Source organism: Nomascus leucogenys, unplaced genomic scaffold (assembly GCF_006542625.1).
Source record: "Nomascus leucogenys isolate Asia unplaced genomic scaffold, Asia_NLE_v1 Super-Scaffold_258, whole genome shotgun sequence".
In the NCBI taxonomy this organism is placed as follows: Eukaryota; Metazoa; Chordata; class Mammalia; order Primates; family Hylobatidae; genus Nomascus; species Nomascus leucogenys.
The window spans coordinates 879,764-948,824 of record NW_022095769.1 but is presented as its reverse complement, the minus strand read 5'-3'; the positions used below and the strand labels follow the sequence as shown (position 1 = coordinate 948,824).

At 49.7% G+C, this 69,061-nt stretch overlaps 4 protein-coding genes across 5 annotated transcripts; 2 read left to right on the top strand and 2 right to left on the bottom strand.

The window, feature by feature from the left end:
* The first annotated feature begins 13,436 nt into the window (after positions 1 to 13,436).
* On the top strand, positions 13,437 to 28,518 carry XYLT2 (xylosyltransferase 2). Of its 2 annotated transcripts, none has more exons than XM_003281249.4 (11): positions 13,437 to 13,666; positions 21,017 to 21,509; positions 21,794 to 21,969; positions 22,240 to 22,442; positions 22,889 to 22,969; positions 23,169 to 23,385; positions 23,473 to 23,649; positions 23,895 to 24,157; positions 24,440 to 24,635; positions 25,602 to 25,935; positions 27,355 to 28,518. In XM_003281249.4, exons 1-11 carry the CDS (start codon positions 13,532 to 13,534, stop codon positions 27,675 to 27,677), a joined length of 2,598 nt encoding a protein of 865 aa, XP_003281297.1. In that variant the 5' UTR covers positions 13,437 to 13,531; the 3' UTR covers positions 27,678 to 28,518. The 2 variants fall into 2 exon arrangements, with proteins under 2 accessions (XP_003281297.1, XP_030663933.1); XM_030808073.1 differs by lacking the exon at positions 13,437 to 13,666 and adding an exon at positions 18,979 to 19,507 and having other exon boundaries at positions 27,355 to 27,830.
* A 6,722-nt stretch (positions 28,519 to 35,240) lies between these two features.
* On the bottom strand, positions 35,241 to 40,570 carry MRPL27 (mitochondrial ribosomal protein L27). Its single transcript, XM_030808074.1, has 4 exons — positions 40,498 to 40,570; positions 37,816 to 37,947; positions 37,394 to 37,461; positions 35,241 to 35,674 (listed from the first exon to the last, which is right to left on the bottom strand). The coding sequence occupies exons 1-4, from the start codon at positions 40,535 to 40,537 to the stop codon at positions 35,468 to 35,470; spliced, it is 447 nt and encodes a 148-aa protein (XP_030663934.1). The 5' UTR covers positions 40,538 to 40,570; the 3' UTR covers positions 35,241 to 35,467.
* Positions 40,570 to 49,154, top strand: EME1 (essential meiotic structure-specific endonuclease 1). The gene is made up of 9 exons (XM_003281252.4): positions 40,570 to 40,644; positions 42,869 to 43,670; positions 43,753 to 43,880; positions 46,294 to 46,380; positions 46,473 to 46,594; positions 46,767 to 46,923; positions 47,152 to 47,267; positions 48,009 to 48,198; positions 48,461 to 49,154. The coding sequence occupies exons 2-9, from the start codon at positions 42,893 to 42,895 to the stop codon at positions 48,635 to 48,637; spliced, it is 1,755 nt and encodes a 584-aa protein (XP_003281300.2). The 5' UTR covers positions 40,570 to 40,644; positions 42,869 to 42,892; the 3' UTR covers positions 48,638 to 49,154.
* Positions 48,933 to 65,279, bottom strand: LRRC59 (leucine rich repeat containing 59). The gene is made up of 7 exons (XM_003281250.4): positions 64,932 to 65,279; positions 62,647 to 62,706; positions 60,456 to 60,614; positions 60,115 to 60,219; positions 55,790 to 55,862; positions 52,830 to 53,003; positions 48,933 to 50,935 (listed from the first exon to the last, which is right to left on the bottom strand). Exons 1-7 carry the CDS (start codon positions 65,034 to 65,036, stop codon positions 50,688 to 50,690), a joined length of 924 nt encoding a protein of 307 aa, XP_003281298.2. The 5' UTR covers positions 65,037 to 65,279; the 3' UTR covers positions 48,933 to 50,687.
* Positions 65,280 to 69,061: the final 3,782 nt, after the last annotated feature.

Below are 69,061 nucleotides of genomic sequence, written 5' to 3'. Positions count from 1 at the left end.
AAACTCAAGGAACTTCGACCAGGCTGTGACTATGGGGCCAAATGGAAGGCATCATTGAGAGAAAACAAGCTGTCACCCTGTGTGTTCAGATCACAGCAGGAAGGCCGGGCATGGTGGCTCACGCCTGTAATCCCAGCACTTTGGGAGGCCATAGCGGGCAGATCACCTGAAGTCAGGATTTCGAGACCAGCCTGGCCAATATGGTGAAACCCCATCTCTACAAAAATACAAAAATTAGCCGGGTATGATGGCGGGTGCCTGTAATCCCAGCTATTCAGGAAGGTGAGGTGGGAGAATCTCTTGAACCCGGGAGGTGGAGGTTGCAGTGAGCTGAGATTGCACCACTGCACTCCAGCCTGGGCAATAGAGCAAGACTGTCCCAAAACAAACAAACAAACAAACAAACAAACAAACAAACAGGAGATGCCAGCTATCCCAGGGAGTTCCCTGCACTCAAAGGCATGGACTAGAGGACAAGGTGGCTGGAGGGATGATGAGGCAAGGGCACCCCCAAGTTTCCTTCCATTCCGTATCCCCGCAGTTTTCAGACCACCCCAAATGCACTGTGGGTACGCTTTTCTCTTTGAGAACCAGGCAAAGCAAAGCTCACAGGATCTGGGGAAAGATTCTGCAGCTTGAAAGATAAACATCCCTGAAGGTTTGGAGGAAGCTGCCTCTCTGTGGGGGAGTGAATTTACTACAGCACAAGTTTAAAAAAAAATCTGAATATTTAATTCAAATTCTCAATAAGATTCCATGGGGTGCTGGAAAAGATCTAGAAACTAGAAAAGATCCTAATAAAGAGGGAGACATCTGAGAGCAGGAAGTGTAGCAAGGAGACAGAAACCACAATAGCCTGGTGGGAAACCATGATGGAGGCTGTAAATAGCAGCCAAGACACGCAGAAAATAAAATTAACATGACCAAGGGCAAAATGATAAAAAGACGAAAAGAAAGAGGCAGGCGGTCAGACACAGGGGATGTAACCTGGGAATAATCGGAATTCTGGAGAGAACAAAACAGACATAGGGAAAGCAGTATTCAAAGAAATGGGAGGGGAAAACTTTCCTGCTTTAAAGAAAGAACTCAGCTGGAAACTGGGAGCATGTTCTGACTTCCTAGCAAAGTTAATGAAAAGAGGGTCCCGCTTAGACACACTATGATGGAATTCTCAAAGTTAAAAAAAGTTAAGAAAATTGCCAGAACATACACACAGACACACAGACACACCCTTGAAATAGGAAACTGAAAGGGAAGAGAGATTTTGCTTTACTTCTTTTTCTTTTCTTTTCTTTTTTCTTTTCTTTTCTTTCCTTGCTTCCTCCCTTCCTTCCTTCCTTCCTTTCCTTCCTTTCTTTCTTTTTTTCTTTTTTTTGAGACAGGGTCTTGCTCTGTTGCCCAGGCTAGAGTGCAAAGGTGTGATCTCAGCTTACTGCAACCTCTGCTTCCCAGGTTCAAGTGATTCTCGTGCCTCCTCAGTAGCTGGGATTACAGTCATGTGCCACAACACGCAGCTAATTTTTGTATTTTTTTGTAGAGAAAGGAGTTTGCCATGTTGCCCAGGCTGGCCTTGGACTCCTGGCTCAAGTGACCTGCCCGTAAAGTGTTGGGATTACAAGCATGAGCCACCATGGTTGGCCAGAGATTTTACTTTTCTATCTTTTGTTCTCCTGGATTTTTTTTTTTTTTTGAGATGGAGTCTCGCTCTCTTGCCCAGGCTGGAGTGCACTGGCATGATCTCGGCTCACTGCAACCTCCGCCTCCCAGGTTCAAGCGATTCTCCTGCCTCAGCCTCCTGAGTAGCTGGGACTACAGGCATGCGCCAACATGCCCCGCTAATTTTTGTATTTTTAGTAGAGACAGGATTTCACCATGTTGGCCAGGATGGTCTTGATCTCTTGACCTTGTGATCCACCCGCCTCAGCCTCCCAAAGTGCTGGGATTACAGGTATGAGCCACCGCGCCCAGCCATATTTTTTTTAAATAGTTTTAAAAACAAATTTAAATGCAGGAAGGGGCTGTGATAAATAAGGATCTTACAAACAAATGGGAAAAAATAACAGAGAGCTTAAATTAAAATGATCTCAGACGTCCCTTGAGCCCAAGAGTTCGAGGCTGCTGTGAGCTATCCCTCCTGAATACTCTTCTTGAATAAAATCACTGTCTTCTCAAGACTACAGCATGCAAAAGAAGAAAATGTCGATTTCCTTTTATCTCAAGCCATCATTAGAACTACATTTTACTTTTAGACCAGGCGTGCTGGGATTACAGGCGTGAGCCACTGTGTGGAGCCTTGTTTTTCTTGTTTTTCTGAGACAGGGTCTTGCTCTATCACCCAGGCTGGAGTGCAGTGGCACGATCATAGCTCACAGAAGCCTCAGACTCTTGGGCTCAAGTGATTCTCCCACCTTAGCCTCCCAAGTAGCTGGGACTACAGGTGCACATCACCATGCTCGACTAATTTATTTTTATTTATTTTTCATCGAGACAGGGTCTTACTCTGTAGTTCAGGCTGGAATGCAGTGACACAACCATGGCTCACTGCTGCCTCCACCTCCCAGACTCAAGCAATCCTCCCCCCTCAGCCTCCTGAGTAGCTGGGACTACAGGCATGCACCACCACACCTGGCCAAATTTTTTTTTTTTAGTAGAGACATCCAGGCTGGTCTCAAAATCCTAAGCTCAAGCAATCTGTCTGCCTTGGCCTCCCAAAGCGCTAGGATTATAGGTGTAAGCCACCGTGTCCCACCCCCATTCTGTGTTTTTAAAAAAGTAGCCATAATCCATTAAATTGAGTGGGTTGTGACCTGTAGTTTGAACTACACTGATCTAGAAAAACCTAAAGGAGAGGCCATGTTGTCATTCATGTATGAAGGCAACAAAAAGACCTCAGGTGTGGAAGTTATTTTAAAAAGAATCCCTCCTGAATACTTTTCTTTAATAAATCACTTGAAGATGTATGCCAGGATAGTAGGGAAAAAATCAGATGTAAATACTCAAGAATGAGAAAAATATCTAGCTTGAAGAACCTGCTTAGAGGTTTAGGGGAAGGAGAGTTTTCATGTCTTCTCAAGACTACAGATTGCTAGCACCTTTTTGCAATGTTCTGGCAATATCTTTTAAAAGTGAAATGTACATACCCATCTCACTCTTGGAAATTTATCGTACAAAAATAAAGACACCAGTATATCAGGTGATATGAACTAAAATGCTTCTTGAAGCCATATGTGTAGGGGCAAAATAACTAGCAATGACCTCAATGCCCAATAACAGGTGAATGGCTTAATAAATTATGGTGTATCTATAGTAAAGTAATAAACATTATGTAGCTATTATGTATTAACCTGAAGGGGTATCTATGATAAAATGATGATTTATTTAAAAACGCAGTGTTGGGTAATTTCTGTAGGATCTTACTTCTGTAAAACATGGAGTGGAAACCTACCAAAGGGTTGACATCTGCATATATTTATATGAGCAGAGAGAAGAATGTGGAAGCAACAAAGCAAATGGGCCAGGCTGGTTAATTCTAAGTAGAGAGCAGAGGGGAAAGAAAGGGAGATCACTGGCTGTTCTGAAACAGTTATTGAATTAACTCGTTGCCTTATTTTTGAAATTTTTGAACTATATCTTTTGAGACAGGGCCTTGCTCTGTCACCCAGGCTGGAGTGCAGTGGTGTGATCATGGCTCACTGCAGCCTCATTCCCCTGAGCTCAAGCAGTCCTCCCACCTCAGCCTCCTGAGTAGCTGGGACTACCGACAGTAGTCCCACATCTGGCTAATTTTGGTATTTTTAATAGAGATGAGTTTTTGCCATGTTGCCCAGGCTGGTCTCAAACTCCTGGGCTCAAGCTATCTGCCTGCCTCAGGAAGTAATTTTTAAAATTATCTACTCAGCAAAGGGCATTGAACAAGTTTAATATATATGTATTACTCTAAATATTTTTAAATTGTCTCAAAACTGAAGATTAAAAAAAGGGATGATTCTCTTAAAAGAAATTAGCTACATTATAAACCAAAATGACAAAGTTCATAACCCCAGATGAACTTTTAACAAGTGAGAATGATCCTTGTTCACATAGTAGAGAGAGAAAAGAAGTGGGGATGAATAGGGAGAAACTAATTTTCTACAATGGGAAATAAAAATTATAGTTCTATGTGGACTGTGATCATTTATCTGTGAAGGCTAAAGCAACTCCACATTGGATGCTAAGCCGCCATGATGACTTCGGATTAGCCCCAGTTCTGGGAATTCTTTTAAGCTTTCCAGTCTATCTATTGTTACCTGTGTAAGAAGAGGTACTCACCTCCCTTAGGTCAAAACAACTTTGATATTATCATACTTCAATTGTCATTCACCTGCCTTCTGGATCACATATACCCCTTCCCTGTGGTAAATAAGCCCTGGGTCTTAAGGGGTAACATCTTGTCTCCCTGCCAGCCACTGTACAAGACACAGACCTGGCTTCTGTTTCTAATTTCCTATTGTTTATTTCTAAGAAACTGAATTTGTCAGCCTTTTTCTTCAGTCTCTCAGTTTCCTTGGACTTTGGGGACAGGTTTGCACAGGCCTACCCACTGAGGAACAATGTCACATTAAAATTATCTGAAAAGTTGTAAGTAAACACAAGTAGAATTTTAAAAAGATTTCTAGAGCTAGGCACAGTGGTGCACACCTGTAGTCCCAGCTACTTGGGTGGCTGAAGAGGGAGGATCACTTGCGTCCGTCCAGGAGTTTAAGGCCAGCCTGGGCATATATATAGTAAGATGCTCCTTGTCTAAAAAAAAAAAAAAAAAAAAAAAAAAATTCAAAGAATTCTAATTCTTGCTTTCTAAATTATTAAGGAAGGTTATAGCAGACAAACAGTCTATATAGCCCTAAAACGAAAATTAGCAGCAAAATGTGTTTAAGGCCTAAAACTCAGGCCCAATATTAAATGCTGATGCTGACTTTATATGCGGTGAAATTGGGAGGCATTGACTGGCCTAGCCACAAGTTCACTTCCTCACTCTGCTCCCTTGGATAAGGTCCCCCAGCCAAATAACCCCCCTTATCAAGGGGACCAGGAGCACTTCCTGCTTATTCCTGAGTAGTGGGTTTCAGTTTCCTGCCAGCCTGCAGCCTGCATAATTATCCTCATAAGCCAGTCACATCTTCCTGCAGAAACTAGGGGACATCTCATCCTCTTGATACTACAAAGTCTGCCTCCCACAGCCCTTAGTGGCTCACTGTCTCTGAGTGCAACCCCTGTGTGGCCCTGCATGGTGTGTGATATCCTGCCCTGGGCTATGAGTATATGTGACTAATACACTGCTGTCAATCTCATCTGCCCAGAATCAAACGTCATGTGTTTGGCCATCTCTGTAAACCTAGGATGGGAATCCCTCCCTCATCAATGGAGTGAACAGCACAGAAAATATTAAGGAAAGCCATTAAATAAGTTGATAAAAGCTGTACCAACCCTGGTACTGCTGGAAGAGAAAAAGGAGAATAGAAGATTTTGCCAGTTCAACAGAATATAGTAAAGGGAAAAAAAGTGGAGAAAGAAGGCAGTGAGCAGAAAATGTGGAATAATCATAATCAAAGAAAATCCAAATAATCCATTAATGGCACTAAATGTAAACTGATTAAAGAAACAGTAAAACATAGAGTATCAGACTGAGTTTTAACAAATCAAAATCCTCTTGTATGTTACTAATATTTTCCTTGAATTCTGAAATAATCTCAGCCATCATAGCTTCAATGTTATTTCCTTGCCATTTTCCTTATTTTCTTACTCTGCAAATCCTGTTATACATAGTTTGAGTCTCTCAGTCTATTCTCCTACTCTTCAAACTGTTCTTATTTTTAATCAAAGTACCTCTTTTTGCTGCATTCACTGTCGATTCTTTAGAGCTATCTTCCAATTCACTAATTTTATCTTCAACTATATCCAGTCTAAAGTTCATCCTATCTTTCGAGATATTTTTATTGCTTTACTAGCTTTATTTCTGAGATGTATAATTATTTATATTTTATATGTATATCTTCATTTCATTTTCATCTACATTTGTTTCATAATTTCTTGTTTGTCAGATGATTTCTTCATTTACTTCTTTGAGCATCCTTATTTTTAAGTCTTTGTCATATGAGTCCAAGAGATGAATTTCATGTGGAGAAAGTTCATATTCCAGTTGTTGAATTGCTTGCCTATCTTTTTTATCATTCCATTTCTTCATGTCCTTTGGAATTTGGGTTTACAGGCTCATTGTAGCTGAGAATTTTTGTTTTTGCTTTGTGCTTTTTACTCTCTCCTTTTTTGTCTGGTGGGTTTAGTTTCATCATGGCATTCACTGTGCCCTAGTCCAGAAATAGTTTTGTGATGGTGGTTGGGAACTCATGCTCTTCACTGAGTTGCTATTGGGAGATGTGCAGACCCAGAGTTAGAGGATGGCTTGACCTAAGTCTTGGTTGTGAGGCTGTTTTAATTCTGCAGCCTTCCTAGGTCCACCATTTGGGCCATAGCTCCTGAGATCTGGTCAGCTGCACTTTTTTTTTTCAGTCTCCTTTCACAAGCAGGGTAGCCTCACTCTAGTCTGTGGCTGCTACCAGAGTCTGGTTCCATCCCCCATTCCCTGTGCAACATTTTAGCTCCCATTACCCCATAGACCCTTGGCTTTGGTCCTACTCACCACTTTGCTTTCCAGTTTGTTCTCTTTCTTATCCACCTAAATGTTTATCCTGTTTTTAAGCCTGTATATATCTTATCAATGCCTTTAAAAACTTTATCTCTCATTGTTATATATTTGGAGAATAGAGAGTGGGTCAAAGTATGAACTTTTCAACCTTCCTCTCATTATTTTATTTATTAATTTTTTTTTTGAGACAGAATCTAGCTCTGTCGCCCAGGCTGGAGTGCAGCGGCCTGATCTGGGCTCACTGCAACCTCCACCACCCAGGTTCAATTCTTCTACCTCAGCCTCCTGAGTAGCTGGGATTACAGGCATGTGCCACCATGCCCAGCTAATTTTTGAATTTTTAGTAGAGACGGGGTTTCACCATGTTGGCCAGGCTGGCCTCGAACTCCTGACCTCAAATGATCTACCCCCACTTGGCCTCCCAAGTGCTGGGATTACAGGTGTGAGCCACTGCGCCTGGCCTCATTAATGTTTCAGTCACTTGGAATGGAGTGGAGATGGAGTTTCTACTTCTCACAGTGGAAATGTACTAGCCAATAGAATCTGGGGGTGAAAGAGCTGAGCACTGGGACTGCAACCCTAGGAGTCCAAGTAATGGGCACTTTGTCTAGGCTTAGTAAGCAGGTCAAGGAAGAGGATCAGAGGAGCAGTGAAAGCCCATATGGGCAACTTCTAATTATGGACCAGCTTCCTATAGCAACCCCATGTAGCAGTAAGATGATTTGCAGGAGCAGAATGTTCCATCACCAGTGGTCTTTAGCTTGGGTGTGGAAGCCCAGTTCAGATCCCCCTGTGAATTACACGTGCCCACCCCACAGGCTTTTTAGACAACTAGAGGACCAAAGAGGAAGCAAATATTGCATATGGGCTCTCGGTTGGCTAAATAGAAAAATGAAAGATATGTGGACCTTTCATTTTTGGAACACTTCATACTGTTGACATACAATATAAATAAAATAACTGCAAAAGAAAAATAAGATGCAGTAGAGTGTTTACATTTTTCTCTAGAATAACATTCATAATGACAATGTTGATTCTGTTAAGTAAGAATTATAGGAGGCCATTGTTTTGGACTGAGCTCCTGCACTAGGCTCCAACAGACCAGACTAAAAATCAGAATGGATTCACTCATGCTGGGGTTTCAAAATTGATATTTTGTCCTTTAATACCTCTATTTTTTCCCCTATTGGTTACTGGTCCATTCAGAATTTTGTGCTTTTTTTTTGCAGGAGATCGGGGGGGGGGGGGGGGGGGGGATAGTCAAAAGTCAAAATTACAACAAACATAGTTTAAAGATCTTAATTGGCTTTATTTGTGATTCTAGAATCAGGCAACACTTTATCCATAAAATAGAAAAGTGTTCCACGGAGCCCAGCAGAGGAGGTTGGGCTTACAGACAGAGAAGGGCTGAAAACAGCAGATGCAATGAGCAAAGAGCATCTTCATTAATTTTCAAAGTTACTTTTTTGTGGTAAGGCAGGAATATAGAGACAGAACAATAGAAAATAACTGATGAGTGAACATCGGGTTACTTCAGGCTACCTTTGTAATGTAAGGATTAAAGCAGAGGGAACTTATGCCAATTAAAATTTTAACCTGGCCTATTTGGGAAACTGGCCATTATTTCTCTCACTTGATTTCTCACAAGGTCAGATAGTGACTCCATTTTGATTTTTAGTCTGGTATGTTGGGGTCTAGCACAGGAAATTAGCCATATATATATATACCTTTTTTTTTTTTTTTAGACAGGATCTCCTTCTGTTGCCCAAGCTGGAGTGCAGTGGCACAATCATAGCTCACTATAGCCTCAACCTTCTGGGCTCAAGTGATCCTCCCGCCTCATCCTCCCTAGTAGCTAGGACTATAGGCATGCACCACCATGTCTGGCTATTTTTTTTTTTATTTTTATAGAGACAGGGTCTCACTATGTTGCCCAGGCTAGTCTCAAACTCCTAGGCTCAAGCGATCCTCCTGCCTCAGTTTCCCAAAGTGCTGGGATTGCAGGTGTGAGTCACCATGCCTGGCCCTCCTATAATTTTTATTTAACAGAAGTTACCAAAGAATTAGCTCTCTAAAGGGCTCCTGTTAGATGCTTTTGCTAGCAAGACTTTTCAAATGCTTCAGGAATAGCAGTGTCTATTGTTACATAAACTATTTCAAAAACAGAATTTAAAAAATGCTCCTCAACTTATGTTGTAGACTGGAATAACCGACTCCCAAATCTACTGAAGCTTTAACAATGAGAAAAGAAAACCACAAACTAGGGGTGTCTACAAGAGCCAGAAAATAACATAAATGGGTGCAGCTGATTGGGTATGAAATGAAAGGAAAAGGTGGGCGCTGCAGGCGCTGGTGAGTGTGCACCCCTTCTTCAGGAATTCAAACTCAAATGCTTCAAAACCCTGTGCTGGTCAAATAAACAAGGCCTACAAGTCACCTCTGATTTTGCAGCCTCTGGCATATCTCCATTACAAACATAGATGTAAACATTCTTAGGCCGGGCATGGTGGCTCATGCCTGTAATCCCAGCACTTTGGGAGGCTGAGGTGGATCCCTTGAGCCCAGGAGTTCAAGACCAGCCTGTGCAACATAGTGAGACCCTGTCTCTGCAAAAAATGTTTTAAAAATTAGCTGGGCATGGTGGTGCACCTGTGGTCTCAGCTTCTCAGGAAGCTGAAGCGGGAGGATCACTTGAGTCCAGGAGTTCAATGTTACAGTGAGCTATAATCATGCCACTGTACTCCAGCCCAAGTGACAGAGTGAGATCCTGTCTCAAAATAAATAAATTAAATAAATAAATAAATAAGGCTGGGCGCGGTGGCTCAATGTAATCCCAGCACTTTGAGAGAACGAGGCAGGCGGATCACAAGGTCAAGAGATTGAGACCATCCTGGCCAACATGGTGAAACCCCATCTCTACTAAAAACAGAAAAATTAGCTGGGTGTGGTGACACGTGCCTGTAGTCCCAGCTACTCGGGAGGCTGAGGCAGGAGAATCACTTGAACCCAGGAGGCAGAGGTTGCAGTGAGCCAAGATTGTGCCACTGCACTCCAGCCTGGCAACAAAGCGAGATTCCATCTCAAATAAATAAATTAAATAAATAAATAAATAAATAAAATATTAGTAAATCCAATTGAACTTACACTACAACTTAAAGAAAAAAAAGCAGCTACTAAGACCAAGTAACATTCATTCTAGGGATGCAAAAATGTTTTAATATGTGGAAATTATTTTTAAAATACTTCATAATCTCAATAGGTCATGCTAGAAAAACCCATATGATCCTTTCACTAGGTGTTAGAACTTCCTGACAAGCAGGGACCCAGGGATCCAGGGCTGGCGTGGGTGTGGGCTGGCAGAGGGTACACGCAAAGGTAGCATCCAGAGGGAAAGCCAGGATCAGGGCCAGCAGACAGCCTAGTAAAGTGTCAATCAGAAGGAACCGGATGGATAAGCAGAAAGCAGATAAAGGCCACGGGACAGAGCCTGAGGAGATGCTTGGAGGCACAGCCTGGAGGTTTTCCTGCAGGGACCTCCATGCCTGCTGGTGTTGGACCAAATTCGGATGCTAGCTGCTGCAAATGCATTTGAAAACATTCAGCATACATGCCTCATAAAATAGCCCTAAAAATGAAGACTATAAGGATCATTTCTTCACATGAGAAAGAATATATCATGCAGGCAACCCAATTATGACTAAAGACTGCTTTCCTATTCTGCTTTTCTGAAAACCATTTTGTATTTTCAAGACTTTTTACAATAAAAGAAAAAAGCACAATGGAACCTATTAGAGAACCTGAAGAGGAGACAGAGGGGAACAATGATTCTTGCATTTTATATGGTCAAATCTAAGTCAGTCTATGCATGCTATACCTCAATAACAAATTTGGGGTTTTATTTTTAATTATTTTTTAGAGACATCTTGCTATGCTGCCCAGGCTGGTCTCAAATTCCCGGGCTCAAGCGATCCTCCTGTGTCTCAGCCTCCTGAGTAGCTGGGAATTACAGGCACCACAATAACCAGATAACAAATTTGTTTAAAAAAAAAAAAAAAAAAAAAAAAAACAGTGGGCTGGGCTCGGTGGCTCATGCTTGTAATCCTAGCACTTTGGGAGGCCGAGGCAGGTGGATCACGAGGTCAGGAGTTTGAGAACAGCCTGGCCAACATGGTGAAACCCCGTCTCTACTAAAAATACAAAAATAAGCCGGGCATGGTGGCGCGTACCTATAACCCCAGCTACTGGGGCGGCCAAGGCAGGAGAATTTCTTGAATCCGGGAGGCAGAGGTTGCAGTGAGCCGGGATTGTACCACTGCACTCCACCCTGGGTGGCAGAACGAGACTCAAAAAAAAAAAAAAGCCAGGCGCGGTGGCCACGCCTGTAATCCCAACACTTTGGGAGGCTGAGGCGGGCCGATCATGAGGTCAGGAGATAGAGACCATCCTGGCTAACGCGGTGAAACCCCGTCTCTCCTAAAAATACAAAAAAAAAAAAAAAAAAAAAAAAAAAAAAAAAAAAATTAGCCAGTCGTGGTGATGGGCGCCTGTAGTCCCAGCTACTACTTGGGAGGCTGAGGCAGGAGAATGGCGTGAACCCAGGAAGCAGAGCTTGCAGTGAGCCGAGATCATGCCACTGCACTCCAGCCTGGGCAACAGAGCAGACTCCGTCTCAAAAAACAAAAATGAGAAATGGGGGAAAGGAAAGGAAAGGATAGCCACCAAAATGTTAATGATGGTCATCTTAAGGGGTGGGATTGTAGGTGACTTTTACTTTTTTTCTTATTCGTTTAGTGTTTAAATGTTACATAATGGGTATTTATTACTTATATAATCAGTGAAAAATAAAGCTATTTTCATTGTTGTGGGGGGAATTATTGGCAGGTAGAAGTCCCTAGAGGATCTGATTTAATGAGCACACAAGATCAATATTTAATTAACATATCAATTGCTGGCATGTCAACTGATGTTTTCCAAAATTGTTGAAGTGTAGGCTCTCTTAAGTAGCCAAACTGTCGTCGGAAACATGGTTTACAATTCTCCCATTTAACAAACGCGGAGGAACAGAATGATTACAAATGCTAAAGCGCAGAAGACGATTAAAGGAAGTGTATTTATGTACCATCAAATGCTTGTGTATCCTGTACACATCAGTTTAGAATTCTCTCATCAACCCAACCTTCTGGCAACTTCCAAACCCCTCCATCATGGCCTTCTAACTTTTCAAACCTTTTTTTTTTTTTTTTTGTAAGCCACTTCTCTTTCTAGACCTCTCTGTAGTGGTTCCTAAAGTCTTCCCTTTAAACCTTCTAACTTGTGTTTGCTATTTTTATGACTTCCTCCTCCCAGTGCTTGGCTTCCCCAGCTGGGGATTCACCTTGCTTTGGTGGCCACTGTTTTGCTCTTCTCGCCTTCCCTCTCTCCATGGGCCTGCCCGGCTCAGGGAAGGCCGCAGGTGCTTAGACCTTGTCCAATGCGTTGCTCATTGAACATGCCGGGTCTCAAACAAATGTTAGGGACAGCTGGTTAGACGAGAATCTGGGCCTCGCCTGCTTGCTTTCCGCAACATTTCTTTTTTTTTTTTTTTTTTTTTTTTTTTTTTTGAGACGGAGTCTCGCTCTCTCACCCAGGCTGGAGTGCAGTGGCGCGATCTCGGCTCACTGCAAGCTCCGCCTCCCGGGTTCACGCCATTCTCCTGCCTCAGCCTCTCCGAGTAGCTGGGACTACAGGCGCCCGCCACCACGCCCGGCTAATTTTTTGTATTTTTAGTAGAGACGGGGTTTCACCGTGGTCTCGATCTCCTGACCTCGTGATCCACCCGCCTCGGCCTCCCAAAGTGCTGGGATTACAAGCGTGAGCCACCGCGCCCGGCCTCCGCAACATTTCTTGAGCACTGCTGGGTGTCCAAGGCAGGGCGAGATCCCAGAGCAGTCACGACCGGATGTATGATTGGTGCCCACTGCACACTGCTGGGGACGCACAGGGAGGATGCCGCTGATGGTGTAGGGGGTGGGGGTGGGGGGAAAGTTGCTAGGACTTGGCAGAGGGAGCAGCACGTGTCGAGGTCTACTGGTTCTCCAAGTTTGGTCCCAGAGCAAAGGCATGAGCATCACCTGGGAACTTGCTGAAAATTCTAATGCTTAGGCCCCACTACCGACCTACCAAAGCAGACACTCTGGGGGAGGGAGGAGGGGCACTAAAAATCTGTTTTATCAAGACCTCCAAGAGACTCCGACACACGCTAGAGTAGTTTGAGAACCACGACTCTGGGAGCGGCCTGAGGATGCTTAGGATGAGCGCAGAGCGGAAAGGAGGATTCGTGAAGGCTCTCTGATGCCAGTCAAGGGGTTAGACTTTGCCCCGCAGGTGCGGCCTCCAGGTTTTTAAGCAGAGGCCTGTGGCTGTCACACGCCCTCTCCCAAGGCGGCGTCTCTGGGAGCCCTGGGCCCCCGGGACCGAGAGCTTACCCGCGTAGGACTGAATTCGCCCACGACCCCCGACACCAGGCAAGAGAGGTTGTGCCGCAGACCCTCCACTCCTCAGCACCAGGCGCTCGCCGTCCAGGTGGAGGGGAGCCCATGTGGGAGCCAGGGGCACCGGCAGAGACACAAGCGCAGAAGGCACGCGCTCAGGCCCACGCCCGCGGCTGCCGGGGCGGAAGGTGTTGCGAGCCCCGGCTCCACCCCCAGCCTGCGGGGCGCGGTGCTTTGGCCCCGCAGGCCCCGCCCCCGGCCCCGTCCCGGCGCGCGCCCGGCCCGCCTCCCTGGGCGGGGGGGCGGCTCAGCCCCGCGCCCGTGCGCGCGCTCGCGGCCGGGTTGCAGGGCTGGGCGCGCGCCCCGCGTCCGGGGCAGGAAGATGGTGGCGAGCGCGCGAGTGCAGAAGCTGGTGCGGCGCTACAAGCTGGCGATTGCCACGGCGCTGGCCATCCTGCTGCTACAGGGCCTGATGGTGTGGAGCTTCAGCGGCCTGGAGGAGGACGAGGCGGGCGAGGTGCTCCGACGGCCGGGCGGGTGGGCAGGCCGGGCGCGGGGGCGCGCGGGGTCCTGGCGGGGCTGCGGGCGGCCCCAGCCGGGGAAGTGGGGCAAGGGCCGCGTGCGTGCGTGCGGGGCGCCGGCGGTCGCCCAGAGCGGAGCATCCGGCCCCCGGCACTCCCTTCTCCCGCAGGCCTAGGGAACTGCGCGCGGGGGCAGTGCGTGACCTGGAGACCCGGGCCCTGGTGGATTGGGAGTCGGACGGGAGGAGCAGGTCATGCTGGGGTGATCTCCGGCCAAGGGAGCGATGAAGGTCAGGCGCGGCGAGCGGGGCTGGGAGGCGGGGCTGGGCCCGAACCTGCTCGGAGGTGGGGAGCCCCAGGCCAAACTTTCTGAAGTTGGGAGGGGGCGGGGATATGCGCGCCATGGGCGGAGGAGTGGGGCCAAGGGACTCGGGGCGTCCTTCCCCAGCTGAGCCCGAGGGGCAGCGGCCGGTGAGGAAGGGGAGCTCGGGGGTGGAATTCAGGCCTGGGACAAAGTGTGTACCCGGGAACTGAAGGAACAGGGAGTGACCCCGAGGGAGAGAACTGGAGTCTTCCCGAGGTGTGGCTTTCTCAGCTGTGGGTTTGAAGAACTGGATGGGTCTCCGGAGGGCAGGGGGAGGAGGAACTGAGCTGGTGAGTTGGCCTTAGGACCTTAGGGAATTAGGGAGGGGGCCCTCTGGCTCTAAGGGAATGGGGACTGTAACAGAGCCCCAGCTGTAGAGCAGGGGCAACCAACAGCCGTCTCAGCCCCCAGGTCCCTGCCTCGAGGGTCTTTCTTCCTCTTCCCTGATGTGGTTTCAGCTGGATGCTCAGACACCTCAGCGGTGTGGTGAGGAAGGGTCCATTGGGTCTGGGTTCGTGCTGCGGAGATGGAGAGGACAGGCCACACCACAGCCCTAAGCTGTCGCCCGGAGGTCAGGGCCTCCCTGCCCCCAGCGCCCCTGTTCTGCTGCCTCCAGGGCTCCGGGTCAGAGACTCTGTCTGCTGCTGTTCTCCGGCAAGCCCCGATACCTGCGACCCCTTACCGCATCTCGCCAGTCTGGAAGGCCTGGTGTGGAGACAGAAGAGCTGCCCTTGCCTTTTTTTGGGAGAACCCAGAGGGTGGGATGGTGACGGGGGCTGGAACAGAGTCACATGAGACCGTAACTCCAAAAGGAGGTGAGGGCGGGGGCAGGGCTGGCTCCGTGACATCCTCGGGGATGTGGACCTATAAGTAGGATGAGCAAGTAGGAGAGTGTTTCAGGCCCAGTGTAAGAAGACTCTTTGGGCAGATGGGACATTCCAAGATGGAATGGGCTGCCAAGGCAGTTAGGGAGCCCTCTGACCCTGGAATATGTGACCACTCTGGGCTACTGCCCCCATCCCCCACCACCTCCTCCTCCAGCTTCCTGGCTGAATGAATAGGGGAATCCTGGACTGGAATGTTTGAAAAAGCTTGTGCGGTCCAGGCACCCATTGCTGCTTGGACCCCCTCAGCTGCTCCCTCACCTGACTCTGGGTTGCCAGGCAGCATAACGGGGTGCATGGGAAGGTGAGTGTTGAAGCTGGACCGCCCACTTCACCACTCTCTTCCAGCTCTGACCCTGAGAAGACCACCAGCAAATCACTTTGCCTCCTCCCTTATCTTTACCAGTATCCCTCCTCAAGATGGGGATAATAATGGCACCTCCCGTGTTGGGTGATTATAAAGATTAAGTGAAAATGATGCCTGTGAAGCACTTGCAGGAGTTCCTGGCACATGCTCAGCTGTCAGTAAATAAATAACTCTTATTATCCCAGCACTGTGCATTGGGAATACGATTCATTCATTCATTCATTCCACAAATAGGTATGAAGTCCTACTTTGTACTAGATACTGTGCTAATACTGGGGATACAAAAATAAAATAGATGAGGTCTCTGCCCTCATGGACAGGTAATCTACAGAGAGAAACAGACAGTGAAAAGGAATTTAATAGAATTACAAAGGGGTTGGGTTAGATCAGGGGTTCAGGAAAGGCTTCTCACAGGAAGAGGTGGGCAGGAGAATTCAGGCAGAAGGCCTGAGGAGAATGGCCTTAGCTGGGCACCCTTGAGGAATGGACAGGAGAGTGTGGTGCTTTCCCTGGAAGACGGTTCCATCCTGTGCGGCTGAAAGGACCACAGCAAGGGGCAAGGGTTTTATTCTAAGTGCAGTGGGAGAGCACTGAAGGGGTTTAAGCAGCACAGGATTCAGTGTGCATTTAAGACGTGCGCTCTGCCCATCTATGGAGAGGTTGAGAGTGGATCCCAGGGATGGTCACTAACCTCCAGAGAGCCACTCGATAGTTTCCAAAGCTTCCACAAACAACATCTCACCACTTGTTTTAAATGCAGCCCGAGAAGTCAAAGGAGGTGGGGTATGGGGAGAGCATTTCTGTGTTCACCCTTTCTGTGACTCAGAGGAGGATTCTAAGGTGGAGCTACAGAGCCAGGAAGTGGCAGAGGATTTTAATTGCCTCCTTGGAGGAGAGGAAGGAGCCTCTGAGGCCAGAATGTATCCCAGCTAGAAGTCAGAGGACCATTCCCCACCCTCAGCCATCAGAAGGGCTCCCAACCTCAGGGGCTGCTGGGGGCAGCCTGTGAGGGGCACAAGGCTGGGGCTGTGATGATGATGCTCCTTGGACATGCCTGGAAGGGATGTAGGTGGGGGCTGACTGCCCACCAGGGCCTCTCTGATCCCTCACTGCTGCCTCCTCATCCCCCAGCCTCGTCTGGGATTGTCATTCTCAGGGTCAGCCAGCTCCCACTGCAGTGCAGGGACCAACATGCCCATCTCCTCCCACATCCTGGCCCCCACCACAGCCAACCTCGCCCCGTGCCTCATGCCCTACCCTCCTGAACAGCTACCTAACTCACTGATACTGGCTTCCACTCGGAGAGCCTACAGCTCTCTGCCATCTCTACCCACCTAAGCTTGGGAATGTCTTTCTCTGCTTGCTCTGTGGCCAGGTCACATGTCACCAGGCTGATGCACACTCAGCTCAGTGGGGCTGCATTTACCTTTCCTAGGGATTCCCCAGCCTGTGGTGCCCTCCCCAATGTGGGTAGAGAATAGGGTCTGCTGCCTCCTCTTGCAGGTATCTCTTCTCGGATGGGAATGGGCGCCCCCAGCTCCCACTGGCCACCTTTAAGAGATCAGAGGGCAACCGGGCACTGTGGCTCATGCCTATAATCTCAGCACTTTGGGAGGCCAAGATGGGAGACGCACTTGAGCCCAGGAGTTCGAGACCAGCTTAGATAACATAGCGAGACTGTATCTCTATTAAAATGAATAAAATAAAAAGATTGGAAGGCTGGCTGGGTGCTAGGCACAGAGGGCATGGATGTAGGGATGGGGCTCTGGCCTGAAGGTGGCTGTCAGCCTGACAGCATGAGGTTCCTGATGTGCCCAAACTACTAGTGGGTAGGGTGTGCAGGGGTTGGGGGAAGTCCTGGGGAGGTGAGGAGCACAGAGAACCCAACCCAGCCGAGTCCAAGATGTCCAGGATCTTGGGCCTCTCTTGACTTCACGTTTGACTATTTCCTCCTCCCATCTGAGTAATCATAATGATAAAGGGCAGCATTGGGCCAGGTATGGTGGCTCACGCCTGTAATCCCAGCACTTTGGGAGGCTGAGGCGGGGAGATCACTTGAGGTCAGGAGTTTGAGACCAACCAGCCTGGCCAATATGGTGAAGCCCGGTCTTTACTAAAAATACAAAAAGTTGTCGGGCATGGTGGCACATACCTGTAATCCCAGCTACTTGGGAGGCTGAGGCACGAGAATCACTTGAACCTGGGAGGCACAGGTTGCAGTGAGCTGAGATCATGCTACTGCACTTCAGCCTGGGCAACAGAGTGAGACTCTGTCTATAAAAAAAAAAAAAAAAAAAAGTAGCAGTACTTATTGAATGCTGTGCCTATGCCAAAAGCTTTGCATTCATTCATTCATTCATTCAACAAATACTAAGGCCAGGCACAGTGGCTCAGGCCTATAATCCCAGCACTTTGGGAGGCCGAGGATTGTGGATCACTTGAGGTCAGGAGTTTGAGACCAGCCTGGCCAACATGGTGAAACCCTGTCTCTACTAAAAATATAAAAAATTAGCCAGGCATGGTGGTGCGCACCTGTAATCCCAGCTACGTGGGAGGCTGAGGCACAAGAATCGCTTGAACCCAGGAGGCAGAGGTTGGAGTGAGCCGAGATTGCACCACTGCACTCCAGCCTGAGCAATAGAGTGAGACTGTCTCAGAAAAACAAACACTTACTGAGTGTGTACTACAGCCAGATACTCTCCTAGGCGCTAGGACTATGTCAGTGAACAAAACAGCAAAAAAGCCCTGCCCTTGGGGAACTTACAATCTTCTGAGGAAAAAGACAAATTAAAAAAAAACAGTATAAATAAATAGTAGGATGAGAGGAAATATTGTGCTATGGGAAAAAGCAGAGGAGGAGGGAGGGCTGGCACTGTAAATCCAGTGGTCAGGGTGGCCCTACTGAGAAGATGCCATCTGAACAAAGAATTGAAGGAGGCAAGGAGTGTGAGCAGTGGGGCTATCTGGGGGAGGGTGTGCCAGGCACAGGGGATAGTGGGTGCAAGGGTTGGAGCCAGGAGTGCTGGGGGGGCATGAGGGGATGCAGAGAAAGCCACTGTGGCTGCAGGAGAATGAGCATGACAAATTCCCAGATGAGGTCAGAGGCCTGGGTGGAGAAGGGGGCATCCAGACAGCTCATGGAGCCTCTGTAGGCTCCTGTAAGGGCCTTGGTTTTTATCCTAAGAGGGGAAGCCACTGGAGGTTTGGAGCAGGGGAGTGGTGAAATGGGATTTTAAGAGTTGTAACAGAAACACCAGCTGCTGTGATGAGAACAGAATTTAGGGGAACAAGAGTAGGAGCTGGAAGACCAGGGAATCCAGGCAGGGATAGTGAGGGAGGTATTGAGAAGGGATTTGATTCCAGATGTATTCTGAAGGTGGCCCCGATGGGATTTACTGATGGAGTGGATGTGGGGTATGAGGGAAAGAGAGTCAAAGATGACTCCTGGCTGGGCACGGTGGCTCACATCTGTAATCCCAGCACTTTGGGAGGCCAAGGCAGGTGGATCACAAGGTCAGGAGTTCAAGACCAGCCTGGCCAACTTGGTGAAACCCCATCTCTATTAAAAATACAAAAACTAGCCAGGTGTGGTGGCATGTGCCTGTAGTCCCAGCTACTCGGGAGGCTGAGGCAGGAGAATCACTTGAACCCAGGAGGCAGAGGTTGCAGTGAACCAAGATTGCACCACTGCACTCCAGCCTGGGCAACAGAGCAAGACTATCTAAAAGAAAAAAAAAATGATTCCCAAAAGTTTTTGGCCTGAGCATCCTGAAGGATGGAGATGTCATTAACTGATATGGGGAAGATGAAGTAGGAGCAGGTTGGGGACCAAGAGCAGGAGGTACTTTTGGGCTTGTGGCCTTGAGAGGTCTATCGAGCTCCCACGTGAGATGTCAAGGGGGCTGGTGGTTAAATGCCTGAAGGTTCAAGCGAGCTATCCAGGCCAGAGAGATCAATCTGGGGGTGGGGATGGAGTTTAGAGACCCAGCAACTGAAGATCACTTAGGAAGTGAAGGTGCTAGGACAGGAAGGGCCCCCAGATGTGCCCTGGGAGACAAGGAAGCACCAAGAAGACCATAAGGAGTGGCAGTGAAGAGAGGAGAAAAGCCAGGTGGGTATCCTGGAAAGCAAATGCGGAGGGCGCTTCAAGCAAGACAGAGTGGTCCATTAAGTCATGCCGCTGAAAGGCCAAGAAAGAAGAGGACTTAGTCCTGGAGAACTTGTGAGCATGGAGGGGAAGGCCCGTGGGAGAGGGTTTACAAGGCTGGGGACGGCTCTCCCTAGCTGCAGTGTCTCATATTGTTGTTACTCCTCCTTACAGCTGAGGGAGCATGCTCAGAGAAGTTAGGGAACTGCTGGTGAGTTGGCAGAGCTAGGCCCAGAGCCCTAGAGACTCTAGAGTGTTCACATGGTGGCCCCTGTTCCTCCGTCCATTCTACATCTCATCCACCAGACACCAGCTAGGTGTCCGTGTATGCCAGCTGCTCTGCTGGGCCCTGGAGAGATGGAGCTGACATGTCTCTCATCAAGGAGTTCACTACTAGAGGAACATCCAGGGCCTTGGAGCCCAGCCCATTCCACTGCAGGGCAAATGGAATGGCTGCATGCCAGGGGCCTTGGAGCTGGATCTGAAAGGATGGATGGGATTTGGTCAGGCAGGGCAGGTAAGATGGGGGAACAGAGGAGGAGGTGGCTGGACATGCTGTTCAGTCCCCACCAGGCCATCTAGGGAAGTGCCTGGATTTGAGGAGAGGCAGCAGGTACCAGAGCACTTAGAGCCAGGAAGCAGGGGCGCAGCAGCGGTGGAGGCGCCCTGCTGCAGGGATCCCTTCAAGGGAGAACCTGCTGCACATGCAGCGAGGTGACAGCCTCCAGCTGTGGGCACCTTCAGGCCCTGCCTCAGCTTTCAAGCCAGGGACTGAGTGTGGAGGTGGCTCAGGGCTCACCAGCTCCAGGCAGTACATGTGCTGGAGTTTTCCCAGGAGCTGGCCAGGACTTCCTCGAGGCTGTGCTGGAGGCGGACGCTCTTCTTGCCCCTCTCCTTGCATGGCCGTCTCCTTTGCCGTCCAAAGGCTTTCCCTGCCGGCTCCTGCCCCATCATTCACAGGGGTACCCGCAGTGAATCTCATGCACTCTGACTCTGTCTTGATCTGCTTCCTAGAGGACCTAAGCAGGATTGGGGTCTCAGGCTTCAGCTCCATCATCCCCCATGGGCACTCCTCCTTCACTGTGAGGTGGCCTCAGTCTTCCCATATGGAAATGCTTTGGATTCATCTGGAAGTCAGAGTCTTCTGAAGACCACTGTCTCCTTCCAGCCCTCGGTGGGAGTGCTGGGTCTTAGGTGGACACTTGTACCCTTGGTGGGGTCTTTGCACCCTTCCCTTGGGACACACATGGATATTTATTTTAACATCTGCTGAAAAAGAAAGTGGTATCTGAGTCCAGAACAGAAAACCAAGCACAGTGCCATGTAATCTGAGAGCCAGTGGGGGATGGGGGTGTTGGTATGATGGAGGGAGGACCAGTGCTCCCTCAGTGGCTGGCCCAGGAGGCGCTCCCATGGTGGTGCTGATTGTGCGGAGTCCTTTACACCTTTAGGTGAAAAGCACTTCTTTGGGTAAAAGGTGGGCAGGAACATCTAGGTCTGAGGGTGCCCCCAACCAAGATGGAACTCAAGGAGCAGGAGGAGGTGAGGGGCTGCCCCAGTGATATGTCTGCATCTCTCTTACAGAAAGGAAGGCAGAGGAAGCCACGGCCACTGGACCCTGGCGAGGGTTCCAAGGACACAGACAGTTCAGCAGGGCGACGGGGCAGCGCAGGCAGAAGGCATGGGCGCTGGCGGGGCCGTGCTGAGAGCCCAGGAGTGCCCGTGGCCAAGGTGGTACGGGCAGTAACCAGCCGGCAGAGAGCCAGCCGGCGGGTTCCACCTGCCCCACCCCCAGAAGCCCCAGGCCGCCAGAACCTGAGTGGGGCAGCAGCTGGGGAGGCGCTGGTAGGGGCAGCCGGCTTCCCACCACACGGAGATACAGGGAGCGTGGAGGGTGCCCCCCAGCCCACGGACAACGGCTTCACCCCCAAGTGCGAGATCGTGGGCAAGGACGCGCTGTCTGCATTGGCCCGGGCCAGCACCAAGCAGTGCCAGCAGGAGATTGCCAATGTGGTGTGCCTGCACCAGGCTGGGAGCCTCATGCCCAAGGCTGTGCCCCGGCACTGTCAGCTGACTGGTGAGGGACAGGGGTGCTCCAGCCCTTCCCAGGCCGGGGCAGGGAGTGGCATGGCCCGGATCCTCACCCCTATCTCTCTGAGGAAGAAAGAGCCAAGGGGATCCTACCTCCCTGCCTAAGTCTTCATCCAGTGTACTTGCTAAGTGGCAGAGGCAGAGTGGGGACCCAGGAGCATAGGGCTCCAAGTCTAGGCTTCTTTGGAAGGCAGGCAGCTCCCTCTTCCCATCTTACCCCCACCCTGTGACCTAGGGTGGGCCTCGCCAACGCCTGTCCTCTGCTCTCAGGGAAGATGAGCCCTGGCAGCCAGTGGGATGAGAGCCGAGCACAGCAGCCCATGGATGGCCCCCCGGTGCGAATCGCCTACATGCTGGTGGTTCACGGCCGTGCCATCCGCCAGCTGAAGCGTCTCCTCAAGGCCGTCTATCACGAGCAGCACTTCTTTTACATCCATGTGGACAAGGTACTGTGGTGGGGGGAGGCCAAGGGGTCTGGGATGAGCAGAGAAGAAACAGAAGGTTGCAGACAGACAGGGTCTCTGACCTGGCCCAGGTAGCCTAGAGAGGGAAACTGAGGCCCTGAATGGGGGGTGGCAGCACGAGCCAGCTTAGCCGGTTAGGGGCTGGAGCCCTGCCCTGTGCTTTCCTTGTCTTGTGTCCCTTCACTCTGTCCTGGAGTGGGAGTGGGGATGGCGATAACACTGGGGGCTATCTGAGTGTCTCCTCCCCACCAGCGTTCCAACTACCTGCACCGGGAGGTGGTGGAGCTGGCCCAGCGCTATGATAATGTGCGGGTGACACCCTGGCGCATGGTTACCATCTGGGGCGGAGCCAGCCTCCTGAGGATGTACCTGCGGAGCATGCGGGACCTGCTAGAGGTGCCTGGCTGGGCCTGGGACTTCTTCATCAACCTCAGTGCCACTGACTACCCAACCAGGTGTGGGGATGGGGCTCTGAGTCCTCTGGATGGGAGGGGACCCCTGTCTAGGCACCTGGGGTTGGAGGGCTTTGGTGGACCTTCTCTGCCCCATAGTGTAACTCTGGGATCCGCCCTGCTCAGACATGGGCCCCTGGGCCCCAGCCATGTTTTAGGGGAGGGGTTGGTGTAAGATGATCTGAGAATTGAGCATGATAGGAGATGGGGAGGGGGAGGAGGAGCCAGAGGTCTGTACCTGGTGTGCTGGGTCAGACAGCAAAGGGCAGAGGAAGGATGGGGTGGTCTTCCTCAGGGGCCTCTGGTGCTCACCACCCCAGACATCAGCCAGGGGTAGGGCACATGGCCAGACAGCAATCAGGGAGAGAAGAAAAGCCAGAAGGTCTGCTCTGGGTCAGTGACTGAGCAACTATCTCATGTGGCTGCCTGTGACCCCATTCCTTCACCAGGACCAATGAGGAGCTGGTGGCATTCCTATCCAAGAACCGGGACAAGAATTTCCTCAAGTCACATGGCCGGGACAACTCCAGGTGAGGGGGTGGGGAAGGAGGCCCTGGCCCCAGAGTCTTGTCCCAACCCCTCCCACACAGTTGGGCTCTGTGGCTTCAGCCCTGGGTTTCAAAGCCTCCACACCAGTCACAGGTTGAGGAGTGTTGGTTGCCAGGCAGATGAAAGAGCTTAGACCCCACCCTGCAGGATCCCCAGCCAAGGCCTCTCTGCTGCCTGCAGGTTCATCAAGAAACAGGGCCTGGACAGGCTCTTCCATGAGTGCGACTCACACATGTGGCGCCTGGGCGAGCGGCAGATCCCAGCAGGCATTGTGGTGGATGGCGGTTCTGACTGGTTCGTGCTGACACGCAGCTTTGTGGAGTATGTGGTGTACACAGATGACCCACTTGTGGCCCAGCTACGCCAGTTCTACACATACACACTGCTCCCAGCCGAGGTGGGTGGCCCAGCAGGCATGAAGGCCGGGGAGGGCGTGGGTTGGGCTGCCTGCAGCTCACCTTCCACCCTCCCTTGCTGCTTGCAGTCCTTCTTCCACACGGTGCTGGAGAACAGCCTGGCCTGTGAGACCCTCGTGGACAACAACCTGCGGGTCACCAACTGGAACCGCAAGCTGGGCTGCAAGTGCCAGTACAAGCACATCGTGGACTGGTGCGGCTGCTCCCCCAACGACTTCAAGCCACAGGACTTCCTCCGGCTGCAGGTGCTTGCCCAAGGCCCCAAGGCCCCTGACTAGGTCTTCTCCCCCGGCTTTTCACCAGAGAATGGCAGGGTGGGCCAGTCAGAGAATCTGGGGGGCTGCGGCCTGCAGCCCTCAGGGGTCTGGGGCTACAACAGCAGCAGGAGAAGCCGCAGGAGGCTGAGCTCTAGGCAGTGCTGAGGGGCCAGCCCCACCATGCCCTCTGGGGCTTCCAGAGCCCTTCACCCTCCTTGCCTCTCCCGCTCCAGCAAGTCTCCAGACCCACCTTCTTCGCCCGGAAGTTTGAGTCGACTGTGAACCAGGAGGTGCTGGAAATCTTGGACTTCCACCTGTACGGCAGCTACCCCCCCAGCACACCAGCCCTCAAGGCCTACTGGGAGAACACCTACGACGCGGCTGATGGCCCCAGTGGGCTCAGTGATGTCATGCTCACTGCTTACACGGCCTTCGCCCGCCTCAGCCTGCACCATGCCGCCACTGCTGCACCCCCAATGGGCACCCCACTCTGCAGGTGAGACCCCCTTCTGACATACAGCAGGCCCTCGGGGTGTGGTGCCCTAGGGGGAGGCCAACCAGAGAATGACGTCCCCTGCCCACAACAAGGCCCCAGTCTGAAGCAGGGAAAAATGCAAATACTGAAAAGACGGCTAGAGCCAGGCATGCAGGTGCTGTGGGGGTGAGATCTGGGGAAAGGAAGTGCCTGGGGTGGGACTCCCCAGAGCCCCCTCCCTGGGACTCCAGGCCAAGTCAGGTGTGCTGATGGCATCTCCCTTTCTCCCTGCTGGCACCTTAGGTTTGAGCCCAGGGGCTTGCCGTCCAGCGTGCACCTGTATTTCTATGACGACCATTTCCAGGGCTACCTGGTGATGCAGGCGGTGCAGCCCTCAGCCCAGGGGCCGGCAGAGACGCTTGAGATGTGGCTGATGCCCCAAGGGTCGCTGAAGCTGTTGGGGCGCAGTGACCAGGCCAGCCGGCTCCAGAGTCTGGAGGTGGGACAGGTCCCCCACTTGCTTTCTCCCAATCCCCACCCAGACTTGGGGTAATGGGAAGAGAGGGACAGACACCAAGGGAGGGGTAAGGTTCTTTTTCACAGTCATGGCACCCATGGTGATGCCCCCATGCAGACATCCTGTGTCACCCCCGAGCCTGTGCACACTGAGGAGCACCTCCTGGTTGGGGTATGCAGAGGACATGCAGGGAGCAGGGAGGGAATTATCAGTTCCACTACAACACAAACCCAATCTTCCAGACTACAGAGATTTCGCCTAGAGGGGCAGGGACGTTCGAGTTGGGCCATGAAACTATGCTTCTGAGTGGCTCCTCATAGTCTCTCTCTTTTTTTTTTTTTTTTTTTTCCTTTTTGAGACAGTCTCACTCTCACAGTGGTGCAATCTCAGCTCACTGTAACCTCTGCCTCCCAGGTTCAAGCGATTCTCCTACCTCAGCCTCCCATGTAGCTGGGACTACAGGTGCGCGCCACCACGCCCGGCTAATTTTATTTTGTAGTTTTAGTAGAGACGGGGTTTCACCATGTTGACCAGGATGGTCTCGATCTCCTGACCTCGTGATCCACCCGCCTTGGCCTCCCAGAGTGCTGGGAATACAGGTGCGAGCCACCGACCCTGGCCCCTCCTCATAGTCTCTTTCTTAGAGGCTTTGGCTTCATGTGGGAATGGTCTGTGGACAGGACTTTGAACCTCATCCCTGCAGTATTGTCCCCAATAAGGGGGACTGACCTCCACTGCCTAGCAGTCAGAATGGAAGCCTAGAACGAATCTCAGAGCTGGGAGAGATATTAAAGATCTCCTAGTCTGACCCCTTCATTTTGTAGATGGGGAAACTGAGACCCAGAAAGAGACAGTGACTGGCCTGAGATTACACAGTGAGAGGCAGCTTCAGAGGAGGGAGAAGGACCTTTCCCCCACACTCCCGCCCAGCTGCCTCTCTCTCTACAGGTTGGCACTGATTGGGACCCCAAAGAGCGTCTTTTCCGGAACTTTGGGGGGTTATTGGGGCCGCTGGACGAGCCTGTGGCCGTGCAGCGCTGGGCTCGGGGCCCCAACCTCACAGCCACAGTGGTCTGGATCGACCCAACCTATGTGGTGGCCACATCTTATGACATCACAGTAGATACGGAGACTGAGGTCACGCAATACAAGCCCCCACTGAGCCGGCCCCTGCGGCCAGGGCCCTGGACTGTTCGACTCCTTCAGTTCTGGGAACCGCTGGGTGAGACCCGCTTCCTTGTGCTGCCCTTGACCTTCAACCGCAAACTACCTCTCAGGAAAGGTAAGCATGCAGTTCTCAAATGAGGCCCAGAAGCTAGACAGAATAGGACTCGCCAGAGAGGTGACCCCAAGAAGCCAACCATCAGAGCTGACTCCCATCCCTAGAGTCAGGGAAGCATGGAAGGGCTGGGGCCTTCATCTTGTTTCCTGTAGCATGCAGGGTCCTGCACTGCAGTGTGGTGGAAAGGGGAGCTTTACAGTCATGCACACTTGGTTTGGAACATAACTCTGACGAGTTCATTGGCCTTTTGTCCTTGGAAGTTACCGGGCCTTCCTGGTCCTCAGTCTTAGCACGTGAAGCTGGAATACTACACCTATCAGGGACCTCCTGGTACATGCAACACGAATCCACTCAACCTAGCTTGAGTTAAAAAGGGGAGAAGACTGGAAGAATGCAGAGGTCTCCTTCACAAAGCTAGGAAGTGTCTCAGGCCTCACTGTGAACCAGAGGTGCTTTCTCCATCTCTCTGGGGCCATCTTGTTCGTCATCCTGTCCTGTCTCTATGCATTGGCCTCAGGCTCTGGCTCCCCATCCGTGGCCTCTCAGTGCAACAGACACTGACCAGGGACTTTTAGTCCCCAGGTTCCACATTCTTGGGACAGCAAATCTGACTGGCTATCCCAGTCCACTGTCTGGCCAGGTTGGCAGGGTCATGTGGCTCTCTGCCCACTTGGCTGAGGCTAAGGGAGCAGACTCTGAACAGAAACACAGGCTGGGCAAATTTCCTGCAAGGGAGGGCCTAGTATAAGTAACTCCCCCCGGGAGCTATGAGGGATGAGCCTCTGGAGGGAAAGTGGCCGGTATGCAGGACGTGATCAGCTGGTAGGTGTTTCCTTCCCCCACCACATCCTATCACAAGAAGGTGGTTAAGAGGTGGGGTACCCTAGAGGAGGAGGGGGTGCTGGTGGGGCTGCAGCAGATCCAGGGCAAGCAAGCTGTGTCCCCCGCACACCTGGACCTCCCAGTCAAGGGAAGAATGGCAACAATGCACAGCAGGTAGGGACAGGGGCTGCGCCTCAAGGACAAAGAGGAGGTGCTCTAAGCCAAGGAGACGAAGCTGGCCGTTGTCTGTGCATGAAGGGCTGAAGTGCCCGAGTACAGGCTTCTGAAGGCTCCAGGAGCCACCGATGATGGTCAAGAAAGGGTGTGGGACACAAACCAGACTGTTCCTTCTTTTCTAAAGTGCCTTGAACCCACTGCTTTACTGCATCCTAAAGTTGGGAATCTAGGGCTTACTGCCTTGATTTTATAAAACTCCGTTTTATAGGCACAGAAGTCCCTTGGATTAGCCCACTCAGCAAGCTGTGACTCAGAAGTAGGGCTGTGACAGGAACTGGGGTACCCAGACCCAACTCCTGGGTCTGGCCTCCACGGAGTCTGTTGCGGGGGGTGTGCTTACTGCCTGCTCTGCACCCACAGATGATGCCAGCTGGCTGCACGCAGGGCCACCCCACAATGAGTACATGGAGCAGAGTTTCCAGGGCCTGAGTAGCATCCTGAACCTGCCTCAGCCTGAGCTCGCGGAGGAGGCTGCCCAGCGGCACACACAGCTCACAGGCCCTGCGCTCGAGGCCTGGACAGACAGGGAACTGAGCAGCTTCTGGTCCGTGGCTGGACTGTGTGCCATAGGCCCCTCTCCCTGCCCCTCCCTGGAGCCCTGCAGACTGACCAGCTGGAGCTCTCTGTCTCCCGACCCTAAATCAGAGCTGGGGCCTGTCAAAGCAGACGGGCGACTCAGGTAGCAGGGCCCCACCCAGTACCCGTGGAGGACCCAGGGAATTGCACCTTACAGACAATGGAGGGGTGTCCCCTCCCACAGGCAAGAACCAGAGGCCCAGGCTGCACACCCATTTCAGCCATCAAGAACCCACACAGACGGCAGGGAAGGTGGACACAGTATGAACTACTGCTGATGTCTCTGTTGGGGATCAGAGGGCTGGCGGGAACGTGAGAAGGGCGCCAGCAGCATTCCACACCCAGCTCTTCCTCGCCTTCCTCTCTAGTTTGAATTTTTTTTTTTTTTAATTTAAAAAGGAAAATGGGTGGTTGGGAGAGAAACTATAACAGAAGATGTGCAATAGGGCTCAGAGCAGCCCCAGGAAGTGGGCCGTGTCTGTGGGGAGCAGGGGCTTGCTGAGCCCACCTGCTATTGTTCTGGATGAGGCTGGGCCTGCCTGGCTCTCCAGGGCCTCATCCCCCATCCTGGGCCTGTGGTGCTCGTGGCTGAGGCTCCACAGGGCTGCAAGTGCCCTGCCAGGCTCTAAGGCCTGAAGAACAGGTGATATTGGGGGCACTGCAGAGCTGGGCTCTAGCAGGACAGTTATTTTGTAGCCAGGGGACCCTAGAAGTGGGGTGGGGCTGGCTCCAGGGCTTTCCAGCATACCCTGCCCCTGGATGGGAAAGGCAGGGTCAGGGCCCACTGAGATCTATGCAGAGTTTCCAGGTGTGCACTGGAAGTGAGGTCACACGAACAGCATGGGAAGAAGACTCTGTCAAGACCCAGAAGAACCTGGAGTAATTGTGCCTGAAGCTCAGCGTGAAGTCTGAAATATGCAACAGAAGAAATATATCTCTATCTGTCTACTCTGGGCTCTGTGTTTTTCCTCCTGGGTGTCAGGAAGCCATCACCATTCATTGGGCCTTCTCCAGAAGTCTTAGCTGGTACTTTGGTAGCCTTGAGAAGGTAAAGATCTCATTCCTCCAGATTAAGAACAGTTTAGAATCCACCCAAAAGGGACTCAAGAACCCATCTAGCCTGGGTGCAGGGGTTCACGCCTGTAATCCCAACACTGGGAGACTGAGGCAGGAAGATTGCCTCAGCCCAGGAGTTTGGGACCTGCCTGGGAAACACAGTGAGACCTCATCTCTACAAAAAAAATTTTTCTAATTAGCCAGGCCTGGTGGCACACATCTGTAGTCCCAGCTACCCAGGAGGCTGAAGCAGGAGGTTGAAGCTGCAGTGAGCCAAAATTGCACCACTGCACTCCAGCCTGGGTGACAGAGTGAGACTCTGTCTCAAAAAACAAACATCTAATCCAGCTCCTTTTTCTGAGGGGTAAACAGGCCCAAAGAGGCTCGAAGACTTCTTCTTTGCCACCCAGCAGGCCAGGGGACCAGCAGGACCTGAGCTTAGTTTGAGAGCCTTGACCCAGCACTCCCACCCCCACCACCAGGCCAGGCTGCAGCAGATGCTGGCTTCTCTATCCTTGGCCTTAGCAGGGCCCATCTTAGAAGCCTGGCCCTGCCACATGGGGCACCTTCAACAGAGGCAATCCCAGCCATGGCCTGGTCGTTATGATTGGAGCTTTTTCTTTTAGGGGCAGGAGCAGCAGCAGCCTAGGTCTCTGGTCACAGTCCTAGGACTCACGTTGAAAAGGGTTGTCCATCCTCCCTCCCTTTCCCAAGCCTCTTCTCCCCCTCCCACTCTCCTACCATTGTCAGCCAGAGCTCGGTATCAGTCCGTCACAGCTTGCTTAATGTGGGAGCAAGGGTGAAGGTTTCTAGACCTCTAAAGTCACCCCATCAGCCAGCCACACTGAGCTCAGCTTGGGGAACAAATTCCTGCCCAGGCTGCCACATGTTAAGTTCTCCTAGTTGCCAGGAGGGGGCACTCCTGGCAACCAACCGATAACAGCATTGGGGTTTTTGTCAGCTGCCATGGTGCTGACCATGCCTGCAGTAACTCAATCCTTACAACTCTTGGAGGGAGGCATTTTTATTATCGTCATTTAGCAGATCAGAAAACTGAGGCTTAGAGCTGTGAAATGATGAGCCCAAAGTCACAGCTAACTATTAGATGGTGGCAACAGCCTTCAGAAAGAGGCAGGAAGCCTCCAGAGCCACTCAGTCACTACACTCTCGTGCTCGCTTAAGAGCCTGGCTGGGCAGGTAAGTAGGAAGGAGCTAACGGCAAGAATTCGAAGGAAAGGGTGCTTAGGTTCAGAGGCTAAGATAATTCGTTTTTTCTGGCTCCTGTTTTAGTGAACATCTGAAGCTGTACCCTGGTTCTCCAGAATGTTGTGGGTTTTGTTTCCCAATATCAACTCTCAGTTCAATAAAGAGGAAAAATTAATAACTAGGTTCAGCATATTAGGCACAGGCAGTAAATATTAGAACACTTAGACTCTGCTGCCCAAGAGCTCACAAACTAGCCTGTGGATTTAACCTGGGCTATGGCTGTGCTGTGTTAGGCTAGCACAACGGTTTTCAAAGTAGTAGTAGTAGTAGTATTTTTAGAGACAGGGTCTGGCTCTGTTGTCCAGGCACGATGACGATCGTAGCTCACTGCAGCCTTGACCTCCTGAGCTCAAGTGATCCTCCTGAGTAGCTAGTGTCACAGACGTGCACCATCATGCCTGGCATTTATTTATTTATTTATTATTTATTTATTTATTTATTTAACAGGGGTCTCTCCATGTTGCCCAGGCTGGTCTCAAACTTCTGGCCTCAAGCAGTCCTCCCGCTCCAACCTCCCAAAGTGTTGGGATGACAGGCATCAGCCACTACTCCTGCCTCAAAGTACCATTTAAAAAAAAAACAAAAAACAAAAAAAACTTAGGTAGGACATGCACTCGCTGCATCCCTGTCCTTCTCCACCACCATATTAGGTCAGGTCGTAGTTCCCCATTATTGTCACCTGCTGTAAACATTTTGAGTTTACATTCTTCAACTCAAGTGAGTCGTGATCTTGACAGAGGATTCTGATTTAACGGTCTAAGGTGGCAACCCACAATGGTATGCTTTTAAAGCTCCTCAGGCCTTTCTAACAAGCAGGCAGGCAGAACTAGGGAAGCGTAACCCCACCCCTGCTACTGTGGCAGGCCTGTCTTGGCCCCACTGAATTGGAAGCACTGCAGGACCCAGGACCTGGCTCCAGGACTCCTCCTGACAGGTTCAGAGCGCAGGTTTGGGGGTGGAGGCGCTCCTCTCCCATTCTCTCCCCTGTTCAGGTCACTGAGGTGAGTGAGAGCCCAGCTTTGCTGCCTGAGTTTCTGGCAGACAGTGTTCTCTACCCCCCACCTTTCTGTAGGTTTAGCTCAGCCTGGAGTCTTGGGTTTTTTGAGGTTTCTTTGAAATCCACTCCTGGCTAGGCCACTGGGGTCAAAATCAGGATTTGGGCCAAGCAGGACACAGAGTGGGGGTGGGGAGCGGGTGAAGGTAGGCTGGGCCCCCAGAGCTGCACAATAACTGCTTTGGAGGGAGGAGGAGAGCCTGGGCAGAGACGCTTTTGTATTTCATGGCCTGGCGTACCCGGTTCCCAGGGCAACCATGGACACCACGGTTCTGTCAGAGGTGGAAGCCAAGACCAGAAGACAGCCAATTAACATCCAGAGCCCAGTTATCTGAGCCAGTGGGAAGTGGAGGTGGGCAGTGGGGCTGGGAGGGATCTGGGACTGAGAAGTGCAGAGATCTGGGCGAGTTGGAGTCCCACTGGCTGTCAGGTTCAGCAGAAGCAGGGCCTGTTCCCCCCAAGCCCTGCTCTGAAGGTTGTAGCGGGACCCTCATAGCTGCCAGGCCTGCAGAGGCAGGAGAGGCTGAGAGCCTGGAAAGCTGCTTACAGATGCCCCTGCTCTGAATGAAGCTGTTCCTCTGGGCCAGGGTTCCCAGGGAGGGGTGTGGCACCTCGGGGAGTGTCAGCCCTGTGGCCCTGCTGGCTGCACTCAAGGCTGATGCCCTTTCTTGGCATCCCCTGCCACTGCTTCTCCGTGTGCAGACATCACCATGGACAACAGCCTCCTGGCCATAGTTGTGGCCACCGGTGAGTACCTACCACCATTCTGTGTCCCAGGGGTGGGGCAGAGGCACCCTTGACCTAGGCAAAGCCCAGATTCTTCATCTATAGGGTCACCTCAAGCAACAGCCCTCCCCAACCAAGACTTGAGAAGTATGCTGCACATGGCTGGTCTTTGATCCCTCTGGTCCCTTCCCTGTGCCAGGTCCTATGATGCCACAATCTTTGGTAACAAGAGGGGCTGGGCACTAGGGGCTGTTGAGCTGGGCTCTTGGGTCCTTTCCTGCCCCCTCATATCCAGTTTCTCAGGGTATCTGCTCCATCCCCTCCTTTTGTGTCTCTGTAAAATCTCCCTTACATACATCACCCCCTGGGCTGCAGGCAGGGAAAAGACAGGACTACTCTACTCCCCCTCACAAATCTCTGCCCCAGGGACTTGATGCTGTAGCAAAAAGGGAGCTGCCTGCACCTCAGTTTGCCTTGCTTGTCAAGCTGGTATCAGTCCCAGGCAGGTCATTCCTACACCAGCTTCTGGAGTGAATTCCAATCTGGTGAGGAGATGGGCCTGCGCGTGCTGGGTCCAGGCTGCCCCCTGACAGTGCCTCTGGGGGGAGGGCAGCCTCATCCACGGTGTTCATCATGGCCATCCTGCTGCTGCTGCTGCTGCTGCTGCACCAGCGCGACCCCCAGTGCTGCCAGGTCCTCTGTGCCTGCCACTTCTTCCGGAGTCCCAGCCAATATGTAAGCACCCCGACCCACCAACCCCTTGCCTTCATGCCCCCAACTCCCGACCCAAATCCTGACAAAAGGGCACCTGTGCTGTGGCCAAGGAGAAACAATTGTTCAGTGTGGAAAGGAAAGGGCCTTTGGAATCTTTCTCTGCAGCATCCAGCCTGGGTTCCCTCTGAGTCAGGGGAGCCGTGTGGAAAGGGTTAATAACACTAGGCCCCTCCCTGACCATTGTTAAACATAACTCAGTGCAAGGAGCTGCTCAGTGAAGACAACGTCTTTTTCCAGCTCCCAAGGGAAAGTGCAGAGCCCCGACTTCTGGGGAAGGGGGTAAGTGGCAACTACAGCACTGTCAGTCCTCTCCCCAGGGACAGTGTGCCATATGGCATCCTGTATAGAAAGGAAACAAAATCTGAGCTGCAGCCCCCCAGTCTCTGACACCATCCCCCAACACTGGGCACCAGACAGGATGGAGGGGTAGGGACAGGAGGTGGTTTTCTCTGACTCTCCCACCAAAGGTCATCAGACCTGGCTACCAGACGGTGACAGAATGAGCTACTGGCCAGAAAGGGGTGGGTTCTCTTTACACCCTAGTGCATTTCAGAAATGCTCAGGGTCTGAGCTTTGTGCCTTGGCCCAGGTGGAGAGGATTAAAGGGATGGAGAAAGGGGCATGGAGGGAAATAAAGGGTTTGGAATCTGCTGTCTTGCACACTGACCCTGAGCTTCACCTTGAGTTGTGCTTCATGATCCCAGGGCTGCCCGCCTCCCTACTTCAGCACCATGGGATGCCACACCGAGGTCCAGCCAGTGGAAAGGAGCCGAGAGTCCCAGGGGATACAAGTGAGGCTCCCTGGGCCTGCCACCTGGGATGGGGGAAGAAGTGTGTGCTGGGGTTCTGAAGCCAGGCAAGGGACCTAGAGTGGTTAAGGGGACTAAAAAGAATGCAGGGGAGGGGAAGGATGGGATGAAGACTGGAGAGGCTTCTTGGAGGACAGAGAGGAGTGCAATACCCCTGAACTTAGGCTTGCTCTGGGGAAGAGGACCCAGACGGAACCTGGATAACACTGGTGCATGCCTCCCTGGCTCCCTTGGCTTTTCTTGGTCACAGGGCCACTCCCAGGGGGGTGAGGTATTCTGTGTGGGGCTGCCCAGGAGCCACCAGCTGCCCCTGTGGCAGCCAGCTCGCCTACCCAGCTATGAGAGTGTTCGAAAGAAGGACCAGCAGCAGCAGATTCACCAGCTGATTGCACAGCGCTTCGGGATCCGGGCCTGCAGAGAGGTGAATGTCCAGCCTTCTCAGCCCTGGGTGCCCTGGGTAACCGAGCTTTTCACATATTGCATTTTAACACACAACACCCAATTAGAGGCCCTGGAGTCAGGAAAAGGACCACTAGTGGAGAACTCAAGGATATGACTGGAGGCCCCAGTTCACCTCTTTGTGTAGATGGTGCAGACCCCAGTCCAAGGAGGCCTAACCAGAGGGGTTTCCATGGAGCCAACATCTCCAGGGGAGATGCAGAAAGCAACAGTCCAAAAAAGGGTGTTGCATATATGGGAGGAGGGCAAGAAAGTGGCTAATGCCTTTGCTCTCCCATCTCTCCAGCTGCCACCAAGCTATGAGGAAGCCATAAGGTCACTGCCTCCACCACTGGCCAGCTGTGGCTCTACTCAGTCATCCCAGGAAGCAGCCACCTGCCCTGCTCAGGGGAACACCACAGTGTAGGAGGGAGCAACCACCTCTGTCCTGCCCCTCCCCTTTCTCCAGGCGATTGGAAAGGAGAGCACTGAGCCTGTGGAGACAGCCCCCATCAATCTCCCCTGCCTAAAGACTACCCCAGCTGGGCCTTGGTACCTGATGCCCCCACACAGGGTGCCAAAGTAAACCCCACAAACCCCAGGTCACCTCTGCCAAGGACCTGCAGGAGGTGAGGAATCTAGGGTCATGTCCTGGGAAAACAAGATGACATGTTCAAGGCAGAACTCCAGAACTGGGAGGCTTCTCTGACCTCAATCCCTGGAGTGCCTGCCTTCAGGGCAGAGTAGAGTCCCTGAAAGGAAGCTACTGGACCCAACAGGCCCCTCTCTGGGGCTGTAGCCAACACCACCTACCTCCAACAGCCAGGAATGACCATCCAAAATGAGATTTTCTTCCCGGCCCCTCCACTCAAAGCCAAGCCTCTAAAGGTCCTGGCTGGGATGACAATAGAGTGGCCTGACCCCAGCCCACTCTAAGCCCTCACCGAGTATTCCTGAAGCCAGATTCTTTGCTACTGTTTTATCGTTTGAGATAAATCAAGAACGAGAAGAGAATGTGGGATCGGTGTGCCTAGCTCTTCAGGTGAGCAGGAAGAAGCCATTTGTTACCTACTCTGCCCTACCACTGGAAAGACCTCGGTAGTCCAGGGCAGATGGGGGCCTGACTGAGCCTCTCAGAAGCATCTCCTGTCATCCCACAAGCTCTCTCTCTGCCCTAGACCTGGAGAGGCAGGGAAGAGGCTTTCCTGTGGCCATCTCTGGGGCTGCAGCCCTAGCTCCCTTTGCATGTGGCTACAGGAGAAGAACATGACTGTGTTGCTTCCTTTACTGGTTGCCCCCACCCCTCCTCCCAGGGCCCAGCCCCTGGCCTTTTCTGGGATCTAAGAGGGGAAGCAGCAATGACACCCTCAAGCACAAGCTCCCCTCCTCCCGCTCTGGAGGACAGTGCCAAAGCAAGTCCCTCCTACAAAGTCCCGCCTTCTCATTTCCTCACTCAGATATGTTCTTTCCTGCTTTGAGGCTCCCCCTTGGTGTGCACTAGAGAACCTGGGTAAGGACCAACAGATCACTAGGCAGTTCCATCCAGGTGTGTCCCTAAATAGCATGCGTTCATGACGCTGGCTCACTTTATTTTTGGCCCCAGGTCAGGTCTCTCAAAGGGTTTCCCAGCAGTCACTTCAGAGTCTCCTGCAGAGTCACCATCAAGCAGACCTCTTCCTCGGGAGGCCATGTCGCCACCCCAACCCTTGACTTCTGGTATCACCATCTCCTGTCACCTGGGCTCCAGTCTCCGTCCGATGGCCTCAACAGGACATCAAAGCATAGCTACCAGTTTGAAGGTGCCCTCAGGCTTGGCAGGAACCACGTGGACAAAAGTCTTGTAGAGCACAGCACCCTTGGGCAGCCTGGTGATCAGATCCACAGCCTCCGTGTTTCTGGGATGAGGCACGTAGACCTCCTTAGTGTAGCGGACTATCCCCTCTTCCAGGGCATACAGACATTTATTCTTCCCAAGACCCACCTGCAACACACAGACCTGGTCAGCTGGTCAGCGAGGTAGTCCATCCCAGAATTTTGGGACAGACTTCTCACAAAGAGCCAGGCCCTGGGGCCGAAGCGGGGATCAGAGAGCTCCATCTCAGGTTCCCCTTCCCACTGGCTGGCACATCCAAACCTTCTGCTTCTTTATTGACTCATAACAAATTAGGGAAAAGAAAGCTCCAACAGCCAACATGGGCCACTGCTCAGTCCCAGGGGCTGTTACCTGGAGCCATGTGTATGCAGCTGGTCAGAAGCCACACTGGGCAAATCCCAAAACCCAGGAAGATGCCCTAAATCTTCACTTAGACTTAAACAACACTAGAACTGTCATATTAAAACACTAGTTTGATGCAAATTTTCATTTAGATAGTGATCTATAAAGTTTAGGCTCTATGGAAAATATAGACCAAAGCTATATGGATAATGCATATGCTAATAAAACAATCATACTACTGCATTAGCTAATACCCATGTAAGCCCTTTAATACACATTAAGTCATTTAATCCTCACCTAGTGAAAGAGGTATTATTTCCAATTCCATTTTTCAGATGTGAAATATGAAGCAGAGAGGTTAAACCGTGTTGTATATACAGTTTTTAACCATATTTTTTAGCTTTTTCTTTTAGAACTTCAGGCTGGGTGTGTGGCAAATTTTACCCAGGTAGTCCAGCATTACTCTCTGTCTCTCTGATTAAAAGAATGGGCTCCGGAGCCAGGATGCCTGGTTCAAATACCAGAACTGCTACTTACTCCTGTGTGATCTTAGGCAAGTTACTTCACTGTGCCTCTATTTTTTCATCTGTCAAATGGGGATAATATTAACTACTTTACAGGGTCATTTTGAGGATTAATGGTCAACAATCATAAAGGGCTTAGAATACTGCCTAGCTCAAAATGTGTTAGCTTTGATTGTTGTTGTCGACATAGCTACACATCTAATGTCTTAAGTTCTAAAAGCTACTACATATATAATCAATTCACATACAAATTAGCATCTTTGAAATAAATACAGGTTACTATCAACCTTTTTGTACCTACTAAAATTATCAAAAAAAGGGGTGGGGGAGGGGAAACTGTTTACAAAGGAAACTAATATTTAAAATAATGTGAAGAGTACAGTATCGTTCTGTCTCTGTAACAAAGAACTGTCCTACCCTATAAAAATGATGCCAACTTGCTGAAACTGAAATCCCCACCTGATATGAACCTAATTTCTGGCACACTGAATTCTATTTCATTAAATTCAAGCTGTCTTTCAACCATTTGCAAGTAAGTTTATGCAAAGGAAGAAATCTTAGACATAATGAAAAACTAATAAATTGAAATTAGTTTCCCAAGACTAAAATAATATTTTAAATCACCAGGTATCTTATCCTCCAAGAACTGAGGGTTAGAAAGGAGAACCAAGAATACCAGGCCAATGCAACACCAAGGCAAATCATAGTGATCTGGGAGTTAGGCAGACCTGGTGCAAATCCCAGCAGTCACTTGCTCCTTCCACCCCCTCTAGGTCTCTGGCATTTCACCTTACTCACAGGGATGTGGTAAGGAAGAAATGAGATCGTGTAAGCATGGGAATCAGCACAATGCTTGCCATTTGGTAAGCACTCAATACATGCAACTGTTATTACCATGCTTAGGGGCAAGAAGAGGTCATCCTAGAAAAGGAAAAAGGGGGGCAGCAACGGAGCAACTCACATGGGCACCTGGGTGCCAGCGGAAATGGCGCTGTGTTGCAATGATGTTCCCAGCATGAACATAGTGACCTAGAAGAGAAGTCCACAGTGACTGGGGCAGCATAGCAAACTACCAAGAAAACACGATGGCCCAAATGCTGCACACCAACCTCCAAGCCTGCCCCTGGCCAAAAACAACTCCCACACAGTCCAACACAAGCAGCGCAGGATCTGCCACCCAGCAGCTCTTGTCTCTAATTGCATGGTTGTGGCTCACACCCACCCACTCGATGACCCTTCCTCAGGTCTTATCTGTTCCTTTAAACTGGAGCCAATTATGATGGTGAGGAAGAACAGGGCCAGGCACACGCAGGGTTCTTCTGCTCTCCTAGGAACACGAGGACAGGGTGCAGCTAGGAAGGGGAAGCCAAGGGACATCCTCACCTTCCATTTTCTTAATGCCTTGGCGCCTGCCTGATGACTTTCCACCGAGGTTTTTGGAGCTACCACCCGACTTCTTGGATGCATATCTGACAGCAAGAGCTGTAGCCGGAGTGGGGCTTAGCAAGGATGTAACTGCAGAGAAAACAGAAACAGACAGACAGACAGACAGGCTCAAACTATTTCTGCCTCAATGGGCCACATGCTGAGAGGTGAGAGGCGGTGGGGAGATGAGAAAGATGTGTCAGGGGAGCAGAAGTGCCACTGAGTGTATTAGTTCTCAGGGAACACCTATAAGTCCTTGGCTTTCTCCTTTTTGGGGGAGGGGGCGGGGGAGCAGTGAAACACAAATGGAAAAAAATAAACATCATGTGTTCTGGGTCCTGACACATTCAGTCTAAATGTGCTGAGGAGAAATGGACACCACAGAGCTGCCTGCTTCAGAGGCTCACTCACCCTCATGCACCACAGAGGGGCCAGAACAGACTTGGGGAGCCCAGCACATCCAGAAAGGCTTGTGTTTCAGGCTCACCCACGACTTTCTTTTTTTTTTTTTTTTTTAGACAGAGTTTCGCTCTTGTTGCCCAAGCTGGAGTGCAATGGCATAGTCCTGGCTCCCTGCAACCTCCACCTCCCAGGTTCAAGCGATTCTCCTGCCTCAGCCTCCCAAGTAGCTGGGATTACAGGTGTGCACCACCACGCCCAGCTAATTTTTTGTATTTTTAGTAGAAACGGGGTTTCACCATGTTAGCCAGGCTGGTCTCAAACTCCTGACCTCAGGTGATCCCAAAGTGTTGGGATTACAGGCCTCACCCATGACTTTCTCAGCTATCCACTCATCCACTGCTCACCAAATACTAGTCAACCAAAACGATGGCTGGCCTAAAGGTGGTCCCACAGGGTCCTGGCCATTTCAGAAGGCTGGGCCCTTTCTTCTCAAAGCACATCAAGCAGAGGTCCAACCATGACCCACACACTGCCCTTGTTAATCTGACCTCTCTCCATACTCATTCCAAAGTGCTCAATAGCATTCATTTGAAGAAGTAAAATGAACTAAAATTCATACTAAGATGGTAGTCCCTTGCTGTATGACAAGGCTAGGGGTGCAATTCCTTGCCTGCAGGTCTCCAGACACAGCCATAATTTAAGGTCCATGCCAGTGTCTTTAGAGAAGACTTGTGGGTCTCTGGAGCCTATAAATTCAGAGTTCCTGAAGCCTGCGTTTCTGCCATTTCCATGACACCAGAGACTAGCTGGGGCAAAGGACCAGAGATAAGGACTCAGAAAGACAACATGTTAAAACATGCCCGGTGCCAGGATCTACCTACCTTTAAACATCTATTCATTCATTTACATACTTACTAAGCTCAGGAGCTGGGCTTTTACTTTACTTACATTATCTCACTCACAAATCTTTGCTCTTCACCCTACTCCCCATCCTCCTCCTCAAAGTAAATGGTGCCACCATTCATCCAGTTGCTTAGGCAGAAACCAGAGTCATTGCGGATTCCTTCTCTTTACTGACCTCACATATTCAGTTCACCAGCAAGCTCTGTGGATGCTAACTCCAAAACAGATCTCAAATTCATCCGTTTTCCTCCAAGTTCACTGCCACCACAAACATCTTGGCTAAATCATCTCTCCTCAGGGCTATTACGGCTTTCCATTTGATTTCCTCATTTCCACTCCTATCCCCTTTAAATTTACATAAGAGCAATAGTTTGCTTCTCAAAATGTAAAACTGGCTCAGGTCACTCTCCTGTCCCTCACTCTACACAGGGCTAGGTCTCCTGTCATTCTTTTTTTTGGGGGGGAGGGGATAGGGCCCCATTCTGTCACCCAGGCTGGAGTGCAGTGGTACGAACATAGCTCACTGCAGCCACGACCTCCCGAGCTCAGGTGATCCTCCCACCTCAGCCTTCTGAGTATCCGAGACCACAAGCAAGCGCCACCACACCCAGCTAATTTTTGTATTTTTTGTAGAGATGGGGTTTTGCCATGTTGCGCAGTTGGTCTTGAACTCCTGGGCTCAAGCGATCAGCCCGCCTCGGCCTCCCAAAGTGTTGGGACTACAGGCGTGAGCCATCACGCCCCGCCTCCTGTCATTCTTTAGGTCTTAAATGTTATCTCCTCAGAAGCCTTCCTTCACCGTCCAATCTAAAAAAAGACACACACACAGACACACATTTTCTTTCTTCACAGCACTTGCCAGTCTACAACTATCTTATGTGTTCATTTATTGGCTTATGCACCAGAGAGAACCGTTCGGGGGCTAGAAGCCACGTCTTCACGTTGTCTGCTGATTTTCCGAACGCCGACCGCAGTGTCTAGCACAAAGTAAGACCTCAATCTGCTGAATGAATAGATTAATTTTTTTAGCCCCAATGTGCCAGTGTTACTAATACTTCTACAGAGAAAGGATCCACCCAAACCCCCAACCGCCAAGGAACCCGTCTGTGCTGCTGAGGCAGGAGAAAGACAAGTGCTCTTCAAACGCCCCCACTCACGGCTCCACCCAGGATGTGTCACGTGACCAGCGACAGCGTCCCTCAAACCTGGAGTACCCCACACACTTCCCCTCCATCCAAGGTCCTCCGCGGGGATCAGTGTCACCTCCTTCCCTCCCTGCTGGAGCTCCACTCTGCCTCCTCGCCTCGCCCCGCTCTGACTACTGCGTCCCATTACCGGCTGTCCGGGTCTTCAGCGCCAGCACCATCAACGCCATGCTTGCGTTCACTCACTTCCGGTCTCGAAAAGTTTCTACTTCCGCTATCAGAAGATCTACTTCCGAGCCCTGCCTGGCAGTTGAAAGAGTGGCGGGAGAAGTTGCAGGTGAGCGTCCCCGGTCGCAGGCCTGCGGATTGGGCAGGGCTTCCCTCCTGAGCACCGCTCTGCAGAGTCTTGGTGGCTAGGGCGTCCAGGAGCCTCTGCAGCGGACCGCCAGCCTGAGAGGTGCAGAGCTTGTCGGGCAGAGGCCCGCTTGTCCCACTCCCCTGATTTGCAGATGTCAACGGAGGTCCCCTCCCTAGTCATTCAACTTACTCTACTTAGCTGTGTGCCAGATGCTGTACTAAGCGCGGTGGATGCATTATTTTATTTAATTCTCACTACCTTATAAAATGGGTGCTGTTATCATCCCTGCTTTACTAAGGAAGAAACTGAGGCCTAGGCAGGTTACATGTCTCCTCCTGGGTCATACCTACAGTGTTAGTAAATGTTCAAGAAATGATTAGCTTTGCATATGATCCAGCAATTCTACTCCTAGGTATATACATGAAAGGGATTTGAAAACATACCGCCACAAAAACTTGTACATCAGTGTTCATAGCAGCATTATTCATAATGGCCAAAAAAAGGAAACAAATTAAATGTCCAAGTGATGAATGGATAAACAAAATGTAGCATATCCATACAATGGAATATTATTCAGTCATGAAAAGCAATTAACTACTGATACAGGCTATATCATAGATAAACCTTGAAAACATGCTGAGTGAAAAAAGTCAGTCACAATAGGCCACGTAGTGTATGATTCTATTTATATGAAATATCCAGAATAGGCAAATGCATAGAGACAGATTTATGGTTGCCAGGAGCTGGGGAGCAGGAGGGAATGGACAGTGACTGCTTAATGGCTGCAGGAATTCTTTTTAAGGTGATAAAAACAGTGATGATGGTTGCACAACATTGTGAATATACTAAAATCTACTGAACGTACACTTTTAAAAGGATATTATGCTGTGCAAATTATTTTTTTTTATTTTTATTTATTTATTTTTTTGAGACGGAGTCTCGCTCTGTCGCCCAGGCTGGAGTGCAGTGGCGCAATCTCGGCTCACTGCAAGCTCCGCCTCCCGGGTTCACGCCATTCTCCTGCCTCAGCCTCTCCGAGTAGCTGGGACTACAGGCGCCCGCCACCACGCCCGGCTAATTTTTTGTATTTTTAGTAGAGACGGGGTTTCACCGTGGTCTCAATCTCCTGATCTCGTGATCCGCCCGCCTCGGCCTCCCAAAGTGCTGGGATTACAAGCGTGAGCCACCGCGCCCGGCCTATGCTGTGCAAATTATATCTCTATTTTTATTTTATTTATTTTTCTTTTGAAGCAGGGTCTCACTCTGTCACCTGGGCTGGAGTGCAGTGGTACAATCAAAGCTCACTGCAGCCTTGACCTCCCAGGCTCAAGCAATCCTCCCACCTCAGCCTCCTGAGTATCTGGGACTACAGGTGTGAGCCACCATACCCAGCTAATTTTTTGTATTTTTTTGTAGAGACGAGTTCTCACTATGTTGCCCAGGCTGTTCTCAAACTCCTGGGCTCAAGTGATCCTTCTCCTTTGGCCTCCCAAAGTGCTGGGATTATAGGCATGAGCTACCATGCCCAGCCTGTATCTCAATTTTTAAAAAGAACAGTTTTTGGCCAGGTGCGGTGGTTCACACCTGTAATCTCAGCACTTTGGGAGGCCAAGGCGGGCGGATCACTTGAGGTCAGGAGTTCAAGACTAGCCTGGCTAATATGATGAAAACCCGTCTCTACTAAAAATACAAAAATTAGCCAGGTGTTGTGGTGGGTGCCTGTAATCCCAGCTACAGTGCCTGTAATCCCAACTAGGCTGAGGCAGGAAAATCGCTTGAATCTGGGAGTGAGGTTGCAGTGGGCCAAGATTGTGCCACTGCACTCCAACCTGGGTGCCAGAGTGAGACTCCATCTCAAAAAAAAAAAAAAAAAAGAATAACTTTTGACATCTCCATTTCAAATGTGAAGATCAACAAGGGGTTAGAGGTGTTAAATCTTGTTACCACCTCCCCCCATTAAAATTTTGTAATGGTAACTCTACTTTGTTTATACTTTAGCTTGACCTGGAAAGAATTTGAGGAGGATTCCTGTTAGATTACCAGGAGTTAGAGTTCCAGATTGAATGTGTTGGGGCCATGTCATATTTCTCTGTTTCTGTATTCTCTATATCTTATATTTATGTCATAAAGCCTGGCTATGGAACACAGCTAGTGGACTGAATTGAATGCTCCAGTCTGTGTCATATGTCTCTTTTCCTTTTAGGGAATTATTTGATAGCACATACTGATGGCTCTAAAGAAGTCATCACCCTCACTGGATTCTGATGATAGTGACTCTGAGGAGTTGCCAACATTTGCCTTTCTGAAGAAGGAACCATCTTCAACAAAGAGGAGACAGCCTGAAAGGGAAGAGAAGATTGTAGTGGTTGACATCTCAGATTCTGAAGCCTCCTGTCCTCCAACACCAGGGTTACTTTCACCATCTGTCCCAGACACAGCTGAAACTGTCACACAAACACAGCCAGTCAGGTTACTAAGCAGTGGAAGTGAAGATGAAGAAGAATTTATTCCTCTGGCTCAAAGGCTCACATGTAAGTTTCTGACCCACAAGCAACTGAGCCCTGAGGACTCTAGCTCCCCAATTAAAAGTGTTTCGGATCATCAAAATAATGAAGGTGCATCATGTGACTGGAAAAAGCAGCCCTTTCCAAAGATCCCTGAAGTTCCCCTCCATGATACCCCAGAGAGGAGTGCAGCAGATAACAAGGACCTGATGTTAAATCCATGCCGTCAGCTTCCAGCCTACCTGTCTACCTGCCCTGGCCAGAGCAGCAGCTTGGCAGTAACCAAAACAAATTCTGACATCCTCCCACCCCAGAAGAAAACCAAGCGGGGTCAGAAGGTCCAGGGAAGAGGCTCACAGGGATGCCAGCAGCAGAGACAAGCAAGGCAGAAGGAAAGCACCCTGAGAAGACAGGAAAGAAAGAATGCAGCACTGGTTACCAGGATGAAAGCCCAGAGGCCAGAGGAATGCTTAAAACACATCACTGTGGTGCTGGATCCAGGTCCTCACATGTGTCTTTGTCTTATGCTGAGTTATCTGCTTTCTGGACCACCCACTGACAGTCCCTTTTCCATCTGTTGCAGTGCTTTTACAGATGGAAGGTGGGGGCCAGCTTCTAGGAGCACTGCAGTCCATGGAGTGCCGCTGTGTGATTGAGGCGCAGACCGTGCCTTGCAGTGTCACTTGGAGGAGAAGGGCTGGGCCCTCTGAGGTAGGGGTTTTCTGGCTGACATTTCCTCCCCCTCCTCCCCTTAAAATTACAGGATAAATATGCTTTTATTTTAAAGGATACTTATCAGTCAGGGCCCCAGCAGGAAGATAGATGGCACATTCAACTCAGGGTAATTAAAAGAAGATTGAATAAAGGGACTGTTTGCCAAGGCATGGGCAGGGTATGAGGAAACTACCAGTGACAGCATGGTACCTCACAGTAATAACAGCACAACTTATGGTTTTTCGACCTCAGTGTTGTTGACATTTTAGATTGGAGAATTCTTTGTTTTGGGGGCTGTCCTATGATATGCAAAATGTTTAGCAGCATTCCTGGCCACTATCTACTAATGTACCCCTCTCAGTCATGACAATAAAAAATGTCTGCAGACACTGCCAGATGTCATTTGTGGGGAAAAATCACCCCCGGTTGAGAACCATTGGCATAGCTGTTACCATCCCTATGCCTGAAAGGATGAGGGGAAGGAGTGGTTAACAGAATCCAGGAGAGAGAAATGGAGAGAGGACCACCTTGAGCAAAGCTATGAGCTGCCATAGAGGGGGACAGCAAACCCTAGGTGACCCCACTGGGAGGGAGCCAAGGGAAAAATACCCTGACTTCACTTTTCTCCTTCCCACTAGTCCTCTCCTCGGGTTCCGTGCTGGTGACACCCAGCTGGGAGCCAGAAGACATGTGGGCCCTGAGTTTTTTGTAGAGATCGCAGAGTGGAGCTTGTATTTTTGGTAGAGATGGGGTTTTGCCATGTTGCCCAGGCTGGTCTTGAACTCCTGAGCTCAAGCAATCCACCTGCCTCGGCCTTTCAAAATGCCGCGATTACAGGTGTGAGCCACCTTGCCTGGTACTAAGATTCTTTTTTATCTCACCAGAAGCATCTTGTATAAAAAAAGAAAAAAGATTTTTTTTTCCTCTCTTTGATTTCTTTTTTGGATCTGATAACTTTCTCAGTAACACAGGACAGTTCCCCACACTTTTTACTCTGGGGGTATTAGCAAGCCTTTATATTCAGAGCAGCTTACCCTCTCAAGGCACTCCCACATTCTCCTGTTTCCATCAGTCATCCTATAGGGTAGGACTTCTCCCCACATCACAGGTGGGGAAACTGGGGCTCAAAAAAGTTAAAAGCCTTGTTGAGGATCACAACGGGAATGAGAACCCAGAGGTCCCCCACCCTATACTTTGCTGTAATACAGGTCTTGCTTTGTTTATAGGGACCCAATCAGAAAACTTTCTATCAAAGTCCTGTTCCCCAATTACTCCGTAATACAGTACTGCTAGAGGATTGTTGGCCTTGAGGCATCCTTGACTTTGATTATGTCCTACCTGTGATAAACAGGAGGTGCTCTCATAGACTGAAGTTTCCCTTGTGATTCTTGTCTTTGTCACCAAAAGACCTATGTGTTTGTAAGGACCACTTAGCTCACAGCATCTACCTTCAAAGCCAGAGTCATTTACTTGTATGAAATCCTTTGGAAGAGTTTACCTTCCCTCCATTCCTGTATTCAAAATGTACAGAACAAATTGGCCCCAGCCCCTTTCAACTTGCTATGTTCCTTTCTCCTTTCTTTTTTTTTTTTTGAGACAGAGTTTCACCCTGCTGCCCAGGCTAGAATGCAATGGCATGGTCTCGGCTCACTGCAGCTTCTGCCTTCTGGGTTCAAGTGATTCTCCTGCCTCAGCCTCGCAAGTAGCTGGGATTACAGGCACACACCACCACGCCCAGCTACTTTTTTGTATTTTTAGTAGAGACAGGGTTTCACCATGTTGGCCAGGCTGGTCTTGAACTCCTGACCTCAGGTGATCTGCCCGCCTAGGCCTCCCAAAGTGCTGGGATTGGGATTACAGATGTGAGCCACCGTGCCTGGCTGTTCCTTTCTTTTTTTTTTGAGACGGAGTCTAGCCCTGTTGCCAGGTTGGAGTGCAGTGGCATGATCTCGGCTCACTGCAACCTCTTCCTCCTGGTTTCAAGCAATTCTCCTGCCTCAGCCTCCCGAGTAGCTGGGATTACAGGCACGCGCTGCCACACCCAGCTAATTTTTGTATTTTTAGTAGAGACGGGGTTTTACCGTGTTGGCCAGGATGTCTCGATCTCCTGACCTTGTGATCCGCCCACCTCGGCCTCCCAAAGTGCTGGGATTACAGGCATGAGTCACCACGCCTGGCCGCTATGTTCCTTTCTTATTCACTGTCTCTGAGATGCAGGGCACCAAGACTGAATGATTGAGGGCTGGGAGGGACAGTGACACTGTTTCTTGCCACAGTGACTTCATTCCAGAAAAGATAATGCATAAGGGATGGGAGTTAGTTCATTCACCCGGAAGACCTGGGCCACTCTCACAGGTGCTCAATACCTGCTGACCTCCCTCCCTGTGCTGTGTTCCGGGTACTTTGGCAGGACGGAGAGGACTGGGTGGAGGAGCCAACAGTACTGGTGTTGCTCCGGGCAGAGGCATTTGTGTCCATGATCGACAACGGAAAGCAGGTGGGCAGAGCCAGAGGGTGGGAGGACATGGAACAGAGGGCTGACTCTTACTAGGAAGCAAGTATTAATGCAGTTTCTGCCCCTTCATGCAGGGAAGACTGGACAGCACTATGAAAGGGAAGGAAATGCTTCAGGGCTTTGTAACTGACATCACAGCAAGGACAGCAGGGAAAGCTCTGTCACTGGTGATTGTGGATCAGGAGAAATGCTTCAGGTTTGGATTTGCCCTGGTGATTTCATGTTAAAAGGGGCAGCTCTTGGGCCAAGAGGGGTGCGTTTAGTTTATTCATCACAGATGTAGGTCACTCTGCAAGGTAGTCCATTTCTAACAAGTCTGGGGGGATGCTCTGGTCCCGTCTTCTTCCGTATCTTCTGCCTGACTTCAGCCTGGAGCTGCTGTTCTTTGATTTCCTCCCCTGCACCAGTGCTCAGAATCCTCCAAGAAGAGGGAAACAGGGAGCAAATAAACAGACCAAGGAGAAGCGGCAGAGACGACCAGAGGCCAGCATAGGGTCCATGATATCCAGGGTAGACGCTGAAGAGGTAAGAACGTCCTGTTGCCTGAATCGGGCTGGGTACTCACTGGTCACCTGAGACTTGCTATTGATAGAGAATAAAATGCCTGCTGCATACTGCTTTCTGCCTTGGCAATGACTAAGAGAGAAGGTGCCAAACAGGGAGCCAAGGGGCTGGGGTGTGGCTTTAGTGGACAGTGACTTGCAGCTAGTCTCTCCCTACCTTTCCAGTCCATCGTTGCTTTTGGGTTTCTAGGCATTGGTGGATCTGCAGCTACACACAGAAGCCCAGGCTCAAATTATGCAGAGCTGGAAAGAGGTGGCCGACTTCACATGCGCATTCACAAAGGCTGTGGCTGAGGCGCCCTTCAAGTGAGTGACCCCAGCAAGTCCAGCCTCCACGCTGTGCCATGTCCTTTACCATGGCTCTTGCAGTCAAAGCAAATGTCCCTTTCCCCTCATCTCTGCAGTCAGCCCATTGTCTCTCAAGCTTGAGGCAGAAGGAGCTGACCTCACACCGGGGATTCTTGGGAAGAGTCCTCAAGCCTAGCCCCTTTTCAAATATTCTCCTTTCGCCTGTATGTAAGTATGTGTTCTGCAGGCTGATATCATAGGCCAGGTTACCATAGGCGAAGTTACCAGGATTAATTACAGGTCAGATCACAATGTAATAAGCACTAGGAAAGCAAATTTTTAGCCTACTTAGTTCAAGGAGTGTTTATTATCAGAATTTAAAATAAGTAAATGACCTCAGAGACAATCCAGTCCAAGTCCCTTATTTTATACTTGAGGGGACTGAGGCCTGAAGAGATTGACTTGTCTAAGCTCCTAGCAGTTAGAAGAACCAGAAATAGATTCCAGATTGCCAAATATCCAAAGAATCTGGTACCTTCTACTAAAATGGACTAGATGTAGTTTTTAAATGAATCAGCAACTGGCCCTATACCTGGGAACAAAGTGAGCACTCAAATTGTCAAAGGCCCAAAAAGGCCAGATGTAACATGGCGCCCACCTCTTCCAAGGTCATTGGGGGGGTTTTTCAGTTCCCACTTGAGGGGAACAGGTGTAGAAGAGTAACGAGCAACTTACAGCTCTCCATCTATGCTGTTGCAGGAAGCTCCGAGATGAAACTACCTTCTCCTTCTGTGTGGAGAGTGACTGGGCTGGAGGGGTGAAGGTGGACCGTGCTGGCAGGGGACTCGCACTAGTCTGGAGGAGACAGATTCAGCAGCTGAACCGAGTCAGCCTGGAAATGGCCAGTGCAGTTGTGAATGCCTATCCCTCCCCACAGCTCCTGGTACAGGTATGCCGCTCCAGGGCTCAGGGGTCACTGCCCATTGCCTGCGGGCTCAGTGGTCCCCCAGATTTCCATGGACAACTGTTGAGGGCCCACAAAGGCCTCACAGGTCAGCAGTGCAGGTCTGCTAAGATCAGTGTTGATAATGCTGACCCAGGGAGGGAAGACAGGTTCTCATGCCCCAAGCCAAGCGTAGCACCCTCCACACTCATGGAGAAGGGAATCACCATGGATGGTACCATATTAAGAGGTCATCTGCCACTTCCAGGCTTATCGGCAGTGTTTTTCGGAGCAAGAACGCCAGAATTTGCTTGCAGACATACAAGTGCGCCGTGGGGAAGGTGTGACATCCACTTCTCGCCGTGTTGGACCAGAGCTATCCAGGCGTATCTACCTTCAGATGACCACTTTACAGCCACATCTCTCTTTAGATAGTGCTGACTGATTCTAGCCCTCAGGGATGAGGATGAAAAGCTGGAAACTTCCACCTCCCCAACCTCAGAGCCTGACTGCAATGAAGAGACTGGCAGTACCTCCTGGAACACAAGCCTAGGTGAGGCCCAGTCTTTCTTGGGTCTTATTTGTGAAGGTCTCTCTACCTGTCAGCTGGGGCAGAGACTGAAATACTGCCACCTACCCTTTGGCATTTAATGTTCCTCTCCTGGCAAAAATTCATTGCAATGACAAACCACCCCCACTCCTACCCAGCCAGCCCTCAAAACACAAAGGCACAAAGACAGTCCACTCAGACACTTATTTAATAACTGTAGAAATCCAAAAGAATTAGCATCAAATCTTGAAGTCGTGAGTGAAGCTGCGGGTTGGCTTGACTGGGCTCAGCCATTGAGCTGCCTCAACCGGCCAAGGAACGGGATTATGATGACTATGTGGACTTCTATATTGTCTTCATCTCATTGTGTCTATTATGTATTTAGTTTCAATAAAGCATTTGTACCAATGGCTCTGGAGCTTGGAGGAAGACTAAAGGAATGTGTAGTGATTCTGAGTAAGGTGTAGACCTACGCAGCAGAGCTATGGGGGAGAAGATTAACAAAGTCCTTTCTTCCAATATCAGGACAGTCGTCAGTGGCAGTCCCTCCAAAAGGTCATTAGGGCTAAAAGGCCCTCTCTGTCTCTGAACTATGAGATTCTTGTTCCCTCCGGGGAAGCCAAGGAGCTTGCAACTGGGAGTTTGCAGTGAATGAGCACCATGACACAGTCATTTCTGATCCTTCTATCCAGCTGTTGTGAAAAGATGAAGCAAAAGAGGCAAGAAAATGCTTAATCTAGCCGACAAGAGAATGGACAGTGCGATCCTTGTTTGTGCTAGCCATTGGGTGATGCACCACTTTTCAGCTCCATGATGCTACTTGTTTCCCTTCATTTCCTGTTTCCATTTATTCCCTTCAGTTATGGTCTAGAATCAAACAATTCTAAACCTCAGTGTCTTATGAAGCTGACACTTCAAAACCTGCAAAAGCAGGTTACCTTTGAGGTATTTAGTCACACCAAGTACAACTACAGCTGTCATAGACAGTGTAGGTTTGCAGAGATCCACCTCCTTGCTTACTGGCAATTAGGGAGTTAATGCTCTAAAATTGAGGCAAGGAGCCTGGACTGTTGCCATTTTATGGAAGCCACATAAGTTGGGCAGTACTCCACAGGAGCTGCCCATGACCGGATGATAGCAAGAGAGTTCTATCTCTGAGTCATGAAATCTGTCTACCATGAAAGAGTCTATGCTTTGCCTGAGGAATAATCAATTCTGGTGTGAGTTCTAGTCTCTCAGGACATTATAAATGAGGGAAAATGATGTAAAGGGAAGAAAGAATACCAGAGTGGGAATCCAGTTTTGCCTCAAACTAGCTGTGAGACCAGGCAAGTCATGGAAGACCTCAGTTTCTCCATCGGCAAGTGTTATATTGGACTGGATGGTCATGAAGTCCCTTTCAAAGCCAGAGATTTTGTGTGGCTGCTAAAATGCTTACATCTCTGAGGTCCTGAAGATAACAGGAATACCCCTACCTCCCAGTTTAGACTGGATTTACTGAGTGTGGTGTTCTAGTCCCCAAAAACTTCCTCCTGATCTACCCTGATTCCCAGGGAGGAATGAAAGAAAGGGTTTGTGGCATACGAAAGTATAAATGTAGTGACAGCTGACCATTTAGTAGAAACGAGCCTTGCCTTTACACAGCTTTGTATAACAACTAGAAAAGGCTATGCTTTCTCTCTCCCCACCCCCAAGCCTACTCCTTTAGGCATGCAGGTAACTGCCCCCCACGCCCCCCCGCCACCTCCCATTTCTCCTCATTCCACCAGGGAACCCTGACTAAGGAATGAAGAAGTCCTACAAAGAGGAGGTCTCATGTACCAATCTGCAGCCATTTGGTGATGGCAGGTAGGTCTGATGCTACAAAGAGGTTGTGTCCAGCAGAACCCAATTCCATAGGAATCCAAACTCCAAGGCTGGGAGGCAGCAGGTGCTGGGGACAAGCTCACTGCTGAGAGTCGGTCTGGAGGACCCACTGGAGGATCTCATGGCGGCGTAGACCCTGGACCGCATTGTCATAGATGGTGTTCACGCTGGTGCAGAGGGGCTGCTGCTGCAGCTCTGTCACCCGACAAGCAACCAGCCCTCCCGCCACACCAAATAGCAGCAGCAGCAGCAGCAGCTTCAGCACAGCCCAGGAACGAGTGTGCTTCCGGGGTGGTGGCTTGCGGGGACGGGAGCCAGACTTGGATTCTGGAGGAACAGTAACAGTAGACAAAACAAGTTCAGTCAGAGGAGACCCGCTCTATACCAATCTCTGCTAGTCTCCTCTGTGCAGATCTACCTACATTCCTTCCTCAAGCAAAAACTCCCCAGGCCCTGAAGAGAAAAAATGTCTCCAGAGACCGAAACAGAAACAACTTTTCCCTTGGATCTCAAGGGGATAGATTTGAAACTGGGACTCATTCTGCATGTCTCATGTAGCTCACAGCCCTCAGGGTCCTAAGTTCTCCTTGGTAACATGGTGATCCACGCCTCTTGGGATCGCAGAGGGAGAGGCTTATCAGGAGGCATCCAAAGCGGACAGAGTACTATCCACTTGGGGAAACAGGGTCAGGATTTATCATTATTGTCATTATTATGATATAATGTGTATATAAAAAGAAAGCCCAAAAGGTAATACACCATATTGTAAGCAGTGATGATTGCTAGGAATGGGGGAGTACAGGTGGTTGCCATTTTCTGATATATGTATCTAGATAGATAGGTATCTTTTCTCAATTCTTTGCAATGAACACGTTACATTTTTAATTAGAAAAAAATTAGTTTTGAGATTTTTAGACAAAATTTTAAAAAACTTGACTGAGCATCCACAATGCCAGGAACTGCATGATCCTGCTTCCTCATTTAATCCTTATCACTACCCTGAATGATCTTCATTTTCAACAAAGAAATAAAAAACCAGTGAGATCAGGAGGGTGGAAGCCTGAGGCCCTGTACTGTTCAAGACTAGGGTGAGTAGGGGCAGGGCCACAGGCCTCCACACTCTGTACAGCGCTCCTTCCCTCACCTGCCTCTCCCTCAGCGGTCCCTTTTCACCCAGAGGGTATTTGATCCTCTGCAGCATGTGGAGCCACGTCACTAACGAAATTCAACCAGACATATTCAGGTAAAACACAAAAATGTTTTCTATACAGTGTGGCTCCCTGAATGCAGACCAAATGACTCCTCTAATGTTCAAGCAGAGAGGGGTGTCACTGTTGCCCAAGCTGGTCTTGAATGATTCTCCTGCTTCAGCCTCCCAAGTAGCTGGGACCACAGGTGTGTGCCACTACACTTGGCTAATTTTTTAATTTATGTAGAGACAGAGTCTCTCTATGTTGCTCAGGCTGGTCTCAAACTCCTGGGCTCAAGTGATCTCTTGTCACCTTAGCCTCCCAAAGCACTGGGATTAAAGGCCTGAGCCACAGAACCTTACTGTAAGGCACTTTTAAGAGTAAACTTGCTGGGCACAGTGGCTCACACCTATAATCCCAGCACTTGGGGAGGCCGAGGCAGGCGGATCACCTGAGGTTGGGAGTTTGAGAACAGCCTGACCAACATGGAGAAACCCCATCGCTACTAAAAATACAAAATTAGCCAGGCGTGGTGGCACATGCCTGGAATCCCAGCTACTCGGGAGGCTGAGGCAGGAGAATCTCTTGAACCCAGGAGGCGGAGGTTGCAGTGAGCTGAGATCGTGCCATTGCACTCCAGCCTGGGCAACAAGAGTAAAACTCTGTCTCAAAACAAACAAACAAACAAACAAAAAAGTAAACTTGACTGTGTGTGTGATTTTTGCATATCTCAATGATTTTAGAACCTCACCTCTAAAAAAAGTGAGACTCTGTTCTGGGAATGCTCCAAGACACATCTGACCCAAACACCTGCACAGAAGTATGTGGGCACTGGAGAAACAAACAAGCTGGGCACTAGCTCTCTAGGAGAGTCCCCCATTCCCTGTAACCAAACCTTCTCATCCCCTCCCAAGCTTTAGAGTCTACTTTATCTAAGGTTTGCAGGCCCGCTCACCCAGTCGTCTACACCTGGAAACATGAGTGTCTCCACTGTACCCCTGCTGGAATCTTACAACAGGCAGAAAACTTACTCGGGGCCTGATTTGCTTCCTTCTTAGGTTTCTTCTCCTGCTCCCGCTTGGCTGCTTTGAGGGCATCATACTCCTTTCTCCGGCGCTCCTTCTCTTCTGCCTTCTCCCGCTTCCGCAGTTCCCGCTCCTGAGCTTCCTTAGCTCGCTGCTTAGCCTCACGCTTCTTCTCTGCCTCTACAACAAAACATACCAAAATTTGACTTCTCGCCCACAAACACTCCAGCAGTTTGCTTTCCCAAGTGATTAAAAGTACAGATTCTGCCACCTTTACCCTGGTGCCATTGTTCACATAAGAAATATTCAAAGGAAACAGCCAATCTTCTGCTCCTGGAAGTAGCCCTCCCCAAAAGCAGCTGCTCTCAGGGTTTGCTGAATGGATTCTGATTACGAGGTTCCTATCCTCAAGCAGCAGAGAAATTAGGGTAAAATAACAAGGAAGACCTACGAAAGGCATGAGGGATAAGTGGTGCTCCTCTAGAATTAGGTAGTAACTCAGAAGGCATAGCAACTGATTGCCTTCTAGAACTCAGCTATGAAGAGAAAAAACCATGGCAGTTTTCTATGGGACTCCTATCTTCCCAAGCTTCAGAAATGAATGTGGCATGGGGAGACAAGTGAAAAGAGAAAATGAGCACTCAAGTTTAGGGTTAGAAACAATGACGCCAGGAGCAGTAGCTCATGCCTATAACCCTAGCACTTTGGGAGGTGAGGCTGGGAGTATCACTTGAGGCCAGGAGTTCGAGACCAGCCTGGGCAACATAGCAAGACTGTCTCTATAAAAAAACAAAAAAAATTAGCTGGGTGTGCTGGTGCATGCCTGTAGTCCCAGCTATCTGGCAAGCTGAGGTGGGAGGATCGATTGAGCTCAGGAGGTGGAGGTTGCAGTGAACCGTGATCGTGCCACTGCACTCCAGCCTAGGTGACAGTGAGACCACGCCTCAAAGAAAATAAAAGAAAAAAAGTAACAATGGCAATGTTGTTCTAAAAAAGTGAAACTACCTTCTTACTACTGCACTGACTTTTTTTTTTTTTTTTTTTTAAGGCTAGTCAAGTGAAGCAGTGGGAGTGGAGAAGGAAGAAAGAAATCTCTAACTGGTTGTGATGAATTAGTTGTAAACACCACTGCACTAGGACCAGCCTGCACTTGACTAGTCTTAAAAAACAAATACTTGAACTCATGAATCTGAGAACTGCACACAGGAACACATTCAGATTTACTCAATGGTTCAAGCATGTTTACAAACTTCCAAATTACAACCTCTAAATTATTGGGTTCTAAAAATGCATTTCCAAATTAGTTATCTGGAAGTCTGAAATACATTTTTCCAAAGCCAGAATGCCACAAATGATGGTTAAATGTCCTTTTAGGGCTTAAAAGCCTACGTTAGCCATAATGTAGCTGAATAGTACTACTGTAAATACTGTAGCTTTCCACTGCTTCTCCATGTAGAAACAAGCTCCAAGTTCCAGCTGGGCACCAGAATGCCAAGAACACACTCCACCCAGCCTCTAGGGAACATGGGCCACTGAGGTGAAGGCAACAGGGGTCAGAGTAAACACGGGTATGTCTTGCCACAGTGGCCATGCATAATAACAGATGGCTGTAACTTGGCATGGTGCTCTCAGGGACTGCCTGTAATCAGTACTGTACACATCCCTTCTTGAACCACAGGACTCCTCCAGTGAGGGGCTCAGAAATCAGCCAGCCAGTCAACAGAGCACCTACTACATGCCAGGGGTTATTTTAAGTACTTGAGATGCAGCAATGGAGAAAACAGGCCACGTTCCAGTGCCTGTATCATTTACTTTTTTAGAGGAGAAAGTAAACAGGTGAACGTAAAGATGACAGTGATCTGTGCCCTAAAGAAACTAGCAGAGGGGCACCTGTAGTCCCAGCTACTTAGGAGGCTAAGGCAGGAGAATGGCTTGAAGCCAGGAGGCGGAGGTTGCAGTGAGCCAAGATCATGCCACCGCACTCCAGTCTGGGCAACAGAGCGAGACTCTTGTCTCAAAAAATAATTTAAAAAAAAAAAAAAAAACTAGCAGAGGGTATGGCAGAGTGACAGGTAGAATGGCTACTCTAGTCCAGTGGTTCTAAAAGGGTTACAGTTAACTTAAGGCAACATTTGAGCAGAGATGTGGGATTATGAAGCCAGCACTTAAAGAGACTAAGGGAAAAGGAAACCCAGCAAAGCCCCTGAGTGAGACTGCAGTTGGTGTACTCAAGCTGAAGTTAATGGCCCAGTTTCACTCGTGTGTGCAACAAGGTCGGTGGAGAGCACGCAAGCAAGCTTGGGCCAAGGTGGGTTTTGCTGGCCTTGTCAATGATTTTGGATTTCATTCTAAGTTCAGTGGGATGCCATTAGAGGGTTTTAAGCAAGTAGCAGCATAATTATTTATGTTGTAAAAAGATCTCCCAGACTGTTGTGAAGAGAATGAGTTTAAGGAGATGAGAGTATCATGGAGACATGCTGGAAGGCATTGTGGTGGTCCCAGAGTGGTGGCTGGTTAGAGATGGCACTGGAGCTGGAGAAACAGTCCCACATAGGACTTGCTGACAGATTGGATGTGGGAATTACAGAAAAAAAGGAGTCATTAACATCTTTCCTATTTCAGGCTTGAATAACTACAGGGAAAGTGATTTCCTATTACAGGGAACACTGGGAGGGACTGAAGAGCCATCAGGAATCTGTTTTAGCCACATTTCATATGAATGCCTATTAACCCTCCAAGCAGAGATGAAATATAAGCAGTTGACTGCCTCTAGAGCTCAGCAGAGAAGCCAGTACTGAAGAGAGATTCATCAGATAAAGACGATACCATCCACCACAATACTGTCCCCCCACCGCCCACTAACTGTTCTTCATGACTATTCTACTGGATCCCAGCTCCTGAAGCATGAGAATCCACTGGCTGGGATGAGGATCTGAAAGATAACTACAAGAGGGACAGCCACCTACCACGTTCTACTTCCAGCCGCCGCTGCCTCTCCCGCTCCTGATCTGCCTGCACGGCCTTCATGTGCTGTAACACCTGCAAAGGGAAAGGAGGAAAGTAGTGCTTTTCACGGTCATGTTTGCTCAGGGAAGTCTCAAAAAACAGACTATTTTCAGGCTCCCAGATTATCATGGTAGCAATGTAGAACTAATAAGAGTTAGGCTGAATGTGGTGGCTCACACCTGTAACTCCAACACTTTGGGAAGCCGAGGTGGAAGGACTGCTTGAGCCCAGGAGTTCAAGACAAGCCTCAGCAACATGAGACCTGGTCTCTACAGAAAAATGAAAAAAATTTGCCAGGTGCAGCGGCACATGCCTGTAGTCTCAGCTACTTAGGAGGCCAAGGAGAGAGGATCACTTGAACCCAGAAGGTTAAGGCTGCAGTGAGCTGTGGTCATGCCACGGCACTCCAGCCTGGGTGAAGACTGAGACCCTATCTCAAAACAACCACCACCACCACCACCAAACTAATGGGGAGTTAATTGTATCTTTGTATCCTAAAATTACTGTGCCAACCTTAGTTGGAGAAGAGTGCTATGAGCCCAGGTCATTAAAACTGTCAGAAAAAAGTGAAACACAATGCCAACTCGAATCTGTAAAAAGTTCTGCCATTTACACTCACTCTCACATGCATGATTCCATATGACCCTCAGCAACAACTTGGGAACAGCATTTCCTCCAACACGCTTTCCTGACTGCCCCTCCTGTGGCTACCTTAAGTCCCCCTCCATCTACTCCTGTGGAATTCAACACAGGACATTGTAGCCACTTGCTACCTATCTGGCTTGGTCATAAGATGGCAGATTCCTTAATGGCAGGAACCGCTGTCTGGTCTGTAGGTATCCCACAGGGGCGTGGCTAGCACAGTTTAGCTAATTGCAGGCATTCAATACATACATGAGGAATGGCTAATTCCCATTTCAAAAGAAGAAAACCGAGACTCATAGGGTGATTTGTCCACTGCTGATGGCCAGAAAGCAGCACAGCTAAGACCTGAGCACAGTCCCTTGCATTCCTAGGGCAGAGCTTGTCCCACACACTTTCACCACATGCAGAAGAGAGCTCCGAGAGAAGCCTACACACAGCACACTTATACTCGGCAATCTGAGCTCCCCAGATCCACGTCAACTCACTCATGGATGACCTCTAACCACACAATCACAAAGATTCTTGCTATGGTGGGTGGAGGAGGTAAAGACCTTTTTTGTTCGTATTTTTTTAAAGCTGGTATTCTTTGGCTGTAGGGGAGAGAGTGTAAGCTTGGAGCCCAACGCAATCCTGACTACCCCTTATTGTATAACCTTGGCAAGTGACTTAACCTTTCTGAGCCGATTTTCTGATCGAGAAAACAGAGATAAGATATACTTCTATGGAGTGTTGTGAAGAATAAATAACTTGTATTGGCTGCCTTGTATAATCTCTGGCATTATATGTGCTCAGTAAGTACTGCTGCTTATTTTCTTTACCATGTAAGAAAAAAGAAGAAAACCCAAACTATTAGCAAAAGGGTCTTGTTTTACTACTGCACTTAACAATTACATTTGAATATGCACGCGCATAAGACAGACATGTATATTCATATGTAATTCTTATTTCTAGAAAACTCCAGACACGCATACCTCCAGACAAGCACACACCCATCATAAGAAGTATTCAGGAGCAGACCAGCAAAAGGATCTCCTTTCAAGAGCCTGGTTTGGGCCAGGAGCAGTGGCTCACACCTGTAATCCCAAGCACTTTGGGAGGCCAAGGTGGGCAGATCACTTGAGCTCAGGAGTTCAAGGCCAACCTGACTGATATGGTGAAACTCCATCTCTGCTAAAAAATACAAAAATTAGCTGGGTGTGGTGGTGTGTACCTGTAATCCCAGCTACTCAGGAGGCTGAGGCAGGAGAATCTCTTGAACCTGGGAGGTGGAGGTTGCAGTGAGCTGAGACTGCACCACTGCACTCCAGCCTGGACGACAGAGCGTGACTCTGTCTCAAAAAAAGAAAAAGAAAAAGAAAAGAAAAGAAATCAGGTCTGGACTCAGAGTTAGGGCTCAGGGCACTCAGGTAGTAGAGAAGTCATGGGTCCCTTTGCCATGATGCATGGAGAGTGTGGAAAGTAAGAGTCCGGGTGTTGGCTGAGGAAGAGGAGTGAGGGGAGTGGATCACCTGAGGTCAAGAGTTCAAGACCAGCCTGGCCAACATGGTGAAACCCCATCTCTACTAAAAATGCAAAAATTAGCCAGTCGTGGTGGCATGCCCCTGTAATCCCAGCTACTTGGGAAGCTGAGGTGGGAGAACTGCTTGAACCCAGGAGGCATAGGTTGCAGTGAACTGAGAGTGCGCCACTGCCCTCCAGCTTGGGTGACAGAGCGAGACCCCGTGCCAAAAAAAAAAAAAAATTAATTATCTGAAAACACAGGCAATGCAGAAATGGGACGGATTCTCATAGTCTGGAGTCTGTGAGCTCCTGGAGGGTAAATTTTTGTCTAGCTACTCTAGTTCATAGCATACAGTAAGCACTTGATGAATACACTGAACAAATCATTTTTAAAAGTTGCTTTAATATGTACCAAGCTGATTAAGACTAACCCATATACCCACCAGGTTTAGGTCTTACCTGCTCAGAGCTAGTAAGACCTAAACTAATTTCTGCAGACAGACGACCTGATTCTGACTGGTCCAGGCCATTTCCCTACAAAGCCTAAAGGTGTGCTGCAGCTCTAGGACAGCTGTGCCAGGGACCATGGCTTTAGTTACCACATCCACTATGTTGCATTTGTCTGAAAGACATATGCAAATACAAAAGGCCTTTGTATTCAATACAAATTATTTTTGTATGTCAAAAACTGTGGAATATCACCAATTTCCTATGATTCCACATATTACCTACTGAATGAATGGATGGATGGATGAATGAAAGGTGTGTATATGCTGAGGGTTTCTTGTGTCAAAGAAATGAAAGTAATGCCGACTCCTCAGGGCTCTGAGGATTGTGAGATGGTGCATGGAAAGCATCCAGGACAAGGAAAGAGTAATCAATGGTAGCTACTGTCAGCTTGCAGAACAGACATTACTCCTACAGCACCCAGTTTTCAAAAGAGAATTTCACTGATCACTTATACTGTTCTCATCTAAGGGAAAACTCTTGTCTTAGCTACTTGGTTGTGTTAACTTTGTGCTTGATTTCTTGTAATAAGAGATGATACAGATGACGAGATTATATAAGCCCTGAGCTAATGATAAGAAGTATCTTACTCTCTTACTCTCTACTTGAGACAGCAGAGACTCATCATTCACCCATGAATTCTAGTATTTACGTCTTTTTTGTTCAACATGCACCTTAAACATAGCCGAGTCAGTCATCTGGTGCTCAGCTGAAGCAGCAGCAATCTGTTCCAAAGCTGGAGGGAAAAAGTGACTATAGTTGGAATTATTAAGAGATAGGTATAATGCTGTTCTTAATAGGCAGGGTATGGCACCTTCCAGGCTACTGACCACAGACAATGGTTGTCTTGCATGCTGCTTTCAGTTCCTCACTCCTATGTCAGATGACTCAACTGTAATCAAATACCCGGTCTGCCCAGGACGTGCCTGCTTACAGCTATAAACTTATAGCTATAACACCTTTATCATCACTTTTATTATCAACATTCCTATGACTGTGCCTCAGAAAGGCCACAGCCCCTAACCCCCTGGTACTGTTAAAACAACTGTCCACACAGTGTCATGTTGCATCATGCAAGGTCCTGGCTTCTTAAGAGAGGAAGTACTGCAGTAGAGAAGGCAGTCTTGTTCTGCGACTTGTGAAGTAAATGCAGGCCAGGCATAGTGGCTCACGCCTATAATCCCAGCACTTTGGAAGGCCAAGGTGGGTGGATCATTTGAGGTCGGGAGTTCGAGACCAGCCTGGCCAACATGGCAAAATGCCATCTCCACTAAAAAATACAAAAACTAGCTGGGCATGGTAGCAGGCGTCTGTAATCTCAGCTACTCGGGAGGCTGAGGCAGGAGAATCGCTTGAACCTGGGAGGCGGAGGTTGCAGTGGGCTGAGATTGTGCCACTGCACTCCAACCTGGGCAACAGAGCAACTCTGTCTCAGAACAAATAAAAAACAAAAAAATAAAGTAAATGCAGAAACAAAGGTCTCTGTTTGACAGGCTCATAGTGGACATATTTCACTCGGACCTGAATGCTTAACTCCACACAAAGCTCCAGGTGCCCTAGGAGGGAAAAACAGGAGGAGGAGAAATCCCAGGGGAGTGTGTAAGGAGCCATCGGGAGGGAGCTTGGTGCTTACCTTGTTTGCACACTGCTTACACTGCTTCTCATCCAAGCAGTCACCTGCCACCTTGGCCAGGACAGGATCCAGGGGGTTATCCTTCAGGTCTAACCACTTCAGGTTCTAAAGAGATAGGCAATGGGCAAAGAGGCTCGTTAAGCCCGAGTTCACATACATAGTCCCTCGGGGGAAACAAAATGAGCAGGAAGAATGCCCCTCTGTGTTCCACATATAGGGAGCACCATCTGAGGCAGGACGAACAAGCGGGTATTTCTGTCAGCCTTTCTCAGGGCCGTGCTCCAGAGTCCCTGAGTTCTCTGCCACACCTGGCCATGAAACACTGGTTCACGAATTGTTACCTTGAGCTGAGCAAAGCTGACAGGCAAGGTGATCAGCCTGTTGTTGAGGAGATCCAGGTGCTGGAGGTTGACCAGACGGCCGAAGTCTGCCGGCAGCTGCTGCAGCTTGTTCTTACTCAGGTCTAGCTTCACCAGGTGTGTGAGGCCACAGAAATCCGACTAGGATCCAAAGAGAGAACCTAAGCTAGGCTTGTCCAACCCATGAGCCACGACAGCTTTAAATATGGCCCAATACAAATTTGTAACCTTTCTTAAAACATTACGAGATTTTTTTTTTCCTTTTTCAGCTCATCAGTGTATTTTATGTGTAGCCCAAGACAACTCTTCTTCTTCCAATGTGGCCCAGGGAAGCCACAAGATTGGACACTCCTCATCTAAGCCTTGGGCTCACACACTTTGGTGTAACAGTCTGGAAGCCCTCAAGTCAGAGGTACCCCCGTAAAAATCCTGGCTCTACCGTTAGCAGCCATTCTTCCTCAAATGAAAATGCAGAGAACATCTACCACTCCTGGTGATAATTACCAAGATGTGCATGGAAAAGGGCTTAGCACAAAGTAGGCACAAAACACTATTCCTTCATCCTCAGTTCTTGCTCCAGCCCACCCTCCCCTCCTGGAGAGATGTGGGACCCATTCTGTCCTTCCACAGCACCCTATGCTCACCATTCATAGGATCGGTCAAAACAGCTTGCTCGTTCATTTTCTTAAAAAGATCAGGCACTCCTGGAGTAGTCAGTCTGATTCTTGTTATTTGCAGCGCCTAACACAGTACTTAACACAGGTGCTCAACGGACAGTCTGTGAATAACTAACTGAACGGGCCTGGGGTCCATCCTATCCAAGTCCTGGCTCTTTCTCAACACAGGTCAAAACATCCCCCTGACATTAAACCTTTGCTAAGCACCCATCTGAAAGCGATGGTACAACCTCAGCTAATGAGGCACACTATTCATGCTCTCTAGGGACTTGGAAATGCCAGTGGATCTGCAATGCAGAGTGAAATGGAAGTTGTCAGTATAGACAACAGAACAAGCTCAGATCAGAAAGTGCACTTGGCTGAATGACCATCTAGCAAAGCGTACAGAAGGAGTGCGGCTGCAAGGAATTGCTATCCTGCTTTTATTTTTATTTTTTTAGAGGTGGGGTCTTGCTATGTTGTCCAGGCTGCTCTCAAACTCCTGGGCTAAGTGATTCTCCCACCTCAGCCTCCTGAGTTACTGGGATTATAGGCATGAACCACAGATCCCAACATATTCTTCTTTTATTCAACACAAAATACTTCCTGGAAGAAGTGGGATCTCAGATGCTTTTTGAATGTTAGAAACAGTTTTTGATGAGCTGTGAGAAGGTACTGTGGACAATGAGCAAGGCCTAGGAGAATACCGTGAGGTGAGTGGACTAATGATCCAATGAGGACATTGCCAACTTCTGAACTTGACCCCTGAGCCACAGCCAGGGCCAAATAGGAAGTCACCCTGGAGTACAGCAAGGACTGGCACGGCTAGAGTGATGGCTGGAAGTGGCAATAGCAGCACACTTAGGCCTGACCGTGCAAGAGCACTGCTATGTCGGAGAGGCTGAGGGGCTGAATGAATCCGCTGTCTACACAGGTGGAGTGGAAGGAAAACTAGCAGACGTTGTGCAAGAAAAATAAAAAGGATTTGATCATAGATTGAATGTGCTGACCAAATTGAGCAAATCTCAACTAATTCAAGTCCTTTAGGAGAATAATGATAAGGTAGCCCATAAAATCACATTCTTTCTTGCTCCCCATCAAAAGATGCACAAGGAGGCTGTTCACAGCTTTCTCCCCGGAATGCAGAGCAACTTACAAAATGGTCTCTAGCATCCTCTATGCAGTAGGGAGGTAAACTATTTTTCAGAGGAATAAAATAATGTAGAAAAAAGATGAGCCCAGTAAGTTACTCAGCATCCTGTTGAGTTTAGTTTTCTGTGGCCTGACTTTACCACTGTTCTGAAGAATGAGGCCTCCATCTCAATTCCTTTCCCACTGGGACTAACCACCCCACTCCACTGTGCCTCCCCTACACGCTCAGATATAGCTATAGCCTGCCTGTAGGCCTATCCTGAAATTATGCTTTATGACACCCTCCCACCCCCCCTCAACCCCCAAAACAGGAAGGAGATGCATCTGAGGCACCAGAAGGAGTCATGGCTGCATGCCAATCTTACCGGTAGAGTAGTCAGTTTATTACAAGACAGATCCAGGATGGTGGCCTTTGGAAGGGCAGCCTAGGTAAAAGAGGATGAGAAAAACCTGTCAGACCAACACCTGAAACATTTCAGTGACAGCTGTTAATGAAGCATTTTCCAGAGAATGTTCCCATGATTAGGAAAGGCCTTTTTAAAATGGCAGTAAAGAGTAATGTTCCTGGGAATAAGAGGAAAAATAAGCCAGACAACCATGATCTAAGGAAGAATGCAAAGAGAAGGGATGTGGCTGTACAACCTCCAAGAAGGAAAACCTTAGGTGAGGCACAGGGACTCACACCTGTAGTCTCATAGTCTCAGCTACTCAGAAAGCTGAGACAGGAGGATCGCTTGAGCCCAGGAGTTTGAGGCCGGCCTGGGCAACACAGTGAGACCCCATCTCAAAAAAAAAAAAAAGAAAGGAAGGAAGGCAGGCAGGCAAGCAAAATTTAGATTCTTAGACATTATTCCTAGCACTTTAAAAATAAATATTACCCAGCGTCCCTCTTATTACGTTTCAGGGCAGGGACAGTGTCTAATAAAGCTTTGCAATTTCCATATTCCCCAGTTCAGGCCCTTCCTCAGAACAGGTGCTCAGTATCCATACATGTTGCCTGAATCATGACTGATAGAGTAAGTAGCGGAGTGAATGACAGAGTGAAAAAACAAGGCCCTGCCGGGTGTGGTGGCTCATGCCTATAATCCCACCACTTTGGGAGGCCGAGGCAGGCAATCACCTGAAGTCAGGAGTTCGAGACCAGCCTGACCAACACGGAGAAACCCTGTCTCTACTGAAAATAGAAAATTAGCCAGGCATGGTGGCACACACTTGTAATCCCAGCTACTCGGGAGGCTTAGGCAGGACAATCGCTTGAACCCGGGAGGCAGAGGTTTCGGTGAGCCGAGATCACTCCTGGGCAACAACAGCGAAACTCCATCATCAAAAAAAAAAAAAAAAAAAAAAAAGGAGGCTCTCACAGCCCATCTCTATTTTCCCATGGTGTCCAGGCTGGACAAGCTCAGCAAAACTTCCTCCCTAAGGTTAATGCTGGGCTGTTCAGATGCCTGGAGTATATGGTTTCAGAGAGCAGTCCTAGGGCAGGGTGAAATAAGGCTGGCCATCTATCTTCCTGGGGTAGAAAAGGAGGCATATATTCGGTTAAGGATCCTCTGGCAACCTGCACTTTCTGTCACAGAGTCGTAAAAGTGAAGTCTGACCACCTAAAAAAGTTTTAAATACTACAGTGGGAAAAACACAGTAACAGCTACAAGTATCAGTATTTGCTCCTTCCAAGCATTTTCCATTACAATGGTATTTAACCTCGCAATAAGCGTATGAGATAGAAACTGTTATCACCATTGTATAGATGAGGAGATCTAGGCATAAAGGCTAACTAGCTTGCCAAGGGCACTCAGCTATTAAGCAATGGAGCTGGGAGGGGCTGGGAACCCGGTTCTAATCACCGTAATACCCGTCCACGGTGGAATAAAGACTGGGCCCAGCGCCCAAGGCAAATGTAATTTATCAACGGCAGAAAGCAAAGTGTGGGTCACCCAAAGTGAGTCTAGTAGGGCGTTGGCGGGGGTGGGAGGGGGAACAGAGTGGGAAAACGAGGGATGTGGGAACTAGCTCCACGCTGACAAAACTAGATGCCTACTAATCTCCCTGGAGCAGTAAGCCTCAGTTTACAGGGGAAAGGTTGGGGGAGAGAGGGGCGAAGGGGACTCCCGCCAGTTTCAGCGGAACTGGGATAAGACTTTACCAGCCAAGCTGGGGGGAGACTTTACTTTCTTCGAGGTAGGCTGCCTCAGGGCTCGGGCGGCCAGCTGGAATTGCCAGCTTCCCAAAAGAGCCAGGTTCTGGGCCACACCCAGGTCTACCAGGAGGCCTACTCCCCCGGAACAAGCCTCATTCATTCTCGAATACATCCAGTAACTGCTCCGTGTGCTCCTACTCAGAGTCGGGCACGGAGCTGGGCGCTGTAAAAGCCCCCCAAAGGTGACAGATTCGCTTCTTGGCCTGTAAAAAGCCTAGGGCCAGAGAAGCAGATCTTCCCTATGTTCTGGAACTGCGCCAAAGTGACACGTGTACATCCCGGGAAGAACCTTGGGCTGGATGCGGCCTCCTAGGAGACTTAGTCCCACCACCCCGCTTCTTTTTAAAGAAAAGGAAACTGATGCTTTTAAAGAAGAGGAAAGTAGGTGGCCCACGTAGGGGCCAGCGCCCGGCGAAGGTGGGCGCCTAGGCCTCGCGGGACGATACTGACCAGCTCCTTCACCGGGACCTCATTCAGGTCGCTGAGGCTCAGGTCCAGTTCGTTGCCGTCCAGCTTGTCGCGGAGGTTCCCGCCCTTGCTACCGGCCTTGGTCATGGTAACGCCGGCTGAGAGGCCCCGGCTCCTGGGTTCCGGCGGGTGAAAGGAGCTGAAATGTCGCTTGTCAGTTCAGCGGCCCCCCACCCAAACGACGACGCCTGAGCCCTCCGTTGCCGCCGATGCGAGACCGCCTCCGCCTGTCCGCCCGCCGGCCGCAGTCCGAGCCCCGCGCCTAGCTCCCACCGGTGCCGCGACGACGACCACTTCCGTGTCCACGTCACCTTCCGCGACCACTGAGATGGGCTGGGCCAGAGCGGCCCGAGCGTGTGCGGGCACGCCCCCTGGTGCCCAGGGTGATGCACTGCACGTCGCCGCCGCCGGAGGAGTGGGGGTTGGAGGCTGCCAGCTCGGTTCACCGGTGGCCCGCGGGCATTATTACTGGCAGTGCCAAGAGGCAAAAGGGCACGGACTGGGCGCCAGAAGACTGGGTTGACGTCCAATACTGACCTCATCAGATCACCCCAATCCCCCTGATTAGGAGCAGAAGCTGGGTGTCCTCTAAAACTGCTCCCTGTCCTCTACTTAGCCCCCGAATAACCATCATGGGGAAAACTCCACTTCCTGAATTTCTCCTCTCTCCTCACCACTCACTGCCTCAGTGCTTGTCTCTGTCCTTCCATCCACTTTCACCCAGCTCCCTGGCGATCTTTCTAAAAATCTGGCCAAGTCTCTCCCCTGCGTAAAACCCTTCAAACTTGCAGCTACCTCTAGGATACGGACCACTTTCCTTTGGAGGCTGGGTCCTGCCTGCTTTCGCAGCTTCCTCACACGCTTCAGTCCCTGCCCGGCCTAGATGCTGTGTAGATTTCCGGGAGGTGGCTCCCACGTCTGGCCCTCCCGTGCGATGGCCCTGCCTCCCCCCACTCACCTCTGTCTAGCTAATTCCTTAGTCCTTCAGGAAATCTCCCCTGAACACCGTGAATGCCAGACTGAGTTAGCCACCCCCCCACCAACTTAGGGCCCTGTTTGCTGCTTTATCATCAGAGACAGTAGAGCTTGATGGCCAAGTGGGACCTCTGGCACTAATACCCATCCACTGGATATTCATCCTGGCTCTGCCACTTGCTACTTATAAAACCGTAGACAATCACCAGGCTTCAGTCTTATCTATGAATCAATCTATGAGACATGTAGCTAACAGAGGTTGGGGAGAACTAATGGAGAAAAACACACCAAGAGCTTACAGCAGTCACTGGCACTTAGTAAGTACCCAATAAATGTTAGCTACAATTCATGATCCACCTTCTATTATACTCATCTTTATGTGTCTGTCCTTCAGTCTGGACTATGAGGACAGGGATTTTTGTCTTAATCATCTTCGTATTAAGACAGAGTTGGCCTGTCTGATGCAGGGTAGCTGCTCATTCAGATGTCTGTTGAATAAATGAATAGATGGATGAATGAATGAATGAAGCACTTTACCCACCCCAAACCTCAGTTTACTCATTTTGAAATGGGGATATTAAAGCTTATCTCAGAGGGGCCGAGCAGGGTAGCTCACACCTGTAATCCCAATACTTGGGAGGCCAAGGTGAGAGGATTATTTGAGGCTAGGAGTTCAAAACCAGTCTGGGCAACATAGCAAGACCTCATCTCTACAAAAAATAAAAAATAAAAAAGCTTGTCTCAGAGGGAAACTATGAAGACCAAATAAAGTAAGTGCAATTGTTACGGGGGGCGGGTGGCAGGGGTCCTTGTTCTTAGAACTCCACTCCCAAGATGGTGGAGGGCCGCTTCCAAGATGGCGGCAAGCCTCTTGTTCTCTAACCTGGGTTTCTTGGCCTCACGCATTCCAAGGAATGGAATCTTGGGCCATGCGATGAGTTTATAGCTCTGTTCAGCTCAATTAGGACAAACCCAGGCACTTAGCCACGCAGGAACAACGGCAAGCCTTTAGCCTGATCCGGAGCAGCAATGGGCGCCTCGCTGGATCGGGAGCCCAGCAGACACCCTGCCAGATCCAGAGGGGGTGGAAGTCAGCGGCAGGTCTGCGACAGTGGCAAACAGCAGTGGTGACGGTAAGGAAAAGCTCAGCTCAAGCCATAACAAACACGGACCAGAAGAGTGTGCAGTTGCAAGATTTAATAGAGTGAAAACAGAGTTCCCATAAAATGGGAGGGGACCCAAAGGGGGTTGCTGTTGCTGGCTCGAATGCCTGGGTTTATATCCCGATCATTGTCCCTCCTCCTGTGCTCTCAGGCTATAGATGATTGGCTATTTCTTTACCTCCTGTTTTTGCCTACTTAGCATTTTAGTGAGCTGTCTTTACTGCCTGATTGATCGGGTGCGAGCTAAGTTGCAAGCCCCATGTTTAAAGGTGGATGCGGTCACCTTCCCAGCTAGGCTTAGGGATTCTTAGTTGGCCTAGGAAATCCAGCTAGTCCTGTCTCTCAGTGCCCCCTCTCAACAGGAAAACCCAAGTGCTGTTGGGGAGGTTGGCCAATGACCGCTCTAACTGCTTCCTGCTGAATTGGGGCGTAGTAGGGGTTGTACAGTTGAGATTTCCTCAGGAGGGGTGCCTTCGATGTCACCAACATCGGAGCGTGGGCTAGCAGGCCGGTCCAGGGGTCCGCGGTAGATCTTAGTCATGGACCGCATCTGGGGCTCCATTTAAAGAACGACTTGTAGTTTTACAGCTTCGATTCTGGAACAGACAAACTTAACAAGGAGGTTAAAGATACAGGGATTGAAATGTATGGCCTGTAGTGTAGGGGATTATTTCTTTGGCACACTTCTCAGACCCTATCTGCTTGATAGTTCTGAAAAGGCCTGTCCAGTAAATAACAATTTGGCCACCAGATGGGTGCTATCAATGCCTAAGTGAAAGGTTTGGTGAAGCGTTTTAAGTAATTTCCATTGGTTAGCTGCAGGCAAAAGTATTTTTCCCTCTCCAGTGGCTAGTGATCCTGAGGGAAGGAAACTATGTCCTCATCAGGTTCCCCATTCTATTTGTCCTACTGAGTACTGGGGCTTGGTTTCCTGGAGGGGATTACTCCATACTATGGGTTCTTCTATAAGCATTTCTAATGGAGGGTCCCGCCTTGCAGCTCTTTTGGCTTCAATATCCACTTGGCGGTTCCCTTCTATTTCCCTTTCCTTTCCTTTCTGATGACCCCGGTAGTGTAAGACTGCCACCTCTTTAGGTTTCTGTACAGCCAATAATAATCTCCTAATGGCTTCCTGATGTTTGATAGGTGTTCCCTTGGAAGTTAGGAATTCACTTTCTCTCCATATTGCTGCGTGGGCATGGAGGACTAGGTAAGCATACTTTGAGTCTGTATATATATTTACCCTTTTCCCTTCTCCTAATTCTAGTGTATAATGGCGCCTGCTTTTGCTAGAATGTCTCTCCCTAGCAAGGGAGTGGGGCTTTCAGGCATAATTAGAAAAGCATGTGAAAAGAGTAAAGTTCCCCAGTCACAACTTAGTGGCTGGGAGAAATATCTAGTTACTGGCTGTCCTAGGACCCCTCGGATAGTGACAGATCTGGAGGACAGTTGTCCGAGACAGGAGAGTAAGACTGAGAAGGCCGTGACAGTGTCCAGGAGACAGTTAACCTCCTGGCCCTCAATGGTCAAGCATACCCAGGGCTCTGTGAGGGTGATGGCATGGGCTGGCGCTTGCCTCGGGCACCCTCAGTCCTGCTGCTGGATCATCTGGTTAGTGGCTTCTGACTCAGAGGACCTTTGTTCCCTGGGGCAGTGGGCCTTCCAGTGATTCCCTTGACATAAGGGGCATCAATGAGGGGATGGCTTATTTTTATTTGGACAATCTTTTTTTTTTTCCCCCAGACGGAGTCTCACTCTTTTGCCCAGGCCAGACAGAGTGCAGTGGCGCTATCTCGGCTCACTGCAAGCTCCGCGTCCCGGGTTCACACCATTCTCTTGCCTCAGCCTCCTGAGTAGCTGGGACTACAGGTGCCCGCCACCGCGCCTGGCTAATTTTTTGTATTTTTAGTAGAGATGGGGTTTCACCGTGTTAGCCAGGATGGTCTCGATCCCCTGACCTTGTGATCTGCCCGC

Coding starts and splice junctions, on each gene's coding strand:
- MRPL27 (XM_030808074.1), bottom strand. CDS start 40,537: ATGGCGTTGATGGTGCTGGCGCTGAAGACCCGGACAGCCG. Junction 37,462..37,815: donor AGGCATTAAGAAAATGGAAG/GTGAGGATGTCC, acceptor CTTCTCTTCTAG/GTCACTATGTTCATGCTGGG. Junction 35,675..37,393: donor GCTGGCACCCAGGTGCCCAT/GTGAGTTGCTCC, acceptor TGTGTGTTGCAG/GTGGGTCTTGGGAAGAATAA.
- LRRC59 (XM_003281250.4), bottom strand. CDS start 65,036: ATGACCAAGGCCGGTAGCAAGGGCGGGAACCTCCGCGACAAGCTGGAC. Junction 55,863..60,114: donor GTAAGCAGTGTGCAAACAAG/GTAAGCACCAAG, acceptor TTCCCTTTGCAG/GTGTTACAGCACATGAAGGC. Junction 53,004..55,789: donor GCGGCTGGAAGTAGAACGTG/GTAGGTGGCTGT, acceptor GTTTTGTTGTAG/AGGCAGAGAAGAAGCGTGAG.
- EME1 (XM_003281252.4), top strand. CDS start 42,893: ATGGCTCTAAAGAAGTCATCACCCTCACTGGATTCTGATGATAGTGAC. Junction 43,671..43,752: donor CACTGTGGTGCTGGATCCAG/GTCCTCACATGT, acceptor CATCTGTTGCAG/TGCTTTTACAGATGGAAGGT. Junction 48,199..48,460: donor CCCCACAGCTCCTGGTACAG/GTATGCCGCTCC, acceptor TGCCACTTCCAG/GCTTATCGGCAGTGTTTTTC.
- XYLT2 (XM_003281249.4), top strand. CDS start 13,532: ATGGTGGCGAGCGCGCGAGTGCAGAAGCTGGTGCGGCGCTACAAGCTG. Junction 21,510..21,793: donor CCGGCACTGTCAGCTGACTG/GTGAGGGACAGG, acceptor CTCTGCTCTCAG/GGAAGATGAGCCCTGGCAGC. Junction 24,158..24,439: donor ATGGGCACCCCACTCTGCAG/GTGAGACCCCCT, acceptor CTGGCACCTTAG/GTTTGAGCCCAGGGGCTTGC.